Raw genomic sequence first — 72,089 nt, 5'->3', positions numbered from 1 at the left:
AGTAGCTCTATTTGAAGATGACATGATTTTATACACAGAAAACCCTAAGCAATCCTCAAGAAAACTACTGAAAATAATAGAAGAGTTCAGGAGAGTATCGGGATACAAGATAAACATACAAAAATTAGTTGGATTCCTCTACACCAACAAGAAGAACATCGAAGAGGAACTCGCCAAATCAATACTATTTACAGTAGCTCCCAAGAAGATAAAATACTTAGAGATAAATCTTACCAGAGAAGTAAAACTCTTATACGAAGAAAACTACAATATGCTTCTGCAAGAAACCAAAAAGACCTACATAAGTGGAAAAACATACCTTGCTCATGGATAGGAAGACAACGTTACAAAAATGTCTATTCTACCAAAAGCGATCTATACATTTAATCCAATTCCAATCCAGATTCCAAGAACATTCTTTAATGAGATGAAGAAACAAATCACCAACTTCATATGGAAGGGAAAGAGGCCCCAGATAAGTAATGCATTAATGAAGAAGAAGAACAAAGTGGGAGGCCTTACTCTACCTGATTTTAGAACCTATTATACCACCACAGTAGTCAAAACAACCTGGTACTGGTACAATAACAGATACATAGACCAATAGAACAGAATTGAGAATCCAGACATAAATCCATCCACATATGAGCAGTTGATATTTGACAAAGGCCCCAAAACAGTTAAATGGGGAAAAGACAGTCGTTTTAACAAATGGTGCTGGCATAACTGGATTTCCGTCTGCAAAAAAATGAAACAATACCAATACCTCATTCCAGGCACAAAAACAAGCTCAAAATGGATCAAAGACCTAAATATAAAATATAAAACGGTAAAGGTCCTGGAAGATAAAATAGGGACAACATTAGGAGCCCTAATACATGGCATAAGCAGTATACAAAACATTACTAACAATACAGAAGAAAAACTAGATAACTGGGAGCTCATAAAAATCAAACACTTATGCTCATCCAAAGACTTCATCAAAGGAGTAAAAAGATTGCCTACAGACTGGGAAAAGTTTTTAGCTATGACATTTCCGATCAGCACCTGATCTCTGAAATCTACATGATACTGCAAAAACTCAACTGCGAAAAGACAAATAACTCAAAAAATGGGCAAAAGATATGAACAGACACTTCACTAAAGAAGACATTCAGACAGCTAACAGATACTTGAGGAAATGCTCATGATCTTTAGCCATTAGAGAAATGAAATCAAAACTACAGTGAGATTCCATCTCACTCCAACAAGGTTGGCAATAATCCAAAAAATACAAAACAGTAAATGTTGGAGAGGCTGTGGAGAGATTGGAACACTTATACACTCCTGGTTTGAATGTAAAATGGTACAACCACTTTGGAAATCGATTTGGAGCTTCCTTAAAAAGCTAGAAATAGAATCACCATATGATACAGCAATACCACTCCTCGAAATATATCCTGGAGAAATAAGAGCCTTTACACGAACAGATATATGCTTACCCATGTTCACTGCAGCACTGTTTACGATAGCAAAAAGATGGAAGCAACCAAGGTGTCTATCAACGGATGAATGGATAAATAAATTATGGTATATTCACACAATGGTATACTGTGCATCGATAAAGAACAGTGATGAATCTGTGAAACATTTCATAACATGGAGGAATCTGGAAGGAATTATTCTGAGTGAAATTAGTCAGCTGAAAAAGGATAAATATTGTATAAGACCACTATTATAAGAACTCGAGAAATAGTTTAAACAGATTAGAAAATATTATTTGATGGTTATGAGAAGGGGAAGGGAGGGAGGGTGCGAGAGGGGTATTCACTAATTAGAGAGTGTATAAGAACTACTTTAGCTGACGAGGAAGACAACACACAATACAGTCGAGGTCAGCACAACTGGACTAATCGTAAAACAAAGAAGTGTCTGGAATAAATTGAACAACTTCGAAGGCCAGTGTGGCAGGGACAGGGTTTTGGGGACCATGGTTTCAGGTGACATCTAAGTCAACTGGCATAATAAAATCTATTAAGAAAACATTCAGCATCCCACCTTGGAGAGAGGCGTCTGGGGTCTAAAATGCTAGCAAGCGGCCATCTAAGATGCATCAATTGGTCTCAACTTACCTGGATTAAAGGAGAATGAAGAACACCAAAGACACGAGGTAATTATGAGCCCCAGAGACAGAATGGGCCACATTAACCACAGACTACATCAGCCTGGGACCGGAAGAGCTAGATGGTGCCTGGCTACAACTGATGACTGCCCTGTCAGGGAACAAAACAGAGAACCCCTGAGGGAGCAGGAGAGCAGTGGGATGCACACACCAAATTCTTGTAAAAAGCCCAGACTTAATGGTCTGACTAAGACTAGAAGTACCCTGGTGGTCATGGCCCCCAGATCTTCTGTTGGCCCAGGACAGGAACCATTCCCAAAGCCAACTCTTCAGACAGGGATTGGACTGGACAATGGGTTGGAGAGGGATGTTAGTGAGGAGTGAGCTTCCTGGATCAGGTGGACACTTGAGACTAGGTTGTCATCTCCTTCCTAGAAGGGTGATGAGAGGGTAGAGGAGGTTTGAAGCTGGCGAAATGGACAAAAAAGAGAGTGGAGGGAGGGAGCAGTTTGTCTCATTAGGGGGAGAGCAACTGGCAGTATGTAGCAAGGTGAATATAAGTTTTTGTGTGAGAGACCGACTTGATTTGTAAACTTTCACTTAAAGCACAATAAAAATTAAAAAAAAACTTTCTGAAAAAAAAAAGAAAAGAAGTTTATTTTCTCACAGTCGAGTAGGCTACAAGTCCAAATTCAGGGCATCAGCTCTAGGGGAAGGCACTCTTTCTCTGGTGGCTCTGGAGGAAGGCCATTGTAATGAATCAGTTTTCCCTTGGTCTGTGAGCATCTTGGCACAGGAATCTAAGGTCCAAATGTTGCGCTCTGCTCCTGGTGCTGCTGTCTTGGTGGTGTCAGGTTCCACCTCTCTGCTGGCTTCCCTTTCCTTTTATCTCTTGAGAGATCAAAGGTGGTACAGGACACAGCCAAGGGAAACTCCCTTTACATTGGATCAGGGATGTGACCTAGTAAGGGTGTTACAATCCCACCCTAATCCCCTTTAACATAAAGTTACAATCACAAAATGGAAGACAATTACAGAACACTGGGAATCATGGCCTAACCAAGTTGATACACACATTTTGGCGGGGGACATAATACAGTCCGTGACATCCACCTTTTATTATATTTTAGACACTGGCTCTTTTAGTCAGAAATAGGTTGAATAAAAGTGCTTGTTTACTAGTAGTTTACCAACAGTTTTGAGGATGGATCCCCAGTTGAATACACACAATCACACTGACTTCCTTTGCGGTGCCTCAATAAGTCCCCCTTGCCTTCATAGCACTGATCCCTAGAACAAAACACAGCTCTATAAGCAAGTCAATTAAAAATAAAGCATTGGACATTGAACATCACTATAGGCATAAGTGCATATTGGTTCTGTGCTGGTTACCAGAAACTAATTCTCATAATTAATTTATATTTTTGTAAGTCTTTTTCTTGCTCCATATACCCAGAGTTTTGTGTACATAAAATGAATATTCCACATGTAGTTTTCTCACAAATATTACCCAGCATCATTCATTTTTTTTTTTTTTTGGACCATTCACTCAACATTCAAGAATAAATTGAAGTAAAGGAAATATTCTTATGGTTATTTAACTCTAATGATGAAGAAGTTACATAGCGGGTCCTTGGTTCACTTTAGAAGTCTCTACCTGATGCAGTTCCACACAGCAACATGTACCTTCACCTCAGCACAGGAAGAAAGACAGCTTTGTCTCAATATTTGCAACTACTCCTCACCTTCTACTAAGGTAAAAATTCTTCAGCCTGCCAAGGACATTATTCAAGAATTGGCTCCAAATCTTTCCTTGAAAAGTACACTGAACTGAAAAATCTTATAAAAATGTTAAATTTTTATTATTAGGCAAACCCACTATTTACTCAAATTATTGTCTCTATATGAATTATATATATATATATTTATATACAAGAAGCTGGACTATATGAAGAACAGGCATCAGGATTGGAGGAAGACTCATTAACAACCTGCGTTATGCAGAAGACACAACCTTCCTTGCTTAAAGTGAAGAGGACTTGAAGCACTAATGAAAATCAAAGACCACAGCCTTCAGTGTGGACTGCACCTCAACATAAAGAAAACAAAAATCCTCACAACTGGAACAATGAGCAACATCATGATAAACGGAGAAAAGTTGAAGTTGTCAAGGATTTCATTTTACTTGGATCCACAATCAACAGCCACGGAAGCAGCAGTCAAGAAATCAAAAGATGCATTACACTGGGCAAATCTGCTGCAAAGGACCTCTTCAAAGTGTTGAAGAGCAGAGATGTCACCCCGAAGACTAAGGTGCGCCTGACCCAAGCCATGGTATTTTCAATCACATCATATGCATGTGAAAGCTGGACAATGAATAAGGAAGACTGAAGAAGAGTTGACGCCTTTGAATTGTGGTGTTGGCGAAGAATATTGAATATGCCATGGACTGCCAAAAGAACGAACAAATCTGTCTTGGCAGAAGTACAACCAGAATGCTCCTTAGAGGCAAGGATGGCGAGACTGCATCTTACATACTTTGGACATGTTGTCAAGAGGGATCAGTCCCTGGAGAAGGATATCTTGCTTGGCAGAGAACACGGTCAGCGGAAAAGAGGAAGACCCTCAAGGAGGTGGATTGACACAGTGGCTGCAACAATGAGCTCAAGCGTAACAATGATTGTAAGGATGGCTCAGGACAGGGCAGTGTTTCATTCTGTTGTGCACAGGGTCGCTATGAGTTGGAACCTACTCGATGGCACCTAAGAACAACGACAATGTAAATTTTTTACGACTCTGCTGCTTAAAGCAACAATCAGTTGTGTAATAATGTGTACATTATTACATTTCAAATTATAAAGTGATGTTCCAATGGTTTGAAGAGTTGGAGGGACTATTGTGGCTAGAGAATACTGAATCAAGAAATATTTTGAGATAAAAGTTTCAACAGCAAATGTGTTTTATAACTATAGGTGTACTTGTAGGTAAATGTTTAAGGTAATAATTTGGATGGCTAAAAAAGACAAAAACAAATAAAAACACATTAAACAGCAGAATAAGTCAATAGATATCTATTATCAGGACAGATACAAACAGAGAACAAAGAATGAAAAATAAGTGAAGCAGGGATTACCAGCATTATGCAAAAGAGCTGAGCATCTTGACACTGAAATAAAATAGCTAGATGCTTCAAAATGTGCATCCAACAGCTTTTCCCTTTAGCAGGTATTGCAATTTCTGATTTATTGAATTATACTAGTAGTCTATGTCAATCAAGTATAATTTTTACTTAATAAATCATTTACAAGTCTAATGCTATAGACAAAAGGCCTAAATCATTACATAAACATAGCTTTGCTGACAACTGTTCCCATTCTGAACCCATTAATTTTCCCTTTACCACTTCCTAGATAGCTTTGAAAATCTTCCCAAAGCTGTAAACTCAAGTTCTAGTCCCACCACCTTTTTATGCCACACTGATTACTCTGTGTCCTCGTGAAGTCATTTTTTTTTATGTCCTATAGCAATGTGGTCACTATCGTTGACCCTTAACATGTTTACTGACTTATTATGCCCTTTACCTGTTGTCGAAGCCTTGCTATTTGTTTTTAAATGCCTTTTTTATTTCTCTAGCTTAAGACTTAAAACAGTGTTCTGTTTGTCATTGTTGTTTTCTTTTATTATATTTCTTCTTGTTCACTCACAGATTTCAGATATCATTAAACATATCGATAATTACACTTTTGTGGAGACAGACTGGGATTTAGAATCAAGTTTCAGTTACCTGGGTTTTACTTTCTTCATTGACTAGCTGTAATACTTACCATAAAACTTAGTTGCACTATTTGTAAAACAGGTCACAATCTATTTTTTTTAGAAATATACTTTTTTAATTTCAAAATATAAACGATATTAACTTTAGATTTTTCTTAGAATAAAAAAATCAAACCAAACCTGTTTCATCGAGTTGATCCCAACTCATAGCGACCCTACAGGACAGAGTAGAGCAGCCCCATAGGGTTTTCAAGGAGCAGCTGGTGGATTTGAACTGCCGGCCTTTTGGTTAGCACCAAGCTGTAATCCACTATGCCACCAGGGGTCATTTCTTGTAATAAGTCAGATTAATTGATAAGGTTATATTCCATCTATGTATTTAGTACATGAAATATGTCAAAGAGCATTATCTAATGTTTAAAATTTTAGAATGTAAATTGATCAAAAATTAAAATAAATTCCAAATATTTCTTGTGATAAGTAAGATAAATGATTAGCTCAAGATCTAACAAGGGATTTAAAGGCCTTTGAGACCAGTCGGCGCTCCTGTTTTTACCCATTGTAAATGCCAGAAACTTAGCATCAGTCTCTGAATAGCCATTATGATGCTAACACAGTAGATGGTCAGGAGTGAACAGGCTACTATTTTCACATGTTTTGCTGGCTAATAGACATAAATTATCTTTACCGTCTTTTTTTTTATCTTTTACTTTTGAAGAATGAAGGCAATTATTCATGTCATATTACGCACAATAGAGCCCAGAGTGTTTGTAGTGTTCATTACTTAAAATTTCTCACCACTTTCATCATTATTTTTTGTATAGGAAACTCAGGAATCCAGGAGATATTATATAATGTCCAGAAATGCTTACATTGTACCAATAAAGTGGGAGCCATTATATCATTAAGGGAAATATCATCGACACAACGTTGGCTTTTTGATTAGACAGGCTTGTGTTTGTAAGTTCACCCTGCCTCTTTTGGCTGATGACTTTAGGTATGCTTCTTTACTTTCCTTAGTCTTGTTTGCTTTACTCAACCACAAAATGGGATGATGACCCTCATCTGGAAAGAATATATATATATATATATATGTGTGTGTGTGTATATATATATGTATGTATGTGTGTGTATGTGTGTACATACATATGAAACTTACTTATGACAATGGATGAAACAAAGTCAATGCTAACAAATATCGATATTTTGCCTACCTCCCTTCTTTAATCACGCCAAATGTCTAGACAGTTTGCTAAGTATTGTTTCCCTCCTTCCTTTCTTCTTTCCTCCTTTCCTTCTTTCTTTATATGCTATCTCCTTTTATTCCCAGGTCAATTTCATTGTGACTTCACAAATGCTAGGTTGAATTCCCATGTTTGTATGCTATTAGGGATATGCATCTAAGTATGCAAATTAACCTTTCTGAATTTGAAATATAGATAATTCCTGCCCTGCCTGCCTCATATGGCATGGGAAAGCTATTTGAAATAGTAAGAAAATATAAATGTGCTACTTATTCATTCATCTATTGAATCCATACATTAGGATAGATAATTTACCTGTCATGTTGAAGTGATAAATTTATAAATATAGATGTTAATATTTTGTTATTAATGTAAGAGTAAGTTAGGATTTCAAAAGGATTGCGTCTCTATATGTGGATGGATTTATGTCTGGAGTATCAAGTCTGTTCCTTTGGTCCACGTATCTGTTGTTGTACCAGTACCAGGCTGTTTTGACTACTGTGGAGGTATAATAGGTTCTAAAATCAGGTAGAGTGAGGCCTCCCACTTTCTTCTTCTTTTTCAGTAATACTTTACTTATCTGGGGCTTCTTTCCCTTCCATATGAAACTGGTGATTTGTTTCTCCACCTCATTAAAAAATGTCATTGGAATTTGGATTAAAATTGCATTAAATCTGTAAATAGCTTTTGGTAGAATAGACATTTTTACAATGTTGAGTCTTCCTATCCATAAGCAAGGTATGTTTTTCCACTTACGTAGGTCTCTTTTGGTTTCTTGCAGAAGTGGTTTGTATAGTTTTGTTTGTATAAGTCTTTTACTTCTCTGGTAAGATTTATTCCTAAGTATTTTATCTTCTTGGAGCCTACTGTAAATGGTATTGATTTGGTGATTTCCTCCTCTAGGTTTTTTTTTTGTTGTTGGTGTAGAGGAATCCAGCTGATTTTTGTATGTTTATCTTTTGTCCTGATACTCTGCTGAACTCTTCTATTAGTTACAGTAGTTTTCTTAAGGATTCCTTAGGGTTTTCTGTGTATAAGATCACATCACCTGCAAATACAGATACTTTTACGTTTTCCTTGCCAATCTGGATGCCCGTTATTTCTTTATCTAGACTAATTGCTCTGGCTAGGACTTCCAGCACAATGTTGAATAAGATTGGTGATAAAGGGCATCCTTGTCTGGTTTCCGATCTCAAGGGGAATGCTTTCAGGCTCTCTCCATTTAGGATGATGTTGGCTATTGGCTTTGTATAAATGCCCTTTATTATGTTGAGGAATTTTCCTTCTATTCCTATTTTGCTAAGAGTTTTTATCAGGAAGGAGTGTTGAACTTTGTCAAATACCTTTTCTGTATCAATTCATAAAATCATGTGTGTCTCATTTTTTGTTTTATTTATATGATGCATTACATTAATTGTTTTTCTAATATTGAACCATCCCTGCATACCTGGTATGAATCCCACTTGGTCATAGGATATTATTTTTTGATGTGTTTTTGAATTCTATTATCTAGAATTTTGTTGAGGATTTTTGCATCTAAGTTCATGAGGGATATAGGTCTTTAATTTTCTTTTTTTGTGGTGTCTTTAGCTGGTTTTGGTATCAGGGTTATGGTGGCTTCATAGAATGAGTTTGGTAGTATTCCATCTTTTTCTATCCTCTGAAATACCTTTAGTAGTAGCACTGTTAACTCTTCTCCGAGAGTTTCATAGAACACTGCAGAGAGGCTGCCCTGTCCGGGGCTTTTTTATGGTTGTGTTTTTTGATTACCTTTTCAATATCTTCTTTCAGTGTGGGTCTATTTAGTTGTTCTACCTCTGTTTGTGTTAGTTTAGGCAGATTTTGTGTTTCTAGGAATTCTTTCATTTCTTCTAGGCTTTCAATTTTCTTAGAGTACAATTTTTCACAGTAGGCTGATATGATTCTTTTAATTTCTTTTGGGTCTGTTGTAATATTGCCCATCTCATTTCTTCTTTGGGTGATTTGCTGCCTCTCCTGTTTTTCTTTTGTCAGTTTGACCAATGGTTTATCAATTTTGTTGATTTTTTCAAAGATCCAGCTTTTACTCTTGGTAATTCTTTCAATTGTTTTTCTTTTTTTCTATTTCATTTAGTTCTGCCGTAATTATTATTATTTCTTTTCTTCTGGTGCCTGAGGGTTTCTTTTATTGCTCTCTTTCTATTCAAGTTGTAGGGATAATTCTTTAATTTTGGCCCTTTCTTCTTTTTGTATATGTGCATTTATTGTGATATAAATGGACCTCTGAGCAGGCTTTCTCTGTGTCCCAAATGTTCTGATAGGAAGTGTTTTCATTCTCATTGGATTCTATGAATTTGTTTACTTCATCCTTAATGTATTCTATAGTCCAGTCTTTTTTTGAGCAGGTAATTTTTCAGTTTCCAAGTGTTTGATTCCTTTGCCCAGTTTTTTTGTTAATGATTTCTACTTTTATGGTCTTATTGGCAGAGAAGATGCTTTGTAATATTTCAATGTTTTGGATTCTGCTGAGGCTTGCTTTACGACCTAATATGTGGTCTATTCTAGAGAATGTTCCATGTGCACTAGAAAAAAAAAAAAAAAAAAACACTCACCTGCTGTTGGGAGGAGTGTTCTGTATATGTCTATGAGGTCAAGTTGGTTGATTGTAGCATTTAGATCTTCCGTGTCTTTACTGAGCTTCTTTCTGGATGTCCTGTCTGTCACTGAAAGTAGTGAGTGCATAGAAGTCTTCTACTATTATTGAGGAGCTGCCTATCTCACTTTTCAATGCTGACAGAGTTTGTTTTATGTATCTTGCAGCCCTGTCATTGGGTGCATAAATATTTATTATGGTTATATCCTCCCAGTGTATTGTCCCTTTAATCATTACATAGTGAAAGTGTCCTTCCTTATCTTTTGTGGTGGATTTAACTTTAAAGCCTATTTTGTCAGAAATTAATATTGGTACTCCTGCTCTTTTTTCATTGTTCTTTGCTTGATATATTTTTTCCATCCTTTGAGTTTTAGTTTGTTTGTGTCTCTAAGTCTAAGGTGTGTCTCTTGTAGGCAGCATATAGAGAGATCATGTTTTTTTAATCCATTCTGCCACTCTCTGTCTCTTTATTGGTGCATTCAGTCCATTTACATTCAGGGTAATTATGGATAGGTATCTTAGTGCTATTATTTTTATGTCTTTTTTTGTGTGTTGTTGACAGTTTCTTTTTCCCACTTAATTTTTTGTGCTGAGTAGACATATTGTCTTTTCCTCATATTCGTTGATGATTTTGTTTCTGCTGAGTACTTTTTTTTTTTATTTCGATGAGTGGGATAGTTTGTCTCCTTTGTGGTTACCTTATTATTTACCCCTATTTTCTAAATTTAAACCTAACTTTTCTTTGTATAGCCTTGTCCTCCTCTCCATATGAAAGATCTATGACTACATTTCTTGGTCCTTCTTTATTGTTTTAATGTTGTCTTCTTTTACATAATGACATTGCTGTTTTCCTATTTTGAGCATTTTTTTAAATAATTTTTATTGTGCTTTAAGTGAAAGTTTACAAATCAAGTCATTCTGTCACAGAAAAACCCATATACACCTTGCTACACACTCCCAATTACTCTCCCCCTAACGAGACAGCCCACTCTCTCCCTCCACTCTCTCTTTTTGTGTCCATTTAGCCAGCTTCTGACCCCCTCCACCTTCTCATCTCCTCTCCAGGCAGGAGATGCCAACATAGTCTCAAGTGTCCACCTGATCCAAGAAGCTCACTCCTCACCAGCATCCCTCTCCAACCCATTGTCCAGTCCAATCCCTGTCTGAAGAGTTGGCTTTGGGAATGGTTCCTCTCCTGGGCCAACAGAATGTCTGGGGACCACGATCACGGGGGTCCTTCCAGTCTCAGTCAGACCATTAAGTCTGGTTTTATGAGAATTTGGTGTCTGCATCCCACTGCTCTCCTGCTCCCTCAGGTGTTCTCTGTTGTGCTCCCTGTCAGGGCAGTCATCGGTTGTAGCCAGGCACTATCTAGTTCTTCTGGTCTCAGGATGATGTAGTATCTGGTTCATGTGGCCCTTTCTGTCTCTTGAGCTCGTAATTGCCTTGTGTCCTTAGTGTTCTTCATTCTCCTTTGATCCAGGTGGGTTGAGACCAATTGATGCATCTTAGATGGCTGCTTGCTAGCGTTTAAGACCCCAGATGCCACTCTTCAAAGTGGGAACCTGCACCACCTTTTTTCTCTCAAGAGATAAAAGGAAAGGGAAGCAAGCAGAGAGTTGGGGACTTCGTACCACCAAGAAAGCAGCACCAGGAGCAGAGTGTGTCCTTTGGATACTGGGTCCCTGTGCCTGAGAAGCTCTTTGACCAGGGGAGGATATGAGGACAAGGACCTTCCTCCAGAGCTGAGAGAGAGAAAGCCTTCCCCTTGACCCGATGCCCTGAACCTACTAGACTGCGAGAAAATAAATTTCTCTTTGTTAAAGCCATCCACTTGTGGTATTTCTGTTATGGCAGCACTAGATGACTAAGAATTGGCATGAAAAAATACTATTGTATTTGAGAGCCCTTTATATTATTACAAGAAATTTCACCATTACATTTTTGTCAATGAAAGAAAATGCACAACTGTTAGATTTAGAGAATAATTGCATTGTTAAAATAAGATTCCAAGGATCCTGATTTAATAAGGAAGAAAGGCTTTTCTGACAATAGGGTGGAAAACAGAAGGATATTGCTGCCTTTCACATCATCTACTGGTGCAAAATTTCTTGTTAGTGGTGATGATCATGAATTGAAAGAGAATATAATTAGAAAAACATTATCAGGAATTTTATGGTCATTTCAATTATAAAGTCTAATACAAAAAAAATTATGTTGTCATTGAATCACACATATAAACATTGTTAAATTGGCAAATGTTTCGTTATATATATATTTTTTATTAACTTTTATTGAGCTTCAAGTGAACGTTTACAAATCAAGTCAAACTGTCACATATAAGTTTATATACACCTTACTCCGTACTCCCACTTCCTCTCCCCCTAATGAGTCAGCCCTTCCAGTCTCTTCTTTCGTGACAATTTTGCCAGTTTCTGACCCTCTCTACCCTCCTATCTCCTCTCCAGACAGGAGATGCCAACACAGTCTCAAATGTCCACCTGGTACAAATAGCTCCCTCTTCATCAGCATCTCTCTCCTACCCACTGTCCAGTCCCTTTCATGTCTGATGAGTTGTCTTCGGGAATGGTTCCTGTCCTGGGCCAACAGAAGGTTTGGGGACCATGACTGCCGGGATTCCTCTAGTCTCAGTCAGACCATTGAGTATGGTCTTTTTGTGAGAATTTGGGGTCTCCATCCCACTGATCTCCTGCTCCCTCAGGGTTTTTCTGTTGTGCTCCCTGTCAGGGCAGTCATCGGTTGTGGCCGGGCACCAACTAGTTCTTCTGGTCTCAGGATAATGTAGGTCTCTGGTTCATGTGGCCCTTACTGTCTCTTGGGCTCTTAGTTGTCGTGTGACCTTGGTGTTCTTCATTCTCCTTTGATCCAGGTGGGTTGAGACCAATTGATGCATCTTAGATGGCCGCTTGTTAGCATTTAAGACCCCAGATGCCACATTTCAAAGTGGGATGCAGAATGTTTTCATAATAGAATTATTTTGCCAATTGACTTAGAAGTCCCCTTAAACCATGGTTCCCAAACCCCCGCGCTTGCTCCGCTGACCTTTGAAGCATTCAGTTTATCCAGGTAACTTCTTTGCTTTTCGTCCAGTCCAGTTGAGCTGACCTTCCATGTATTGAGTGTTGTCCTTCCCTTCACCTAAAGCAGTTCTTATCTACTAATTAATCAGTAAAAAACCCTCTCCCACCCTCCCTCTCTCCACCCCTCGTAATCACAAAAGTATGTGTTCTTCTCAGTTTATACTATTTCTCAAGATCTTATAATAGTGGTCTTATACAATATTTGTGCTTTTCCCTCTGTCTCATTGTAGTTTTGATTTGCATGTCTCTAATGGCTAAAGATCGTGAGCATTTTCTGTTTATCTGTTAGCCGTCTGAATGTCTTCTTTGGTGAAGTGCTTGTTCATATCCTTTGCCCATTTTTTAATTGGGTTATTTGTCTTTTAGTTGTTGAGGTTTTTCAATATCTTGTAGATTCTAGAGGTTAGACACTGATGGGATTTGTCATAGCCAAAACCTTTTTCACAGTCTCTAGGTTGTCTTTTTATTCTTTTGATGAAGACTTTTGATGAACATATATGTTTGATTTTTAGGAGCTCCAGTTATCTAGTTTCTCTTCTGGTTTTTATGCATTGTTAGTAAAGTTTTTTATTCAGTTTATGCCATATGTTAGTTCCTCTATAGTTGTTCCTACTTTTTCTTCCATGATCTTTATCATTTTAGATTTTATATTTAGGTCTCTGATCTATTTTGAGTTCATTTTTGTGCATAGCGCGAGTTATGGGCCTTGTTTCAATTTTTTTGCAAATGGATATCCAGTTAGCCAGCACAATTTGTTAAAGAGACTGTCTTTTCCCCAATTAATGGACTTTGGGCCTTTGTCAAATATCAGCTGCTCCTAGGTGGATGAATTTATGTCTGGATTCTCAATTCTGTTCCCTTGGTCATTGTATTTCTTGTTGTACCAGTATCAGGCTGTTTTGACCACTGTGGAAGTATCATAAGTTCTAAAATCAGGTGTTGGGAGGCCTCCCACTTTGTTCTTTCCTTCAGTAATGCTTTACTTATACAGTGTCTTTTCTCTTTCCATATGAAGTTGGTGATTTCCTTGTTCATATCATGAAAAAATGCCATTGGAATTTGGATCGAGGATGCATTGTACCTATAGATAGCTTTGGATAGAACTGACATTTTTACAAAGTTGAGTCTTCTTATCCATGAGAAAGGTATGTTTTTCTGCTTATGTATGTCTCTTTTGGTTTCTTACAGTAGTGTCTTGTAGATTTCTTTGTATAGGTCTTTTAAGTCTGCTTAGATTTATTGCTAAGTATTTTATCTTCTTGTGGGCTATCGTAAATGATATTGATTTGGTGACTTCATTTTGGAAGCTCTCTCTGTTGGCGTAGAGGAAGCCAACTAATTTTTGTATGTTTACCTTGTATTCTGATACTTTGCTGAAATGTTCTATCAGTTCCAGTAGTTTTCTTGTGGGTTCTTTGGGTTTTCCTGTGTATAAGTTCATATCATCTCTAATAGAGAGATTTTACTTCTTCCTTACCAGTTTTGACTCCCTTTATTTCTTTTTCTAGCCTAATGGCTCTGGCTAGGACCTTCAGCATGATGTTGAGTATGAGTGGTGATAAAGGGCATCCTTGTCTGGTTCCTGTTCTCAAGGGGAATGCTTCAGACTCTCTCCATTTAGGATGATGTTGGCTGTTGACTTTATATAAATGCCCTTTATTATGCTGAGGAATTTCCCTTCCATTGCTATTTTACTGAGAGTTTTTATCATGAATGCATGTCGAACTTTGTCAAATACCTTTTTGGCATCAATTAATAATATCGTGTGGTTCTTGTCTTTTGTTCTATTTATGTGATGGATTTCGTTGATTGTTTTTCTAATGTTAAACCATCCCTGCATACCTGATATGAATCCCATTTGGTCATGGTAATTTTTTTGATGTGTTTTTGAACTCCATTGGCCAGAATTTTCTTAAAGATTTTTGCATCTATGTTCATGAAGGATATTGACCTGTAATTTTCTTTTTGTGGTGTCTTTACTGGTTTTGGTACCAGGGTTTTGCTGGCTTCATAGAACGATTTTGGGAGTATCCCATTGTTTTAGGTTAAAGGCCACCAGCCTCACATTAATCCCCTTTAAAGCCAGGGCCAAGATGGCAGAGTAATCAAACACTTCCTGTGGTCCCTCCTAAAATAAAGAACCAAAAAAATAAGTTAATCAATTATATATGACAATCTAGGAGCTGCCAGACCTGACCTGGTGAGAACTGGCATCTGCAGGCTGGGTAGGCTGGTGTGCATCGTGAGGCAAGCAATGGTGCTCAGGACACCTTTTCCACACTTGGAGTGACCAAGTGACAGAGGGTCCACTCAACCCTCCAAAACCAGAGAGGAGAGGCACTCAATTGGCAAACCTGCCACACAGATTAAAAAAAAGAAAAAAAAAAACCTATGGGAAGAATGTACCTCCCATTTATTTTCCCCTTCTCGCTATACACCTGGTCCAGGCTGGCTTTCGCAATTGCCATGTCCCCTGGGCCAGAAGTAGAACCCATCATGTTCCCTGGGCCAGAAGTAGAATCCATCATGTGCCTTGAACCATTCTCCTAGCTTTGAAGAGGGAACAAATTAACAAAGAAGGAAAAATAATCTGCAAGCTCCCCTAAGCCAGGAACACAGGGCATTCACAGCTTCTTTGCCTAGGCACAGGCATAAGGGGTCTACAGGCTTTGAATACCTTTCACCCCTGAATAAACCTGTGTGGGCCCATTTCAGCAGTGTAAGCCCTCATTAACACAGAAAACGAAACCAAAACCAAACCCAGTGCTGTCGAGTCGATTCCAACTCATAGCAACCCTATAGGACAGAGTAGAACTGCCCCGTGGAGTTTCCAAGGAGCTCCTGGTGGATTTGAACTGCCGACCTCTTGGTTAGCAGCCATAGCACTTAACCACTATGCCACCAGTAGGGTATATACCTGAAGGCTAATTTCAACAGTACCAGCTATAAGGTGGAGTGGCGGGTTCATGACATTTGACACTGCTCTGTCCATTGAGCAGGGTCCTCACCTACCCACATCAGAGGCCTGAGGACTGGTTGCTGCACCCATTCCACTAAGCCACAAGCAATAGGGGCCCAAGAATAGGTGGTGCCTTCCAGTCCTTACAGCAAACAACATTTGGTGCCATAGTACAGCTGCAAAATCCACCCATCTATCCCTCTAGGGAACTTTCCTCTCAGATACTTAAGGGCAGCCATCAGCCCCCTACATTGCTCATCGCATGACCTTCTACTGCAGCCAGAGACCTGTGCCTACTCCAATCATCCTGCCTGTCTAGGGCTGTAGGTGAGAGCCTGCACTACACACTTGGTGATTAATTACCTGGACATCTGAGCTTCACCCATACAAGAAAAGTAAATGGACTCCTGGACTCACATACCCAGTAACAGCTCTAACTGCCTGGTGACAGGACATGAGAGCTTCAAAGGCACCAATAATCAAACCAGCAAACACAAGAATCCTATTTGTGCATATCAAAACAAAAAACAAAACAAGAAGCTGGAACACGGTAAGCAAACATAAATAAATATAATAACTTGATGGCTTGGAGACAACAGTCAATATCAAATCACATAAAGCAGCAGACGATGATGGCTTCAGCAAGTGCACAAAACAATCAAGAAATCTGGAGGAAGATGATTTCTTCAGACATAGAATTCAAAGGATTAATACACAGAGCTCTTCAACAGATCAGGGAGGAGATCAGGCAAAATGCAGAACAAGCCAAGGAACACACAGATAAATCAATAGAGGAACTTAAGGAGGTTATTCAACAGCATAATTACTAATTTAACAGGTTGCAAGAAGCCATAGAGAGACAGCAAACAGAAATTTAAAAGATTAACAATAAAATTTCAGAACTAGACAACTCAATAGAAAGTCATAGGAGTGGAACTGAGGAAACGGAAGTCAGATTAGTGAGATTAAAGATAAAGCACTTGATACCAACATACTTGAGGAAAAATCAGATAAAAGAATTACAAAAAATGAAGAAACCCTAAGAACTACATGGAACTCTATCAAGAGGAATAACCAACGACTAACTGCAGTACCAGAAGAAGGGTGGGAACAAAAAATACAGGGAGAATTGTCAAATATTTGTTGACTTAAAACTTCCTTGATATCGTGAAAGATGAGGAAATATTTATCCAAAGAGCTTATGTAACCCCACACAAGGTAGAGCCCAAAAGAAAGTCACCAAGACATATTATAATCAAACTTGCCCAAAACAAAGATAAACTGAGAATTTTAAGAGGGTCTAGGGATAAACAAAAAGTCACTTGCAAAGGAGAGTCAATAAGACTAAGCTCAGACTACTCAGCAGAAACCATGCAGACAAGAAAGCAATGGGATGACATATATAAAGCCTTGAAGGGAAAAAAAAAATCCAGCCAAGAATTGTATATCCAGAAAAACTGTTTCTCAGCTATGATGGTAAAATTAGGGCATTTGTAGATAAACAGAAGTTTAGGGAATTTGTAAAAATCAAACCAAAATTAAAAGAAATACAATGGGGAGTCCTCCTGTTAGAAAATCAATAATGTCAGATAACAACTGAAGACTAGAATATAGGAAAGAACAACCACATATCAACACATATAGGGAAATCACAAATAAATCAAAGCTGAATATAGGAAAACAGAGACATCATTAAGTAAAAGATGACAACATTAAAACAAAACGAGGAACTAAATAATGTAGTCATAGATCTTTTGTATGGAGAGGAAGTCAAGGCAATATAAAGAAATAAAAGATTGGTTTAAAATTAGAAAAATAGGAGTAAATATTAAGATAACCACAAAGGAATATAACAATCCTACATATCAAGATTAAAAAAAATCTTTTCAAAATAAAAAAAGGGCAGGACCAAGACAGCAGAATGGTTAGAGGCTTCCTGTGCTTCCTCTTACAACAAAGACCCAAAAAAACAAGTGACTCGATTATATACGACAATCTAGGAGCCATGAACATCAAATGCAAAGCTGAGAAATTGGACTAGGTGGCAGGGGGAAGGAGAGATGGTTAAAAAGCAGTGAGGAGTTGCCAGACATGAATTGGCAGGAACTGGCAGCCCACAGGTAGGATCCCCTGATGCCAGCTCAGTGAGGAAGGCAGTGGCATTTGGGACATGCTTTACTCATCAGACCAAGTGGTGGAGAGTTCACTCACACCTCCAGAATCAGTGAAAAGCGGTGCTCAATCAGCAAAAGATAAGTAGATGCGTCTAGCCTACTGTGCAGATAAAACAAACAAACAAAAAAATCCTTTGGGAAAAATTTTCTCCCACTTACCTGTCCCCTTCCCACTCTGCACTGGGTCCAAGCCAGCTTCAGAGATTGCCACATCCCCTGGGCTGGAAGTAGGACCTATCGTACACTCTGATCCATTTCCAGGCATTGGAGAGAAAACAATTTAACAAACAGGGAAAAAAATAATTTTCTGGCTCTCCTAACACAGGAAATCAGGGTAGAAACAGCTACTTTGCCTAGGCACAGGCATAAGGTTCCACAGACTTTGACTACCTTTCACCCCTCCATAGACCTGTGTGGGCCCATTTCAACAACATAGGCCCTCTTTAGCACGGTATAACAGGGTATATACCTGAAGTCTAACTTCAACTGTTTTAGCTATAGGGTGGAGAGGCAGGTTCATGACATTTGTCACGGCTCTTCCCATTAAGCTGGGTCCTCAACTACCAACTTCAAGGGCCTGGGGACTGGTTTCTCCACCCACTCCACCAAGCCACCCATGACAGGGATTCAAGAATAAGTGGTGACTCCCAGTCCTTACAGACAACAGCATTAGGTGCTGATAGTAAAGCTGCAAAACCCAACCACCTATGTGCTCTGCAGAACGGGAACAAGCTTTCATCACAAACACTCAGAGGCAGCTATGACCACCTGCCTTGCTCAGCGTGTGACCCCCTACTGCATCCAGATACCTGTGCCTACATGAATCACCCTTTCCCATCTAGTACTGCAGGTGAGAACCTGCACCAACACTTGGTGACTGACCACCTGAACACCTGACCTGTAACCATACAAGAAAAGTAAATGGATTCCTGGGCTCACATACTTTGTAAGAGCTCTAACCACCTGGTGACAGGATGTTAGAGCTTCAAAAGGACCAATAATCAAGCTACCTTACATGAGGAGCCTATCTGACCATAACAAAACAAAAAAGAATCTAGGACAAAATAAGCAAACATAAAATAAATACATACAATAAGTTATTGATGACTCAGAGACAACAGTCAATATCAAATCACATAAAGAGGCAGATCATGATGGCCTCAGCAAGCTCCCAAATCAAAGAATCAAGAAACCTTCCTGATCAAGATAACTCCTTGTAATTACCAGAGGTAGAATACAAAAGGTTAATATACAGAACTCTTCAAGATATCAGGGAGGAGATCAGGCAAAATGCAGAACAAGCCACGAAGCACAAGACAAACAATACAGTAACTTAAGAAAATTAGAGAAGAGCATAATGACAAATTTAATAGGCTGCAAGAATCCGTACAGAGAAAGCAAACAGAAATCCAGAAGATTGAAATTAAAATTTCAGAATTAGACAACTCATTAGAAAGTCATAGAAGCAGAACTGAGGCAATGGAAGTTAGAATTAGTGAGACTGAAGATAAAGCACTTGACACCAACTTACTTGAGAAAAATCAGACAAAAAAATAAAAAAAAGAAGAAACCCTAAGAATTGTGTGGGACTGTAACAAAAGGAATAACCTACCAATAACTGGTGTACCAGAATGGGGGGAGGGGTGGGGAGGGATAACAGGAAATACAGAGAGAATTGTTGAAGACTTGTTGCCAGAAAACTTCTCTGATATCATGAAAGATGAGAAGATATCTGTCCAAGATGCTCATCCAACCCCACACAAGGTAGATCCCAAAAGAAAGTCACCAAGAATATTATAATCAAACTTGCCAAAGCCAAAGATAAAGAGAGAATTTTAAGAGCAGCTAGGGATAAACAAAAAGTCACCTACAAAGGAGAGTCAATAAGACTCAGCTCGAACTACTCGGCAGAAACCATGCAGGCAAGAAGACAATGGGATGACATATACAGAGCCTTGAAGGAAAAAAAAATGCCATCCAAGAATTATATATACAGCAAAACTGTTTCTCATATATGCTGGTGAAATTAGGACATTTCCAAATAAACAAAAGTTTAGGGAATTTGTAAAAACTGAACCAAAATTACAAGGAATACTAAACGGAGTCCTGTGGTTAGAAAATCAGTAACATCAGACAACAACCCAAGACTAGAACACAGGACAGCAACCAGATATCAATGCAGATAAGGAAATCACAAAAATAAATCAAATCTAAAACACTCAAAATAGGGAAACAGGAACATCATTAGGTAAAAAGTAACATTAAAACCAAAAAAAAAGAAGAGAATAAAAATGTAGTCCTAGATCTTTATACGGAGAAGAATTCCAGGCAATATGAAGAAATACAAGGTTAAACTTAGAAAAATAGGGGTAAATATTAAGGTAACCACAAAGGAAACTAACAATCCTAAACATCAGAATAAAAAAAACAAGTAAAAGAGACTCAGCAAATACAAATCAACAAGAATGAAAAAGAGGAAAAGAAAATATATAAAGAAAAAGGACTCATCACCACAGAAAATTAAGTAGAAAAAAGAAACTGTCAACAACATGCACGCAAAAAAAGACACCAACATGACAGCACTAAACTCATACCTATCAATGATTATCCTTAATGTAAATGGACTAAATGCACCAATAAAGAGACAGAGAGTGGCAGAATGGATTTAAAAAAAACCCAAAATCCATCTATATGCTGTCTACAAGAGACACACCTTAGACTTAAAGAAACAAACAAGCTAAATATCAAAAGATGGAAAAAATATATATACCAAGGAAACAACAATCAAAAAAGAGCAGGAGCGACAATTTTTAATTTCTGACAAAATAGACTTTAAAGTAAAATCCACAACAAAGCTTACAGAAGGACTCTATATAATGATTAAAAGGTCAATACACCAGGAGGACATAACCATAATAAATATTTACACACCCAAGTACAGGGCTCCAAAATACATAAAACAACTACGGTCACATAACAATGTGTGTATAAGTTTCTGTATGAGAAACTGACTTGAACTGTAAGCTTTCACTTAAAGCACAATAAAAAAAACTCACACCTATCAAAAATTATGCTGAATATAAATGGACTAAATGCATCAATAAAGAGACAGAGAGTGGTAGAATGGATAAAAAAAAAAACACAATCCATCTATATGCTGCCTACAAGAGACACACCTTAGGCTTAAAGACACAAACTAAAACTCAAAGGAAGAAAAAAATACATACATATATGTATCAAGCAAACAACAATCAAAAAAGAGCAGGAATGGAGATATTAATCTCTGACAAAATAGACTTTAAAGTAAAATCACCACAAAGGATAAGAAAGGACACTATATAATGATTAAAGGCTCAATACACCAGGAGAACATAACCACAGTAAATATTTATGCACCCTATGATAGGGCTCCAAAATATATAAAGGAAACTCTAACACATTGAAAAGAGAAATAGAGAGCTCCACAGTAATAGTAGGAGACTTCAACACACCACTGTCGATGAAGGACGGAACATTCAGACAGAAGCTCAATAAAGACATGGAAGATTTAAATGCCACAATCAACCAACTTAATCTCATAGACATATACAGAACGCTCCACACAATAGCAGCCAAGCATACTTTCTTCTCCAATGCACATGGAACATTCTCCAGAATAGACCACATATTAGGTCATATAAGCTGTAACAGAATACAAAACATTAAAATATTACAAAGCAACTTTCTGACCATAAAGCCATAAAATTAGAAATCGATAACAGAAAAAGCAAGGAAAAAAAAAAAAATCAAACACATGGAAACTGAACAACACCTTGCTCAAAAATACCAGTTTATAGAAGAAATAGTGTGGAAAAAGAAATGCGCAGAATCCAATGAGAATGAAAACACATCTTACCAGAACAATTGGGACACAACAAAAACAGTGCCCCGATGTCCATTTATAGCAATAAATGCACACATCCAAAAAGAAAAGTCCAAAATCAAAGAATTAACTCAAGAACTCTAGCAAATAGAAAGAGAGCAGTAAAAGAAGCCCTCAGTCACAAGAAAGTAAATGATAAAAATTGGACCAGAATTAAATGAAATAGAGAATAGAAAAACAATAGAAAGAGTTAACAAAACTAAAAGCTGGTTCTTTGAAACGATCAACAAAATTGATAAACCAATGACCAAATTGACAAAAAAACTCACGAGGAACTGTATAACCAGTAAAAGAAATGAGATGGGCTATATCACAACAGACCCAACTGAAATTAAAAGAATCATAACAGAATACTATGAAAAATTGTACTTCAACAATTTTGAAAACCTAGAGGAAATGGACAAATTTCTAGAAACATACTACCTACTAAACTAACAGAAACAGAGGTAGAACAACTAAATAAACCTATAACAAAAGAAGAGGTTGAAAAGGTAATTAAAAACTCCCAAGAAAAAAAAAAAAAAAGCCCTCTCCCTGACAGTTTCACTAGAGAATTCTACCAAATTGTCTGAGAAGTAACACCACTACTACTAAAGATATTTCAGAGCATACAACAGAATGAAATACTCCAAAACTCACCCAGCATAACCCTGATAATGATACCAGGTAAAGACATCACAAAAAATTAAATTACAGACCAATATCTCTCATGAACTTAGACACAAAATCCTCTACAAAATTCTGGCCAATAGAGTTCAACAACATATCAAAAAAGAATAATTCATAATGACCAAGTGGGATTCATACCAGTTATGCAGGGATGGTTTAACATTAGAAAAACAATCAATGTAATCTATCACATAAATAAAACTAAAGACAAGAACAGTGTGACCTTTAGTAAGATGCAGAAAAGGCATTTGACAAAGTCTAACACCCATTCATGATAAGACCTCTCAGCAATATGGAAACAGAAGTGAAATTCTTCCCCATAATAAAGGGCATTTATATAAAGTCAACAGCCACCATCACCTTAAATGGAGAGAGCCTGAAAGCATTCCCCTTGAGAATGGGACCCAAACAGGATGCCCTTTATCACCACTCTTATTCAACATTGTGCTGGAGGCCCTAGCAATTAGGCTAGAAAAAGAAATAAAGGGCATCCACATTGGTAAGAAAGAGATAAAAGTGTCTGCATTTCAGATGATGTGCTCTTATACACAGAAAACCCCCAAAGAATCCACCAGAAAACTACTGGAACTAATAGAAGATTTCAGCAAAGTATCAATACAAGATAAACATACAAAAATCAGTTGGATTCCTAAACTCCAACAAAGAGAACTTCAAAGAGGAAATCACCAAATCAGTTGTCATTTACAATAGTCTCCGAGAAGATAAAATACTTAGGAATATATCTAACCACAGATGTAAAACACCTATACAAAGAAAACTACAAGACACTACTGCAAGATATCAAAAGAAGACATTCTGACAGCTAACAGATACATGAGGAAATGATCATGATCATTAGCTATTAGAGAAATGCAAATCAAAACTACAATGAGATACCATCTCACCACAACAAGGCTAGCATTAATCCAGAAAACACACACACAAAAAAACAAATGTTGGAGAGGTTTCTGAGAGACTGAGATACTTATACACCGCTGGTGGGAATGTAAAATTGTACAACTACTTTGGAAATCAATTGGGCACTTCCTTAAAAAGCTAGAAATTGAACTATCATATGATACAGCCATCCCACTCCTTGGAATATATCCTAGAGAAATAAGAGCTCTCACATGAATAGATATATGCACACCTATATGTACTGCGAAAACGCTGGTGCCATAGGAAACCCTGGTGGCATAGTGGCTAAGTGCTATGGCTCCTAACCAAAAGGTCGGCAGTTTGAACCCACCAGGTGCTCCTTGGAAACTCTACGGGGCAGTTCTACTCTGTGCTATAGGGTCGCTATGAGTCGGAATAGACTCGACGGCAGTGGTGGGTATATGCATTGCACGGCGAAAAGATTGAAGTTGTCAAGGGCTTCATTTTACTTGTATTCACAAGCAACACCCATGGAAGCAGCAGTCAAGAAATCAAAAGACACATTGCATTGGACAAATCTGCTGCAAAGAACCTCTTTAAAGTGTTGAAGAGCAAAGGTGTCACTTTGAAGACTAAAGGTGTGCCTGGCCCAAGCCATGATATTTTCAATGGCATCATATGCATGTGAAAGCTGGACAATGAATAAGGAAGACTGAATAAGAGTTGACGCCTTTGAATTGTGGTGTTGGTGAAGAATATTGAATATACCATGGACTGCCAGAAGAACTAACCAATCTGTCTTGAAAGAAGTACAAACAAAATGCTCCTTAGAAGTAAGGATGGCGAGACTCCGTCTTACACACTTTGGACATGTTGTCAGGGGGGATCAGTCTCTAGAGAAGGACATCATGCTTGGTAAAATACAGGGTCAGCAGAAAAGAAGAAGACCCTCAAAGAGATGGTTTGACACAGTGGCTGCAACAATGGGCTCAAGCGTGACAATGATTGTAAGGATGGCACAGGACCGGGCAGTGTTTTGTTCTGTTGTACGTAATAAGGATGCTATGAGTCGGAACCAACTCAAGTGCACCTAACAACAACAGCAACAACATGTTCATTGCAGCACTGTTCACAATAGCAAGAAGATGGAAACAACCTAGGTGCCCATCAACAGTCAAATGCATAAACAAATTATAGAATATAATACAATGTGTGTATAAATTTTTGTATGAGAAACTAACTTGAACTGTAACTTCCACTTAAAGCACACACACACACACACACACACACACACAAATGTCTAATTTACACTGCAAGTTCTGGCCTCATTACATCTACCCATTTCATACTACTCACCAATTTACTCCTTGAACTTTTGTGACTATGCTGGGTGTGTCCCCATCTCAGGGAATTCTCACTCATTCTTTGCTTTTCCAAGAACACTCATCCCCAGATATCTACTTGAATCTTTTCCTTGGATCCTTTTAGTTTTTGACAAATGTCTCATTCTTTGTTCTTCTTTCTCTGTTTTCCCTATTCCAGTTTTCCACTTAGTTTTTCTTCACAGCAATTAATACTTTTTGGTATACTGTCAAATTTACACAAAGAAATGTAAATTCATGACAGCAGAGATTTATGTCAGTTTTATCTTGTTTCATCCCATTTCACCAGTGCCTATGACAGTGTCACATACACAGTTAAAGCATTAAAGCCTTCGTTTAATGAATGAATAAATAAGTGGATGTATGCACTTTCCTCTACATTATAGTTTGTTTGTCACATATATTTTCCTGATACTATGTATTATATGGTAAATTATATTTCATATTCATTTTATTTCAGAATAAAGTGTTGAAAATATTTGTTATGACATAGGAGCATTGTGTTGACAGGGATTAATTCTATTGCTTTAGAAGACAAATAAAGCTGATAATTCCAAACATTCTCTAGCTTCACACTGCAAATACATCCAGTTCCAATAACCGTGCTTTAACTATTTCTCAAAAGAGGGGAAATCAAGACATTCTTCCATTTATTTATTTTGTAAACATTTATTGGAGCTTATACAGTAGGCTAGTCAAGGCTTGCTGTTGAGTCTCAAACTATAAAAGCTTCCTGAAGTCATATTTTCTATACAAATATCCATTATCCCAGCAGTCTTCTCATGGCCCTTATGACCGCCTTGTTCCTAAGATTGTAGATAAATGGGTTCAGAAGAGTTGTGATAATGCTGTAAAATATTGCCACCACCTTTTCCTCCTTAGGGTAATGCAAGGAGTGTGGTCTTGTATAGGTGGAGAGAGCAGTCCCATAGGAAGCCAAAAGGGCCAAAAATGATAGTATCAGAATGATAAGACTGCTAAATAGGACAGTATACTCATACTGGGAGATGTCCCGGTGCACCAAAGATATTAGAGATGGAACTTCACAGAAAAAGTGGTTAATGAGCCAAGATCTACATAACGGAAGTTGAAATACATGCAATGTATGTGTTTAAGAATTCCTAAAACTACTGGCCTATATACACATGACCATGAACAAACAGATCATCTTGCTCATAAGAACAGGATAATGTAGGGGATGACAGATGGCTATGTTTCGATCATAAGGCATAAAACCAAGAAGAGCTTCAGTTCCACTGAGAGTCAAAACTACAAAGGTTTGAATCTCACAACTTAAAAAAGTAATGGATTTACTATTTGACAGAAAATTTGCTGCCATCTTGGGTACCATGGTGGAGATGTACATCAAGCCAATGAAGGAGAGCTGGCTGAAGAGGAAGGACATGGGAGCGTGGAGTCAGGTGTCCAGTCGGATGAGGTGGATCAGTATGATGTTCCCCATCAAAGTCACTGAGAAGAGGCCTGCAATGGCAACAAAGAGGACAGTGTTCATTTGGCCATATGGGAAAATACCAAGAAGTATAAACTCTGCTCCTAAATTTTGATTTTCTGTCTTCATGCTTACATCAAAATAAAGCAGACAATATCTAAAAATTCCATGTAATAACAGTGACTATCCTTCCAGAGAAAATAAAATGATTACTAAATACGGTAGAATTTGCTTGTGTTACCTTAGGAGGCTATTTCTTTCCCTATTTTTATACACAGACTCTGTGTCTGTTGAGCAATGGCCATTTTGGAAATAAAAAAAAAAGGTTTATTTATTTCTTCATTTTTTACTGGTTACAGAATAAATTTTTTTTTTATGGGAATAAAACATTTAGATGATTTGTCAAAGTAAGCTATTTCTCCCCTTGTAAACATCTTCGAGATGATAGGCTGGAGATATGTTCATTGTTACAAAAAAAGAATCTTTCACTCAATTCATTCATATAAATAATTTAGCATGGCAGTGATGGCCAAATGTGGTATAATATTCTTACAATATTTTTCGGTTTTGAAATTATATTGGATATAAATTATGATAAAAGTTATATTAACATTTGTATGTCAGGAATATTATAGCTCTTAAAATGAATTGGTGGTTATTTTTATAATACCTGTAAGTGTAGATGGGAATACATAACCCAGGCAAAAACAAAAAATATGCCAGACCTTACGGAGAGCTGGAGAATGAATCATTAAAACGTATGTTAACAATTATTAATCTAAGTTTAACTTAAGGAGCAAGTCAAGAAGGGCATTTTGAATTTGATTTGGTCCTTTTATATTAATAGGGGAAATTTACATTTAAACTATACTTGGAAAAAAAGGCAGTTAGTAAAAGTTTATCACTTGCTCCTCAATCAAGATATGGAATCAAAAGACTACTGAACGCCTTGTTAAAATTTGAAAATTTTAGATAATTCTTAATACAAAAATATTGCAGAACAAATTTGAAGAATTGAAAATATTTTCAATAACAGGTAGCCAACTTTAATATAAAATCTGACAAATAAGAAAATTAACTGACAGTAACAACTGTTTATTATATGCATGCAAATACTAACACAATTCTGGAATATATGATCCAACGATCTATCATAAATTTACATTTATTGTTAACCTGAATATCCTCGGTGCAAGATGCAGTCACTGAAGCTAAGCCTCACATCAGCAAATCAAAACCTAACAAAGTGTACATTCTGTCAATGCCTGACCTTCCCAGAAGCCAAAATGTCATCTAACCAATTAGGACTTGCCTGTTGAGCTTAACCTGGTTCAAAATGTTCCATTAATCCCATCCCCATCACCAGAACTGTTAAAAAATAAAATTTCTACAAGATTAAATTTGTATATGAATTTTAAGCTGTATTTGCTCTTTATTAACTGGAAAGGTCTTGTCTGAAACTGCCTATTCAAGTGCTGCAAATAAGGTTTATGAGTTCATATGTGAGTTTAATCTAGGAAAAAAATTATTTTTTACACTATAGTCAGCCAAGTTGGTATAAACTAAGGCACATTTGACTGTATATAAGAAAGATAATATACACATTTTACATATTCCAAAAAGTATTTGATGCTATCGAACATGCATTCTTCCTTATAGGCCTCACTCAAAAAACAAAACAGCAAACACAATGATATAAAATAAAGATGGATGCTTGTTTAACTCAAAAAAAATTTATTCTAACATCATTATTATTTTGTTTACAACGTTCTCACCCATAAATAGGATAGAACAAATAAAATAACAATAACACAAAAAAGAAAAAGTAGTTTATCTATGGGAAAGCCTTATTGCTTTTGCAATTCTGATAAAAGAAAAATACTTAACTCACTAAATGTATTAAAAAAATTGATTCTATAAATTATAATTTACAAAATTAGTAACATTCCAATACATTAGGATAATATTTTAATATTCTTAATATTTTTCACTTTACTAATAATAATATTGTTGTTGTTAGGAGCCTTTGAGTCAATTTTGACTCATAACGACCCTATGTACAACAGAACAAAACACTGCTTGGTCCTGTGCCATCCTTACAACCATTGCTAAGTTTGAGCCCATTGTTAAAGCCAATGAGTCAGTCCATCTTGTTGAGGGTCATCCTCCTCTTTGCTGACCCTCTACTAATAACAGTATTCCATGATAATAAAATATTATTTAAATATGATTATACTAAAAACTGGCTTATGCTTTAAAAATATCAAATACAACCACCAAGAGAGCATGTAACTAAAAGGACAAAATAAATATCATTACAAACTCCTTCTTTGTAAAACAATTCAAGCAAACGCAATCTAAATTTCAAAGTTATATATTTCAGATCATGCTGCATTTTTTAAATAAAATCCTGAAAGAAAACGATCAAGTTAAAAATAAAAATAATAAAAATATGTTGATAAGAGAACAAAGAGGAGGAAATACAACATATAAGATTTTATAGACATAAAAGTAATAAAAGAGTGTGATAATTGGGCAACATAGAGAAATAAGACATTAAGAATATGATAGCTGTAGAAGTTATAAGGAACTTTGATGACAGCGTAGAGATTAAAGTGTTGGGCTGCTAACCAAAACGTCGGAGGTGGCTCGAACTCACCTACAGCTCTACAGGAGAAAGATGTAGCATTCTGCTCCTGTAAAGACTCACAACCTTGGAAATCCTATTGGGCAGTTCTACCCTGTCCTATAGGGTCACTGTCAGTTGTGATTGACTCCATGGCAGTGGGTTAATAGAAGTTACAAAATATAATAAATTATTATATGATGATACATCATCAATGAAGTATATACACTACCCATTGCTATCAAGTTAATTTCAATTCATACTGACCCCCTGAGGACTGAGTAGAACTGCCTCAGAGGCTTTCCAATGCTGTAATCTGTATGAAAGAGGCCCTGGTTTGCAGTCATTAAGCATTTTGGTGCTACCAGAAAGTTTGGTGGCTCAAACCTACAGAGCACTTCATAGGAGAATGTTGTGGCAGTTTGCTCCCTTAAAGATTTACAGGCTTAAAACCCTATGGGGCAGTTCTACTCTGTCCTACATTTACACTATGATTTGGAATCTACTCAATGGCAGTGGGTTAATCTTTATAGAAGCAGACTGCCACATCTTTCTCCCTGGAAGCACGTGATAGGTTCCAACTCCCCACCTTTGGGTTAGCAATCCGGCATTTAACCACTGTGCAATGAGGCCTTCTTCAATAAAATACACAGGGAAGTCTGGTCTTTTTTTGTGAATTTGATCATTAGTTCTACATTTTCTCCCACTCTATCACTACCCTCTGTTGCAATCCCAGTCAGAACAGAACTCTGCAGACTATGGCCCTGGACACACTTCTAACTAAGAAAAGAAGCCACTCCAGAAGTTTACCTTTTAGCCAAAGATTAGACAGGTCTATAAAACAAACAGTAACACATGTAAGGAATGCGCTTCTTCGTTCAATCAAGTAAATGACACCAAATGGGCTTCACCTGCCCCAAAACAAAGAGGAGAAGCCAGGGACAGACAGGAAAACTAGAAGAATGGAACCTGAGAAAGTGGGGTGAAAAGGGAAAGGTGGGAGTGCTGACACAATGCTGGATTGCAACCAATGCCACAAAACAATTTGTGTATACATTTTTGAATGAGAAACTACATATATATATATATATGAAAAATGTTTTTAAAAATGGGAACATTAGCAACAATTCTCAAACTATTGAAATACTCATTTCATCTTGTGTGGATCATTTACATTTTATAATTTTGATAACAAAAAATCTAATGCAACAAATTATAAATCTGAACAGGAACCTGAAGGAAATTCTTAGAGCAAGTTAAGAAAAAAATTTAATATCACAAATAAAAAATAATTTGCCAAACAGTAATAATAATGATAAAAAGAGTTTACTAAAAGGGAAAATGTACAAATAGATGATGCATCCAAAATGAAAGAGAAGAGAGGTGGGGCCAAGGTGGAATAGCCAGATGCTTCTGGAGATCCCTCTCAGAACAAAGACCCAAAAATCGAGTGAAATGATTACATTTATGACAAGCTAGGAGCACTGAACATCAAAGGTGAAGTTAGAAAATTGACTAAGTGGCAGGGGGAGAGTGAGACTTTCAGAAGTGGAGAGGAGTTGCCACTCCTGAATCACTGGGATCCCTTAGGCACCATTCCCAGAAGCGGATGTGATGGGCTGGTGGTAGCATTGAGCTGCAGTTTCCTCAGGAAGAAACAGTCAGCAGCACAGCCTACTCACAACCTCCGGAGCCAGAGAAGAACGGTGCTCAAGGCAAAAGCTAAGTAGTTGCCTATGTTTTACCTGGCCCCTGCCCCCAAGCTGGCTTCAGTAGCTGTAGATTTCTCTGGGCCTAAGATAGGCCCATTTGAGTGCCCTGAGCCATGCTCCTGGATTTGGAGAAGGAATAATTCACAACAGGGGGAAAAGATAATTTGCCAGCTCCACTAACACAGGGAGTTCAGAACAGAAGTGGCTCCTGTCCAGGCATAAAAGGTAAGCAGACATTTCACTTCTGCATGGACCCATGTGGGCCTGCTTCAGGAGAATAGGCCCTTGTTGACAGACTACAATTGTTTCTGCCGTGTGGCGGAGAAGTGGGTGTTTGATGTTTGACATAGCTCTGCCTATTAAACAGGATCCTTGCCTACTCATATCAGGGGCCTAAGGACTGGTGGCTCCTCCCAGGTCACCCAGCCACCCGTGACAGGGGTCCAAGGGCCTCCCAGTAATTACTAGCAAAACCATTGGGTGCTCATGGTCCGTCTGCAGAACCCACCCACCTGCATGCTCTAGGGAACAAGGGTGAGTTTTCCTCAGAGACACTCGGGGGATGTTTTTCAGCCCTCTGCTTATTCAGAGCATGGCCTCCTGCTGCAATCAGATACCAGTACCTGCACCAAACACCCCTGCCCCTCTAAGACTGTAGTGCAGAGCTTGTACCACACACTTGATGACCAGCTACCTGGACACCTGAGCTGAATCCACACAGGAAAAGTGAATGAACTCATGAGCTCATATACCTGATAACAGCTCTAGCCATCTGGTAACAGGACGTCAGAGCCCCAAAGGCAAAAATAGTCAACCTAGTTCACTCAAGCAACCCACATGGGCATATTAAAAAAAAGTGAGAAACTAGGATACAGTAAGAAAACATAAAATAAACTAATACAATAACTTATAGATGGCTCGGAGACAACAGTCAATATCAAACCACATAAAGAATCAGGCCATGATTGCTAGAACAAACTCTCAAAACAAAGAATCAAAGGATCTTCTGGATGAAGGTGCCTTCCTGGAATTACCAGATGCAGAATTAAAAAGATTAGTATACAGAACTCTTCAAGACATAAGGAAGGAGATCAGGCAATACGCAGAACAAGCCAAGAAGCACACACATAAAACAGTTGAAGAAATTAAAAAGGTTCTTCAAGAACATTATGAAAAATTTAATAAGCAGCAAGAATCCATAGAGAGACACCAATCAGAAACTCAGAAGATTAACAAAAAAATTACAGAATTAGACAACTCAATAGAAAGTCAGAGGAGCAGAATGGAGCAAGTGGAAGGCAGAATTGGGGACCTAGAAGGTAAAGCACTTGGCACCAATACATTTCAAGAAAAATAAGATAACAAATTTTTTTAAAAATGAATAAGCCTTAAGAATCATGTGTGATTCTATCAATAACCTGTGAGTAATCAGAGTACCAGAACAGAGAGGGAAAACTGAAAAAAGAGAGAGAACTGTTGAAGATTTGTAGGCAGAAAACTTCCCTGATATCATGAAAGATGAGAAGGTGTTAATCCAAGATACTCACAGAACTCCACGTAAAGTAGATTATAAAAGAAATTCACCAAAACATATTATAATCAAACTTGCCAAAACCAAAGATAAAGAGAGAATTATAAGAGCAGCTAGGGATAGATGAAAATCACCTACAAAGGAGATAAAGGAGAGTCAATAAGAATAAGCTCAGACAACTCGGCGGAAACCATGCAGGCAAGAAGGAAATGGGATGACTTATACATACAATTGAAGGAAAAAAACTGCCAGCCAAGAAACATATATCCATCAAAAGTGTCCCTCAAAAATGAAGGTGAAATTAGGACATTTCCAGATAAACAGAAGTTTAGGGATTTCATAAAAACCAAACTAAAACTACAAGAAATGCTAAAGGGGGTTCTTTGGTTAGAAAATCAATAGTATCAGGTATCAACCCAAGACTAGAACATGTTAACCTAGACAGGAAAATCACATGAATAAATCAAGATTTAAAAAAAGGCTCAAAACAGGGAAATAGTGATTTCATTATGGAAAAAAGACCACATTAAAATAATAAAGAGGGACTAAGAAATTTAATCATACATCTCTCATATGGAGAGGAAGGGAAGGCGATGTAAAGAAATAAAAGTTAGGTTTAAATTTAGAAAAATAGGGGTAAATATTAAGGTAACCACAAAGGAGACTAACCTACTTATCAAAGTAAAATACAAGAAAAAAAAATAGAGACTCAGGAGGAAAAAAAAAAATTCAATAACAACAAATAAGTGGAAAAGACAACATATAAACTACTCAGCACAAAAAATTAAGTGGGAAAAAGAAACCGTCAACAACACACAAAAGAAGACATCAAAATGATAGCACTATATTCATACCTATCCATAATTACGCTGAATGTTAATGGAATAAATGCACCAATAAAGAGACAGGGAGTGGCAGAATGGATTAAAAAAACACGATCCATCTATATGCTGCCTACAAGAGACACACTTTAGGCTTAGAGACACAAACCAACTAAGACTCAAAGGACGGAAAAAAATATATCAAGCAAATAATCAAAAAAGAGGAGTGGTGGCAATATTAATTGCAGACAAAATAAACTTTAAAGTTAAATCCACCATAAACAATAAGGTAGGACACTGTATATTGATTAAAGGGACAATATACCAAGAGGATATAACCATAGTAAATATTTATGCACCCAATTACAGGTCTGCAAGATACATGAAAAACTCTAACAGCGTTGAAAAGTTAGATAGACAGCTCCACAATTATAGTAGGAGAACTCAACACTCCACCTTCAGTGTAGGACAGGACATCTAGAAAGAAGCTCGATAAAGACATGGAAGATCTAAATGCCAAAATCAACCAACTCGACCTTATAGACATATACAGAACACTCCACTCAACAGCACCCAAGTATACCTTCTTTTCTAGCGCACATGGAACATTCTCTAGAATAGACCACATATTAGGTCATAAAGCAAGCCTTAGCAGAATGCAAAATAGCAAAACATTACAAAGCATCTTCTCTGACCATAAGGCCATAAAAGTAGAAACCAACAACAGAAAAAGCAGAGAAAATAAATCACACACCTGGAAACTGAACAATACACTGTTCAAAAAAGACTGGGTTCTAGAAGACATCAAGGATGGAAAAAAGAAATTCATAGAATCCAATGAGAATGAAAACACTTCCTATCAAAACCTTTGAGACACGGCGAAAGCAGTGGTCAGAAGTCAATTTATACCAATAAATGCACGCATACAAAAAGAAGAAAGGGTCAAAATCAAAGAATTACCACTACAACTTAAACAAATAGAGCAACAAAAGTAACGCTCAGGCACCAGAAGAAAGCAAATAATAAAAATTAGAGCAGAATTTAATGAAATAGAAAACAGAAAAACAATTCAAAGACTTAACAAGACCAAAAGTTGGTTCTTTGAAAAAATTAACAAAATTGATAAACCACTGGCCAAACTGCCAAAAGAAAAACAGGAGAGGAAGCAAATAACCAGAATAAGAAATGAGATGGGCAATATTAGGACAGATCCAACTGAAATTAAAAGAATCATATCAGATTACTATGAAAAATTGTACCCTAACAAATTTGAAAACCTAGAAGAAATGGGTGAATTCCTAGAAACACAATACCTACCTAAACTAACACGAACAGAGGTAGAACAACTAAATAAACCCGTAACAAAAGAAGAGATTGAAAAGGTAATGGAAAACTCCCAACAAAAATAAGCCCTGGCCCGGACGGCTTTACCTCAGAGTTCTGCCAAACTTTCAGAGAAGAATTAATACCACTACTACTAAAGATATTTCAGAGCACAGAAAAGGACAAAATACTCCCAAACTCATTTTATGAAGCCAGCATATGCCTGATACCAAAACTGGGTAAAGACTCTACAAAAAAGAAAATTACAGACCTATATCCCTTATGAGCTTACATGCAAAAATCCTCAACAAAATTCTAGCCAATAGAATTCAACAACATATCAAAAAAAAAAATTCAGGAGGCAGAGCCAAGATGGTGGAATAGACAGACGATTCTGGCGAGCCCTATTTACAACAAAGACCAAAAAACCAAGTAAAACGAGTATAATTATGACAAGGTAGGAGCCCTGATATCAAAGACAAGCTTATAAAATGACCTTGAGGGGCAGGGGGAGGAAGAGACGGTTCAGTAGCGTAGAGGAGTTACCAGACCTGAATTGCAGCCACACCTCAGGCACCGTTCCTGGGAGCAGCGGAGGCTGGATAGTACTAGTGTTTGGCTGCAGTTTCCTCAGGGAGAAGCAGCCAGCCACATAGCATACTCATACCTCTGGAATCAGAGAAGAATGGTGCTCTCAGCAAAAGCTAAGCCCTTGCGTTTATTTTACGGCGCCCCACTGCTCCCGAGTCGGCTTCAGTAGCTGATTTCCCTGGGCCTGAAATAGGCCCTTTTGTGTGCCTAGAGCCTTCCTCCCAGCCTTGAAGAAGGAATAGGTTTGCAATTGGGGGGAAGACAATTTGCCAGCTCCACTAACCAGGGGAGCTCAGGACAGAAGCAGCTCCTGTCCAGGCATTAACCGTCCAAGGACTTTGAGTACCATTCCCCTATGCATGAACCTGTGTGGGGCTAATTCAGGAGAATAAGCCCTTATTGGCAGACTCCAACCCCTTCAGCTGTGCTGTGGAGACATGGGTATTTGATGTTTGACATTGCTTTGCCTATTAAACAGGGTCGTTACCTACCCACATCAGGGGCCTAAGGCCTGGTAGCTCCACTCAGGTCACCCAGCCACCCACAACAGGGGTCCAAGGATAACTGGTACCTCCCAGTCCTTACAACCAAAAACTTTGGGTCTCCATGGTCCATCTGCAGAACCCACTCACATGTACACACTAGGGAACAGGAAACTGCTTTCCTCAGAGGCACGTGGGGGACAAGTCTCAGCCCTGGCCTTATTCAGAGTGGTACTCTCTGCTGCAACCAGATACCGGTACATACACCAATCACCCCTGCCCCTCTAAGACTGTACAATAGAGCCTGAACCACACAATTGATGATCAGCTACCTGGACATCTGAGCTGAATTCAAACTAGAAAACTGAATGGACTCCTAGACTGATATACCTAATAACAGCTCTAGCCATCTGGGGACAGGATGTCAGAGCTCCAAAGGTGAAAATAATCAAGCTTGCTCACTCAAACAACCTATTTGGGCATATCAAAACAAAACAAATCAAGAAGCTATGACAAAGTAAGTAAACATACAGTAAACTAATACAATAACTTATAGATGGCTCAGAGACAACAGTCAATATGAAGTAAAGAAACAGAGCATGATCGTCTCCACAAGTTCTCAAAACAAATATTCCAGGGATCTTCTAGATGAAAGTGCATTTGTGGAATTACCAGAGGCAGAGTACAAAAGATTAATATACAGAACCTTCAAGACATCAGGAAAGAAATGAGGCAATATAGAACAAGCCAAGGAACACACAGATAAAACAACAGAAGAAATAAAAAAGATTATTCAGGAACACAATGAAAAATTTAATAAGCTAGAAAAGTCCATAGATAGAGAGCAATCAGAAATTCAGAAGATTAACAATAAAATTACAGAAGTAGACAACGCAATAGAAAGTCAGAGGAGCAGAATTGAGCAAGTGGAAGCCAGAATTTCTGAACTTGAAGATAAAGCACTTGGCACTAATATATTTGAAGAAAAAACAGTTAAAAAAATTTTAAAACACAAAGACCTTAAGAATCACGTGGGACTCTACCAAAAGAAATAACATAAGAGTGATTGGAGTACCAGAATATGGAGGGATAAAAGAAAATACAGCCAGAATTGTTGAAGATGTGTTCGCAGAAAACTTCCCTGAAATTGTGAAAGATGAGAAGATATCTATCCAAGATATTCACAGAACTCCAAGTAAGGTAGATTTTAAAAGAAAGTCACCAAGAAATATTATATTCAAACTTGCCAAAACCAAAGATAAAGAATTTTAAGAGCAGCTAACAAAAAACAAAAAGTCACTTAAAAAGGAGAGCCAATAAGAATAAGCTCGGACTACTCAGCACAAAACCATGCAGGCAAGAAGGCAATGGGATGACTTATATAAAAAATTGAAGGAAAAAAATTGCCAACCAAGATCATGTATCTGGCAAAACTGTCTCTCAAATATGAAGGTGAAATTAGGACATTTCCAGATTAACAGAAATTTAGGGAATATGTAAAAAAACAAACTAAAACTACAAGAAATACTAAAGGTAGTTCTTTGGTTAGAAAATCAATAACATCAGATATCAACCCAAGACTAGAACACTGGGCAGAGCAATCAGAAGTCAACCCAGGCAGGGAAATCAAAAAAATAAATCAAGATTAAAAAAAAAATGCTCAGAACAGGGTAACAGCGATGTTAATATGTAAAAGAAGACAATATCAGAACAATAAAGCCAACCCAGTGCCCTCCAGTCGATTCGGACTCATAGCGACCCTATAGAACAGAGTAGAACTGCCCCATAGAGTTTCCAAGGAGAGGAACTAAGAAATGTAGTTATAGATCCTCCATATGTAGATGAAGACAAGGCGATACAAAGAAAAAAAAACCTTGGTTTAAATTTAGAAAAACAGGGGTAAATAATAAGGGAACCACAAAGGAGACAAACTTTCCTACATATCAAAGTAAAATACAGGGAAAAAATAGAGACTCAGTAGAAACAAAATCAATAACAACAAATATGAAGAAATGACAACGTATAAAGATAAGCTACTCAGCATGTAAAATTAAGTATGAAAAAGAAACTGTCAACAACACACAAAAAAAGACATCAAAATGATAGCACTAAATTCATACCTATCCATAATTCTCTGAATGTAAAAGGACTAAATGCACCAATAAAGAGACAGATAGTGGCAGAATGGATTAAAAAACATGATCCGTCTATACGCTGCCTACAAGAGACATACCTTAGACTTAGCGACATAAACAAACTAAACCTCAAAGGATAGAAAAAATATATCAAGCAAAAAACAATCAAAAAAGAGCAGAGGTAGCAATATTAATTTCTGTCAAAATAGATTTTAAAATTGAACCCGTCATACAGGATAAGGAGGGACACTATATAATAATTAAAGGGACAATACACCAAGAAGATATAACCATATTAAATATTTATGCACCCAATGACAGGGTTGCAAGATATTTATAACAAACTCTAACAGCATTGAAAAGTGAGATGGGCAGCTCCATAACAATAGTAGGAGACTTCAACACACACCTTTCAGTGAAGGACTGAATGTCAAGAAAGAAGCGCAATAAAGACATGGAAGATCTAAATGGCACGATCTGACCTCATAGACATATAAAGAGCACTCCATCAAACAGCAGCCAAGTATACTTTCTTTTCCAACACACATGGAACATTCTGTAGAATAGAAAGCAAGCCTCAGCAGAATCCAAAACAACGAAATATTACAAAGTATCTTCTCTGACCATAAGGCCATAAAAGTAAAAATCAATAACAGAAAAAGCAGGGAAAAGAAATCAAACACTCGAAAACTGAAAAATACCCTGCTCCAAAAGACTAGATTATAGAAGACATTAAGGATGGAATAAAGAAATTCATAGAATCCAATGAGAATAAAAACACTTCCTATCAGAACTTTTGGGGCACAAAGAATGTGGTGATCAGAGGTCAATTTATATCAATAAATGCACACATATGAAAAGAAGAAAGGGCCAAAATCAAAGAATTATCCCTACAACTTGAACAAATAGAAAGAGCAACAAAAGAAACCCTCAGGCACCAGAAGAAAACAAAAAATAAAAATTAGAGCAGAACTGAATGAAATTGAAAACAGAAAAAACTATTCAAAGAATTAACCAGACCAAAAGCTAGTTCTTTGAAAAAATCCACAAAATTGAAAAACCATTGGCCAAACTGAAAAAAAGAAAAACAGAAGAGGAAGGAAATAACACAAATATGAAATGACATGGGCAATATTACAACAGACCCAACTAAAATTAAAAGAATCATACCAGATTACTGTGAAAAATTGTACTCTAACAAATTTTAAAACCTAGAAGAAATGGATGAATTCCTAGAAACACACTACCTATCTAAACTAACAAAACAGAGGTAGAACAACTAAGTAGACCCATAAGAAGAGATTGAAAAGGTAATCAAAAAACTCCCAAGAAAAAAAAGCCCTAGCCCAATGGCTTCACTGAAGAGTTCTACTACACTTTCAGAGAAGAGTTAACACCACTACTACTAAACGTATTTCAGAGCATGGAAAAGGATAGAATATCCTGAAACTCATTCTATGAAGCCAGCATATCCTTGATGGCAAAACCATGTAAAGATCCCACAAAAAAAGAAAATTACAGGCCTATATCCCTCATGAACTTAGATGCAAAAATCCTCAACAAAATTCTAGACAATAGAATTCAACAACATATCAAAAAATTAATTCCCCATGACCAAGTGGTATTCATAGCAGGTATGCAGGGATGGTTCAACATTAGAAAAACAATTAACATAATCCATCATATGAATAAAACAAAAGACAAGAATCACATGATTTTATCAATTGATGCAGAAAAGGCATTTGACAAAATTCAACACCCATTCATGATAAAAACTCTCAGCAAAATAGGAATAGAAGGAAAATTCCTCAACATAATAAAGGATATTTACATAGAACATCATCCTAAATGGAGAGAGCCTGAGAGCATTCCCCTTGAGACTGGGAACCAGACAAGGATGCCCTTTATCACCACTCTTATTCAACAATGTGCTGGAGGTCCTAGCCAGAGCAATTAGGCTAAATAAAGAAATAAAGGGCATCATAAGGTTGACAAGGAAGAAGTAAAATTACCTCTATTTGCAGACATGATCTTATACACAGAAAACCCTACGGAATCCTTAAGAAAACTACTGAAACTAATAGAAGAGTTCAGCAGAGTATCAGGATACAAGATAAACATACAAAATCAATTAGAATCCTCTATACTAACAAAAAGAACATGGAAGGGGAAATCACCAAATCAATACCATTTACAGTAGCCCCCAAGAAGGTAAAATACTTAGGAATAAAAATTACCAAAGATGTAAAAAGACATACAAAGAAAACTACAAAACACTTCTGCAAGAAACCAAAAGAGACCTACATAAGTGGAAAAATGTATGTTGCTCTTGGATAGGAAGACTTCACATGATAAAAATATCTATTCTGCAAAAAGCGGTCTATAGATTTCATGCAATTCTGATCCAAATTCCAATGACATTCTTTAATGAGATGGAGAAACAAATCACCGACTTCATACGGAAGGGAAGAAGTCCCAGGATAAGTAAAGCATTACAGAAAAAGAAGAACAAAGTGGGAGGCCTCGCTCTATCTGATTTTAGAACCTATTATACTGCCACAATAGTCAAAACAGCCTGGTACTGGTACAACAACAGGTACAGAGACCAGTGGAACAGAATTGAGAATCCAGACATAAATCCATTCACATATGAGCAGCTGATATTTGACAAATGCCCAAAGTTGGTTAAATGGTGGAAAAGGCAGTCTCATTAACAAATGGTGCTGGCATAACTGGATATCCATCTTCAAAAAAATGAAACAAGACCCATACCACACACCATGCACAAAAACGATCTCAAAATCGATCAAAGACCTAAACATAAAATCTAAAATGATAAAGATCATGGAAGAAAAAATAGGGAGAATGCTAGGAGGCCTAATACATGGTATAAACTGTATACAAAGCATTACTAACAATGCAGAGGAAAAACTAGATAAATGGAAGCTCCTAAAAATCAAACACCTATGGTCATCCAAAGACTTTACCAAAAGAGTAGAAAGATTACCTGAAGACTGTGAAAAAGTTTTTAGCTATGACTTTTCCGATCAGCATCTGATCTCTAAAATCTACGTGATACTGCAAAAACTCAACTACAAGAAGAAAAATAACCCAATTAAAAGATGGGCAAAGGATATAAACACTTTACTAACAGATACATACTTACAGGTGGCTAACAGATACACAAGGAAATGCTCATGATCGTTAGCCATTAGAGAAATGCAAATTGTAATTACAGTGAGATTTCATCTCACTCCAACAAGGCTGGCATTAATCCAAAAAACACAAAATAATAAATGTTGGAAAGGTTGTGAAGAGACTGGAACATTATACACTGTTGGTGGGAATGTAAAATGGTACAACCACTTGGGAAATCGATTTGGCACTTCCTTAAAAAGCTGGAAATAGAACTGCCATAAAAAAAAAAAATCCGGCAATTCCACTCCTTGAAATATATTCTACAGATATGAGCTTTTACACTAACAGATATATGCATGCCTATGTTCATTGCATAGTATATTTTCTGACCATAAAGCCATAAAAGTAGAAATCGATAACTGAAAAAGCATGGGAAAAAATCAAACACATGGAAACAACAATACATTGCTCAAAAACTACTGGGTTATAAATGTAATTAAGAATGGAATAAAGAAATTCATAGAATGAAATGAGAATGAAAACACTTCCTATCAGAACTTTCGAGACACAGCAAAAGCAGTGCTCAGAGGCCAATTTATAGCAATAAATGCACACATCCAAAAAGAAGAAAGGGCCAAAATTAAAGAATTATCCCTACAATTCAAAGAAATAGAGAGCAGTAGAAGGAGCCCTCAGGCACCAGAAGACAATGAAAAAGCTTAATATCACCAGTCAGAACAAGGCCAAGGGCCAACCACAGAACAGATAATCAATTGCTCCTATGTAAGTTCAAGTTGAAATTGAAGAAAATTAGAATAAGTCCATGAGAGCCAAAGTAAGACCTTGAGTACATCCCACCTGAATTTAGAGACCTAAGATTTGATGCACTAAACACTAATGACCTAAGACCAGACGAGTTATGGAATGACATCAAGGACATTACACATGATGAAAGCAAGAGGTCATTAAAAAGAAAGAAAAGACCAAAATGGATGTCAGCAGAGCCTCTGAAAATTGCTTTTGAAAGTGGAATAGCTAAAGACAATAGAAGAAATGATGAAATAAAAGAGCTGAACAGAAGGTTTCAAAGGGCAGCTCAAGAAGACAAAGTATTAAAATGACATGTACAAAGATCTGGTGATAGAAACCAAAAGGGAGGAACACACTCAGCATGTCTCAAGCTGAAAGAACTGAAGAAAAAATTCAAGCCTCGAGTTGCAATATTGAAGGATTCTACAGGGAAAATATTAAACAATGCAGGAAGCATCAAAAGAAGATGGAAGGAATACAAAGTCACCATACCAGAAAGAATTAGTCCATGGTCAACCATTTCAGGAAGTAGCATATGGTCAGGAACCCATTGTGCAGAAGTAACATGGTCAAGCTGTACTGAAAAAAAAAAAAAGTACTGAAGGCATGGGCAAAAAACAAGACTTCAGGAATTGATAAAATACCGATTAAGATGTTTGGACAAATGGATGAAAAGCTGGAAGTGACCACTCTTCAATGCAAAGAAATATGGAAGACAGCTACCTGGTCAAATGACTGGAAGAGATCCATATTTATGCCTATTTGCTAGAAAGGTGATCCAGCAGGATGAGAAAATTATTGTGCAATTTCCTTATTATCTCATGGATGTAATATTTTGCGGAAGATAATTCAAAAGCAGCTGCAGCAGTATATTGACAGGGAACTGCCAGAAATTCAAGCCAGATTCAGAAGAGGGCTTTGAACCAGTGATATCATGGCTGGTGTCAGATGGATCCTGGCTGAAAGCAGAGAATATCATAAACGTGTGTACCTGTGCTTTATTGACTATGCAAAGGCATTTGACTGTGTGGATCATAACAAATTATGGATAACATTGCAAAGAATGTTCTGCATTCTGTTAAGGCTAGCTTTATGACCTAACATGTGGTCCACTCTGGAGAATGTTCCATGTGCATTGGAAAAGAAAGTATACTTGGCTGCTGTTGGGTGGAGTGTTCTGTATATGTCTGTGTGGTTGATTAATTGTGACATTTGGATCTTCTGTATCTTTATTCATCTTCTTTCTGGACTTTCTATCCTTCACCGAAAGTGGTGTGTTGAAGTCTCCTACCACTATGGTGGAGCTATTTCTCTTTTCGATGCCATTAGAGTTTGTTGCTTATTGGTCCAGTTGTGAGGATCTTTGTTTCCTTTATGGTGAGAAGTAGTCCATACTGAAGGCTGTGGTCTTTGATTTTCATCAGTAAGGTCTACAAGTCCTCTTCAAATTCAACAAACAAGGTTGTGTCATCTGCATGTCGCAGGTTGTTAATGAGTCTTCCCCCAATCCTGATGCTCCATTCTTCTTAATATCGTCCACCTTCTCAGGTAATTTGCTCAGCATAGAAATTGAATAAGTGTGGTGAAAGGATACAACCTTGATACACATCTTTCTTGATTTTAAAACACTCAGTATCCCTTTGTTCTGTTTGAATGACTGCCTCTTGATCTATGTACAAGTTCCTCATGAGCGCAATTAAGTATTCTATTATTGTGGAGCTGTCTCTTTGTTCAACGCTGTTAGAATTTGTTTTATGTATTTTGGAGCCCTGTTGTTGGGTGCATAAATATTTATTATGGTTACATCCTCCTGGTATATTGACCATTTAATCATTATATAGTGTCTTTCCTTGTCCTTTGTCATGAATTTTACTTCAAAGTCTATTTTTTAGAAATTAATATGGCCACATATGCTCTTTTTTGATTGTTGTTTGCTTGGTTTTCTTTCTTTTTTTGTCCATCCTTTGAGTTTTAGTTTGTGTCTTTCAGACTAAGGTGTGTCTCTTAAGGCAGAATATAGATTGATCATGTTTTTTTAATCCATTCTGCCACTGTCTCTTTTTTGGTGCCTTTAGTCCATCTACTTTCAGTGTAATTATTGACAGGTAATTTTTTTTTTAATGATAGTGCTGTCATTTTGATGCTTTTGTGTGTGTTTATGTATGTTGTTGATAGTTTCTTTTTTCCACATAATTTTCTGTGCTGAGTCGTTTTTCTTTATATATTGTCTTTTCCTCTTTTTCATTGTTGTTGCTATTGTATTTGCTGAGTCTTTATGCTTTTCTTGTTATTTATTTTGATGTGTGGGATTGCTAGTTTCCTTATGGTACCTTAATATTTACCCCTATTTTTCTAAGTGTAAACCAATCTTTTATTTCTTTGTATTGCCTTCACTTCTTCTCCATATTGAGAGATCTTTGAATACATTTTTTAGTCCCTATTTTTGTTTTAATGTTGTCATCTTTTACATTATGGTGTCTCTGTTTCTCTGTTTTGAGCGTTTTAACTTTGATTTATTTTTGAGATTTCCCTATCTGGGTTGATATCTGGTTGCCCTGTCCTGTGTTCTAGCCTTGGGATGTTATCTGATGTTATTGATTTTCTACCAGGAGGCCTCCCTTTGGTATTTCTTGTAATTTTGGTTTGGTTTCTGCAAATTCCCTAAAATTCTGTTTATCTGGAAATGTCCTAATTTCACCTTCATATTTGAGAGACACTATTGTTGGATATATAATTCTTGGCTGGCATTTTTTTTTCCTTTGAGGCTTTCAATATGTCATCCCATTGTCTTCTTGCCTGCATGGTTTCTGCAGAGTAGTTAGTCTTATTGACTCTCCTTTGTAGGTGACTTTTTATTTATCCATAGCTGTTCTTAAAATTCTCTTTTTATCTTTGGTTTTGGCAAGTTTGATTGTAATTTGCCTTGGTGATTTTCTTTTGGTATCTACCTTGTGTGAGGTTTGATGAACATCTTGGGTAGATATCTTCTCATCTTTCACAATATCAAGGAAGTTTTCTGCCAACAAATCTTCAACAATTCTCTCTGTTATTATCTTTTATCCCTTCCTGTTCTGGTACTCCAATCACTTGTAGGTTATTTCTCTTGATAGAGTCCCACATGATTCTTGGGGTTTCTTCATTTTTAAAAATTCTTTTATCTGATTTTTCTTCAAATATATTGGTGCCAAGTGCTTTATCTTCAGTTTCACCAGTTCTGCCTCCCACTGGCTCAATTTTGCTCCTCTGGCTTTCTATTGTCTACTTCTGTAATTTTATTGTTAACCTTCAGAATTTCTGATTGCTGTCTCCCTATGGAGTCCTGCAGCTTATTGAATTTTTCATTATGTTCTTGAATAACTTTTTTAATTTCTTCAACTGCTTTATCTGTGTGTTCCTTGGCTTGTTTTGTGTATTGCCTGATCTCCTTCCTAATCTTTTCCTGATGTCTTGAAGAGTTCTGTATATTAATATTTTGTATTCCACATCTGGCAATTCCAGGAAGCCACCTTCAACCAGAAGATCCCCTGATTCATTGTTTTGAGAGCTTGTTGAAGTGATCATGGTCTGCTTCTTTATGTGATTTGATATCGACTGTTGTCTCTGAGACATTTATGTTATTGCATTAGATTATTTTATGTTTGCTTACTGTATCTTAGCTTCTAGCTTTTTGTTTTGATATGCCCAGATAGATTGCTTGAGTAAGCTAGATGGATTATTTTTGCCTTTGAAGCTTTAACGTCCTGTCACCAGGTGGCTAGAGCTGTTATCAGGTATATCAGCCTAGGAGTCCATTCACTTTTCTTGTATGGATTCAGTTCAGGTGTCCAGGTAGTTGGTCATAAAATGTGTGGTATGGGCTCTGTCCTACAGTCTCAGGGGGCAGGGGCTACTGGTGTAGGTACCGGTACCTGGTTGCAGCAGGGGGTCACACTCTGAACAAGTCAGGGGGCTGACAACTGTCCCCGAGTGTCTATGAAGAAAGTGCATCTCTGCTCCCTAGAGTGTACAGGTGGGCAGGTTCTGCAGACAGACCATGAGCACCGAATGCTTTTGGTTGTAAAGGACTGGGAGGTACCAGTTATCCTTGGACCCCTGTCACCGGTGCCTGGGTGACCTGAGTGGAGCCATGAGTCCTTAGGCCCCTGATGTGGGTAGTTGAGGACCCTGTTTAATATGCAAAGCGGTGTCAAACATCAAACACCCATCTCTTTACCGCACAGCTGAAACAGTTGCAGTCTGCCAACAAGGGTCTGTTCTCCTGAAATAGACCCACACAGGTCCATGCATGGGGGAAAGGTATTCAAAGTACACAGACTATTTATATCTAGACAGGAGCCACTTCTGTCCTAAGCTTCCCAGGTTAGTGGAACTGGCAGATTATCTTTTCCCTCAGTTGTGAATTTATTCCTTCTCCAAGGCTGGGAGAATGGCTCATAACACTCAGCAGAGCCTATCTCAGGCCCAGGGATATCAGCAGCCACTGAAGCTGGCTTGGGGACTGCGAGCAGGATAAAATATTTGCAAATACATAGCTTTTGCTGAGAGCACTCACACCTCTGGTTCTGGAGGTGTGAGTAAACTGTGTAGCTGGCTGTTTCTCCCTGAGGAAACTGTGGCTGAAGGCTACCATCCAGCCAAACGCAGCCGCTCCCAGGAGTGGTGCCTGAGGGATCCTGGGGTTTCAGGTCCAGCAACTCCTCTCCACTTCTGAACTGTCGTCTGCCTGCCACTCAGTCTGTTTTCTAACTTTGCCTTTGATGTTCAGGGCTCTTAGCTTGTCATAAATATTATTGTTTCACTTGTTTTTTCAGGTCTTTGTTGTAAGAGGGATCACTGGAAGCATCTGACTACTCCGCCATCTTGGCCCTGCTCAGTTATTCCTCTTGATAGAGTCCCACATGATTTTTAGGGATTCATTTTTTTTTTAATTCTGTTATCTGATTTTTTCTCTAATATGTTGGTGTCAAGTGCTTTATATTCAGTCTCACTAATTCTGACTTTCATTGACTCAGTTCCTCTCCTCTGTCTATTGAGTCATCTAATTCTGAAATTTTATTTTTAATATACTGGATTTCTGTTTTCTGTCTCTGTATGGATTCTTGCAGCCTATTAAACTTGTCATTATGCTCTTGTCTAATCTTCTTAAGATCCTCTAATGCTTTGACTATGTGCTGCTTGACTTGTTCTGCATTATGCCTGATCTCCGTACTGGTCTGTTGAAGAGTTTTTGTATATTAACCTTATTTATTAATTTATATTTATTGTGCTTTATGTGAAAGTTTACAAATCAAGTCAGTCTCTCATACAAGAACTTACACGCACCTTGCTATGTAATCCTAGCAGCTCCCTCCTCCTAATGAGACAGCGTACACCTCCTCTCACCCTGTATTCCTCATGCCCATTCAACCAACTCCTGTCTCCTTCTGCCTTCTCATCTTGCCTCCATACAGCAGCTGCCCACGTAGTCTCGTGCGTCTACTTGAGCCAGGAAGCTCACTCCTAAATAGTATCATTTTGTGTCTTATACTCCTGCCCAATCCCTGCCTGAAAGGTTGCCTTCCAGAATGGTTCCAGTCTTGTGCTAACAGAGGGTCAGGGCCCATGACCTTTGGGGTCCCTCTAGTCTCATTCAGACAATTCTAAGCTTTTTTTTTTTTTTTACAAGAATTTGAGATCTGCATTCCACTGTACTCCTGCTCCCTCTGGAAGTCTCTGTTTTGTTCACTGTCAGGGTACTCGTTGGTGGTAGCCAGGCACCATCTAGTTCTTCTGGTCACAGGCTGTGATATAGTCTCTGGTTTAAGTGGCCCTTTCCATCTCTTGGTCTCGTATTTACCTAGTGTCTTTGGTGTTCTTCATTCTTCCTTGTTCCGGGTAGGTTGAGACCAATCGATGCATCTTAGATGGCCGCTTGCTAGGTTTAAGACCAGTCAACAAAGTGGGATGCAGAACGTCTTCTTAATACATTTTGTTATGCCATTTGACCTAGATGTTGCCTGAAACTATGGTTCCCAGACCCCTGTCCCTGCTACTCTGGCCTTTGAAGAGTTTGTTTGTATTCAGGAAACTTCTTTGCTTTGGTTTAGTCCAGTTGTGCTTACTTGCCCTGTATTGTGTGTTGTCTTTCACTTCACCTAAAATAGCTCTCATTTACTTATCTAATTAGTGAATACCCATCTCCATCCCTCCCCACCCTCTTTCGCATCAAAGAATATTTTCTTCTGTGTTTAAACTTTTTCTTGAGTTCTTATCCTAGTGGCCACATACAATATTTGTTGTTTTGTAACAGACTAATTTCACTCAGCATAATGCCTCCCGGATTCCTTCATGTTATGAGATGTTTCATGGATTCATCATTGTTCTTTATCCTTGTATATTATTCCATTATGTGAATATACCATAATTTATTTATCCATCCATCTGTTGATGGGTACCTTGGTTGCTTCCATCTCTTTGCTATTGTAAACAGAGCTGCAATAAACATGGGTGTGCATATATCTGTTCATGTGAAGGTTCTTATTCCTCTAGGATATATTCCAAGGAGTAGGATTGCTATGGTACCTCTATTTTTAGCTTTTTATGTAAGCACCAAATTGATTTCCAAAGTGATTATACCACTTTACATTCCGGCCAGCAGTACATAAGTGTTCTAGTCTCTCTACAACCACGCCAACATTTATTATTTTGTGTTTTTTGGATTAATGATGGCCTTATTGGGGTGAGGTGGTATCACACTGTAGTTTTGATTAGCTGTTTTTTTTTTTTTTAATGGCTCATGATCGTGAACATTTCCTCATGTATCTGTTAGCCACCCGAAAGTCTCCTTTGGTGAAGTGTCTGTTCATATCCTTTGCCCATCTTTTAATTGGGTTATTTGTCTTTGTGTTCCTGAGTTTTTACAGTATGATGTAGATTTTAGAGATCAGACACTGATCAGGTTTTTCATGGCCAAAATTTTTTCCCAGTCTATACATAATTTTTTTTACTCTTTTTGTGAAGTCTTTGGATGAGCAAAAGTGTTTGATTTTTAGGAGCTTCCAGCTATCTATTTTCTATTCTGGTGTCTTCATTGTTAGTAATCTTTTATATACTGTTTATGCCATTTATTAGGGCTCCTAGTTTTGCCACTAGTTTTTCTTCCATGATCTTTATCATTTTAGATTTTATATTTAGGTCTTTGATCCATTTTCAGTTAGTTTTGAGCATGGTATGAGGTATGGGTCTTGTTTCATTTTTGTTCAGATGGATAACCAGTTATGCCAGTATCATTTGTTAAAGAGACTGTCTTTTCCCCATTTAATGAACCGTGGGGCTTTGTCAAGTATTAGCTGCTCATATGTGGATGAATTTATATCAGAATTCTCAGTTCTGTTCCTTGGTCTATGTATCTGTTTTTGTACCAATACCAAGCTATTTTGATTACTGTGGCGGTATAATAGGTATAAAATCAGGTAGTGTGTGGCCTCCCACTTTGTTCTTCTTTTCCAGTAATGCTTTACTTATTTGGGGCCTCTTTCCCTTCCATATGAAGTTGGTGATTTGTTTCTCCAGCTCATTTAAAAATGTCATGGGGAGGGGAGGGGGCCAAGATGGTGGACTAGGTAGATGCTACCTCGGATCCCTCTTGCAACAAAGACTCGGAAAAACAAGTGACTCGATCACATACATAACAATCTATTAACCCTGAACAACAAACACAGATTTAGAGACAGAGAGTGAACAAATACGGGGAAGCAGTGACTGTTTTCGGAGCCTGGAGCCAGTGTCCCAGTCAGGTAACCTTGGCACCGGGCTTAGGTCTGGGCCCAGGGGAGCTGAACTCAAAAATCTTGGGACGGCACATACAAGGGGCGCAGCCCTACCCCCCTGAACTGACCCCGTGAGGGGGCCCAGCCGGTCTGCGGGAGTGGCGTGGCGACGCGGCCGGTGGAAGAAGTCCCTGGGAGGCAGTGACTGGTTTTGGAGCTGGGAGTGCAGTGTCCCAGCTGGGGAAACTTGGAGCCGGGCTTTTGAATGGGCTATCATGGCATAAGCACGGGGCCCAGCCCTACTCCCCTAAACTAACCCCGAGAGGGGGCCCAGCTGGTCCCTGGAGGCGGCGCGGCAACGCAGCTGGCGGGACGAGAAGTTCCTGGGAGGCAGCGATTGATTTTGGAGCTGGGAGTGCAGCGTCCCAGCAGGGGAACCTTGATGCTGGGCTTTGGACTGGCAGCAGAGGATCTGACTGGGGCTTCAGCGGGACAGACCCCCAGGGGCAATCTCCACACAACCAGCACACATAGGCGACACGCTCCTCAGGAATCTCAGATAAAATAGTCATTCCAAGCAAGACAAGCAACTTTGGCTACATTCCGAGGTGCTAATCTCCTATTTCTCTGAACCCTCCCCCTACCTTCCCAGGCAGCTTCATTAACATTGGAATTTCCTGAGCCAGAGGGAGAACGGCTCCAGCTCCGCGGTGGCTTTGCTTCCCTCCCCCCCTTTTTTTTTTGGTCTTTTGCTAACCCATTCTTCTGGCCTGAGAGAAGGAACCACAAAAAACCCAGGGACCAAAAATCCATCCCTAATTGGACTAAAATCACAGAATCAGCTACAGCCAAGCATATATGATCCAAATCTCGGACTTGCATCCTTACAGGGAACAAGGTGGCGGTTATAATCCAAAGGAACTTCTGATAGGGATCTGACTGCATTTTTTTTTTAGCAGATTTCGGGAAAAACAATTTTCCCAGATCTGATATCTCTGCTTACTCAAGAGAGCCCTAACTGACCCACAACAGGAAACTGAGGGTTGAAGCTCCCCCCAGACCACCTAACCTCTTGCCTTAGGGGTCTAAGGAGGGTGACACCTACCAATCAGTAGAGGTACTTGCATTGGGGGTCTAAGGTATAACTGCAGTGCTCTCCCACCAAGGTGCTATAGGAATAGAGACACACCTAACTCACTGACACATGGGGAAAGCCTGTCAGCATCCTGCCCCCCTTGGAGGGTGAACCCCAGCTGCTAATAGAATCTGGTGCACACAACTATCACCACTAATTCTCGAGGTGGATAGGCGTTAGAGTGCATCACACACTTGATGACCCAAAATCAGATTCTATGCAAGAATAGTGAATAGACTCAGGCATGTATACCTGGCAACAGCCCAAACCAACTGGTAATAGGTCATAAATAAGTCAAGGGCTACAACAAAAAAGACAGTACAATCCAGTAGCCCATCCACGTATATTGAAAGAAAACAAAACAAGATAACACTTAGTGAGCAATTATAGAATAAACCACTATATCTTAGTGATGGCTCGGAGACAGAAGTTGATATCAAACCACATAAAGAAGCAGATTCTACAACCCCCCAAACAAAAGAATCAAAATCTTTCCCAAATGAAGATAAAATCCTGGAATTATGAAATACAGAAGATAAAAAACTAATTTACAGAATGCTTCAAGACATCACAAATGAAATAAGACAAACTGCAGAAAAAGCCAAGGAACACACTGGTAAAACAGTTGAAGAACTCAAAAAGATTATTCAAGAACATAGTGGAAAAATTAGTAAGTTGCAAGAATCCATAGAGAGACAGCATGTAGAAATCCAAAAGATTAACAATAAAATAACAGAATTAGACAACACACTAGGAAGTCAGAGGAGCAGACTCGAGCAATTAGAATGCAGACTAGGAAATCTGGAGGACCAGGGAATTCACACCAACATAGCTGAAAAAAAATCAGATAAAAGAATTAAAAAAATGAAGAAACCCTAAGAATCATGTGGGACTCTATCAAGAAGGATAACTTGCATGTGACTGGAGTCCCAGAACAGGCAGGAAGGACAGAAAACACAGAGAAAATAGTTGAAGATCTGCTGACAGGAAACTTCCCTGACATCATGAAAGACGAAAGGATATCTATCCAAGATGCTCATCGAACCCCATTTAAGATTGATCCAAAAAGAAAAACACCAAGACAAATTATCATCAAACTTGCCAAAACCAAAGATAAAGAGAAAATTTTAAAAGCAGACAGGGAGAAAAGAAAGGTCTCCTTCAAGGGAGAATCAATAAGAATAAGTTCAGACTACTCAGAAGAAACCATGCAGGCAAGAAGGCAATGGGATGACATATATAGAGCACTGAAGGAGAAAAACTGCCAGCCAAGCATCATAAATACAGCAAAACTCTCTCTGAAATATGAAGGCAAATTTAAGATATTTACAGATAAACACAAGCTTAGAGATTTTGCAAAAACCAAACCAAAGCTACAAGAAATGCTAAAGGATATTGTTTGGTCAGAAAACCAATAATATCAGATACTGGCACAACACAACGTCACAAAACAGAACATCCTGATATCAACTCAAATAGGGAAATCACAAAAACAAATTAAGATTGATTTAAAAAAAATGCTTATAACAGGGAAGCATTGAAGTCAATATGTAAAAGATCACAATAATCAAAAAGAGGGACTAAATACAGGTGGCATAGAATTGCCATATGGAGAGTGACACAAGGTGATATAGAACAACACAAGTTAGGTTTTTACTTAGAAAAATAGGGGTAAATATTAAGGTAACCACAAAGAGGTATAACAACTCCATAACTCAAGATAAAAGCCAAGAAAAATGTAACGACTCAACAAACAAAGTCAAACACTACAAAAATGAGGATGTCACAATTTACTAAGAAAAACATCTCAGCACAAAAAAGCAAGTGGAAAAATGAAACTGTCAACAACACACATAAAAAGGCATCAAAATGACAACACTAAACACTTATTTATCTATACTTACGCTGAATGTAAATGGGCTAAATGCACCAATAAAGAGACAGAGAGTCTCGGACTGGATAAAGAAACACGATCCGTCTATAGGCTGCCTACAAGAGACACACCTTTAGACTTAGAGACACAATCAAACTAAAACTCAAAGGATGGAAAAAATATATATCAAGGAAACAATAAGCAAAAAAGAAGAAGAGTAGCAATATTAATTTCTGACAAAATAGACTTTAGACTTAAATCCACCACAAAGGATAAAGAAGGACACTACATAATGATAAAAGGGACAATTGATCAGGAAGATATAACCATATTAAATATTTATGCACCCAATGACAGGGCTGCAAGATACATGAATCAAATTTTAACAGAACTGAAAAGTGAGATAGATACCTCCACAATTATAGTAGAAGACTTCCACACACCACTTTTGGAGAAGGACAGGACATCCAGTAAGAAGCTCAATAGAGACACGGAAGACCTAATTACAAAAATTAACCAACTTGACCTCATTGACTTATACAGAACTCTCCACCCAACTGCTGCAAAGTATACTTTTTTTTCTAGCGCACATGCAACATTCTCTAGAATAGACCACATATTAGGTCATAAAACAAACCTTTGCAGAATCCAAAACATCGAAATATTACAAAGCATTTTCTCAGACCACAAGGCAATAAAACTAGAAATCAATAACAGAAAAACTAGGGAAAAGAAATCAAATACTTGGAAACTGAACAATACCCTCCTGAAAAAAGACTGGGTTATAGAAGACATTAAGGAGGGAATAAGGAAATTAATAGAATGCAATGAGAATGAGAATACTTCCTATGAAAACTTCCGGGACACAGCAAAAGCAGTGCTCAGAGGTCAATTTATATTGATAAATGCACACATACAAAAAGAAGAAAGAGCCAAAATCAGAGAACAGTCCCTACAACTTGAATAAATAGAAAGTGAGCAACAAAAGAATCCATCAGGCACCAGAAGAAAACAAATAATAAAAATTAGAGCTGAACTAAATGAATTAGAGAACAGAAAAACAATTGAAAGAATTAACAAAGCCAAAAGCTGGTTCTTTGAAAAAATTAACAAAATTGATAAACCATTGGCTAGACTGACTAAAGAAATACAGGAAAGGAAACAAATAACCCGAATAAGAAACGAGAAGGGCCACATCACAACAGACACAACTGAAATTAAAAGAATCATATCAGATTATTACGAAAAATTGTACTCTAACAAATTTGCAAACCTAGAAGAAATGGATGAATTCTTGGAAAAACACTACCTACCTAAACTAACACATTCAGAAGTAGAACAACTAAATAGACCCATAACAAAAAAAGAGATTGAAACGGTAATCAAAAAACTCCCAACAAAAAAAAGCCCTGGTCCGGACGGCTTCACTGCAGAGTTCTACCAAACCTTTCAGAGAAGACTTAACACCACTACTACTGAAGGTATTTCAAAGCATAGAAAATGACGGAATACTACCCCACTCATTCTATGAAGCCACCATCTCCCTGATACCCAAAGCAGGTAAAGACATTACAAAAAAAAGAAAATTACAGACCTATATCCCTCATGAACATAGATGCAAAAATCCTCAACAAAATTCTAGCCAATAGAATTCAACAACATATCAAAAAAAATAATTCACCACGATCAAGTGGGATTTATACCAGGTATTTTTTTTATGCAAGGCTGGTTTAATATCAGAAAAACCATTAATGTAATCCACCACATAAATAAAACAAAAGACAAAAACCACATGATCTTATCAATTGAGGCAGAAAAGGCATTTGACAAAGTCCAACACCCATTCATGATAAAAATTCTCACCAAAATAGGAATTGAAGGAAAATTCCTCAACATAACAAAGGGCATCTATGCAAAGCCAACAGCCAACATCATTCTAAATGGAGGGAGCCTGAAAGCATTTCCCTTGAGAACGGGAACCAGACAAGGATGCCCTTTATCACTGCTCTTATTCAACATTGTGCTAGAAGTCGTAGCCAGGGCAATTAGGCTAGACAAAGAAATAAAAGGCATCCGGATTGGCAAGGAGGAAGTAAAGTTATCACTATTTGCAGATGACATGATTATATACACAGAAAACCCTAAGGAATCCTCCAGAAAACTACTGAAACTAATAGAAGAGTTTGGCAGAGTCTCAGATTATAAGATAAATATCGAAAAATCACTTGGATTCCTCTACATCAACAAAAAGAACATCGAAGAGGAAATAACCAAATCAATACCATTCACAGTAGCCCCCAAGAAGAGAAAATACTTAGGAATAAATCTTACCAAGGATGTAAAAGACCTATACAAAGAAAACTACAAAGCTCTACTACAAGAAATTCAAAAGGACATACTTAAGTGGAAAAACATACCTTGCTCATGGATAGGAAGACTTAACATAGTAAAAAAGTCTATTCTACCAAAAGCCATCTATACATACAATGCACTTCCGATCCAAATTCCAATGTCATTTTTTAAGGTGATAGACAAACAAATCACCAACTTCATATGGAAGGGAAAGAAGCCTTGGATAAGCAAAGCATTACTGAAAAAGAAGAAAGTGGGAGGCCTCACTCTACCTGATTTCAGAACCTATTATACAGCCACAGTAGTCAAAACAGCCTGGTATCGGTACAACAACAGGCACATAGACCAGTGGAACAGAATTGAGAACCCAGATATAAATCCATCCACATATGAGCAGCTGATGTTTGACAAAGGCCCAGTGTCAGTTAATTGGGGAAAAGATAGTCTTTTTAACAAATGATGCTGGCATAACTGGATATCCATTTGCAAAAAAATGAAACAGGACCCATACCTCACACCATGCACAAAAACTAACTCCAAGTGGATCAAAGACTAAAATAATAAAGATCACGGAAGAAAAAATAGGGACAACATTAGGAGCCCTAATACAAGGCATAAACAGAATATAAAACATTACTAAAAATGACGAAGAGAAACCAGATAACTGGGAGCTCCTAAAAATCAAACACCTATGCTCATCTAAAGACTTCACCAAAAGAGTAAAAAGACCACCTACAGACTGGGAAAGAATTTTCAGCTATGACATCTCCAACCAGCGCCTGATCTCTAAAATCTATATGATTCTATCAAAACTCAACCACAAAAAGACAAACAACCCAATCAAGAAGTGGGCAAAGGATATGAACACACACTTCACTAAAGAAGATATTCAGGCAGCTAACAGATACATGAGAAAATGCTCTCGATCATTAGCCATTAGAGAAATGCAAATTAAAACTACGATGAGATTCCATCTCACTCCAACAAGGCTGGCATTAATCCAAAAAACACAAAATGATAAATGTTGGAGAGACTGCGGAGAGATTGGAACTCTTATACACTGCTGGTGGGAATGTAAAATGGTACAACCACTTTGGAAATCTATCTGGCGTTATCTTAAACAGTTAGAAATAGAACTACCATACAACCCAGAAATCCCACTCCTCGGAATATAGCCTAGAGAAATAAGAGCCTTCACACAAACAGATATATGCACACCCATGTTTATTGCAGCTCTGTTTACAAAAGCAAAAAGCTGGAAGCAACCAAGGTGTCCATCAACGGATGAATGGGTAAATAAATTGTGGTATATTCACACAATGGAATACTACGCATCGATAAAGAACAGAGAAGAATCTGTGAAACATTTCATAACACGGGGTAACCTGGAAGGCATTATGCTGAGCGAAATTAGTCAGAGGGAAAAGCACAAATATTGTATAAGACCACTATTATAAGATCTTGAGAAATAGTATAAACTGAGAAGAACACATACTTTTGTGATTACGAGGCGGGGAGGGAGGGAGGGAGGGAGAGGGTTTTTTACGGATTAATTCGTAGATAAGAAGTGCTTTAGGTGAAGGAAAGGACAACACTCAATACATGGAAGATCAGCTTATTTGGCCTGGACCAAAAGCAAAGAAGTTTCCGGGATAAACTGAATGCTTCAAAGGTCAGCGGAACAAGGGCGGGGGTTTGGGAACCATGGTTTAAGGGGACTTCTAAGTCAATTGGCAAAATAATTCTATTATGAAAACATTCTGCATCCCACTTTGAAGTGTGGCGACTGGGGTCTTAAATGCTAACAAGCGGCCATCTAAGATGCATCAATTGGTCTCAACCCACCTGGATCAAAGGAGAATGAAGAACACCAAGGCCACACGACAACTAAGAGCCCAAGAGACAGAAAGGGCCACATGAACCAGAGTCTTACATCATCCTGAGACCAGAAGAACTAGTTGGTGCCCGGCCACAATCGATGACTGCCCTCACAGGGAGCACAACAGAGAACCCCTGAGGGAGCAGGAGATCAGTGGGATGCAGACCCCAAATTCTCATAAAAAGACCATACTTAATGGTCTGACTGAGACTAGAGGAATCCCGGCGGTCATGGTCCCCAAACCTCCTGTTGGCACAGGACAGGAACCATCCCCGAAGACAACTCATCAGACATGAAAGGGACTGGTCAGTGGGGGGAGAGAGATGCTGATGAAGAGTGAGCTAATTAAATCAGGTGGACACTTGAGAGTGTGTTGGCAACTCTTGTCTGGAGGGGGGATGGGAGGATAGAGAGAGAGGGAAGCTGGCAAAATTGTCACGAAACGAGAGACTGAGAGGGCTGACTCAATAGGGGGAGACCAAGTGGGAGAAGGGAGTAAGATGTATGTAAACTTACATGTGACAGACTGATTGGATTTGTAAATGTTCACTTGAAGCTTAATAAAAGTTAAAAAAAATAATGTCCTTGGAATTTGGATCGGAATTGCATTGTATATATAGATGGGTTTTGGTAGAATAGACATTTTTACTATGTTAAGTCTTCCTATCCATGAGCAAGGTATGTTTTTGCACTTAAGTACGTCCCTTTTAGTTTCTTGCACTAGTACTTTGTATGTTTCTTTGTGTAGGTCTTTTACATCTTTGGTAAGATTTATTCCTAAGTATTTTATCTTTTGGGGGGCTACTGAGAATGATATTGATTTGGTGATTTCCTCTTTGATATTCCTTTTGTTGATGTAGAGGAATCCAAGTGATTTTTGTATGTTTATCTTGCAACCTAAGATTCTGCCAAACTCTTCTAGTGGTTTCAGTAGTTTTCTGGAGGATTCCTTAGGGTTTTCTGTGTATAAGATCATGTCATATGCAAATAGAGATAATTTTACTTCTTCCTTGCCAATCCGGATGCCCATTATTTCTTTGTCTAGCCTAATTGCTCTGGCTAGGACCTCTAGCACAATGTTGAAAAAGAGCAGTGATAAAGGGCATCCTTGTTTGGTTCCCGTTCTCAAGGGAAATGCTTTCAGGCTCTCTCCATTTAGAATGATGTTGGCTGTTGGCTTTGTATAGATGCCCTTTATTATGTTGAGGAATTTTCCTTCAATTCCTATTTTGCTGAGAGTTTTTGTCATGAATGGGTGTTGGACTTTGTCAAATGCCTTTTCTGCATCTATTGATAAGATCATGTGGTTTTTGTCTTTTGTTTTATTTATATGGTGGATTACATGAATGGTTTTTCTAATTTTGAACCAACCTTGCATACCCGGTATAAATCCCACTTGGTCGTGGTGGATTATTTTTTTGATATGTTGTTGAATTCTATTGGCTGGAATTTTTGTTGAGGTGTTTTGCATCTATGTTCATGAGGGATATAGGTCTGTAATTTTCTTTTTTTGTGGTGTCTAACCTGGTTTTGGTATCAGGGATATGCTGGCTTCATAGAATGAGTTAGGTAGTATTCCAAGATTTTCTATGCTTTGAAATACCTTTAGTAGTGGTGGTGTTAACTCTTCTCTGAAAGTTTGGTAGAACTCTGCAGTGAAGCCGTCCGGGCCAGGGCTTTTTTTTTTCTTTGGGAGTTTTTTGATTACCTTTTCAATCTCTTTTTTGTTATGGGTCTATTTAATTGTTCTACTTCTGATTTTGTGTTAGTTTAGGTAGGTAGTGTTTTTCTAGGAATTCATCCATTTCTTCTAGGTTTTCAAATTTGTTAGAGTACAATTTTTTGTAATACTCTGATACGATTCTTTTAATTTCAGTTGGGTCTGTTGTGATATGGCCTATCTCATTTCTTCTGGTTATTTGTTTCCTTTCCTGTATTTCTTTAGTCAGTCTGGCCAATGGTTTATCAATTTTGTTAATTTTTTCAAAGAACCAGCTTTTGGCTTTGTTAATTCTTTCAATTGTTTTTCTGTTCTCTAATTCATTTAGTTCAGCTCTAATTTTTATTATTTGTTTTCTTCTGGTGCCTGATGGGTTCTTTTGTTGCTCACTTTCTATTTGTTCAAGTTGTAGGGACAGTTCTCTGATTTTGGCTCTTTCTTCTTTTTGTATGTGTGCATTTATCGATATAAATTGACCTCTGAGCACTGCTTTTGCTGTGTCCCAGAGGTTTTGATAGGAAGTATTTTCATTCTCGTTGCATTCTATGAATTTCTTTTTTCCCTCCTTAATGTCTTCTATAACCCAGTGTTTTTTGAGCAGGGTATTGTTCAGTTTCCAAATATTTGATTTCTTTTCCCTGATTTTTCTGTTATAGATTTCCACTTTTATGGCCTTCTGGTCTGAGAAGATGCTCTGTAATATTTCGATGTTTTGGATTCTGCAAAGGTTTGTTTTATGACCTAATATGTGATCTATTCTACAGAATGTTCCATGTGCACTAGAAAAAAAAGTGTACTTTGAAGCTGTTGGGTGGAGTGTTCCGTATAAGTCTATGAGGTCATCTTCATTGATTGTAGCAATTAGGTCTTCCGTGTCTCTATTAAGCATCTCACTGGAAGTCCTATCCTTCTCCGAAAGAGGTGCGTTGAAGTCTCCTACTATAATTGTGGAGATGTCTATCTCACTTTTCAGTTCTGTTAAAGTTTGTTTTATGTATCTTGCAGCCCTGTCATTGGGTGCATAAATATTTAATATGGTTATATCTTCCTGGTCAATTGTCCCTTTAATCATTATGTAGTGTCCTTCTTTATCCTTTTTGGTGCATTTAACTTTAGAGTGTATTTTGTCAGAAATTAACATTGCCACTTCTGCTCTTTTTTGATTGTTGTTTGATATATTTTTTTCCATCCTGTGAGTTTTAGTTTGTGTCTCTAAGTCTAAGGTGTGTCTCTTAGGCAGCATATAGATGGATCGTGTTTCTTTATCCAGTCTGAGACTCTCTGTCTCTTTATGGGTGCATTTAGTCCATTTACATTCAGAGTAATTATAGATAAGTATGAGTTTAGTGTTGTCGTTTTGATGCCTTTTTGTGTGTGTTGTTGACAATTTCATTTTTCCACTTACTTTTTTGTGCTGAAACATTTTTCTTTGTAAATTGTGTGTTCCTCATTTTCATAGTAGTTGACTTTATGTTTGCTGAGTCTTTATGTTTTTCTTGGTTTTTATTTTGAATTATGGAATTGTTAGTACTCTTTGTTGGTATCTGATATTATTGATTTTCTGACCAAACAATTTCCTTTAGTAATTCTTGCAGCTTCGGTTTGGTTTTTGCAAATTCTCTATGCTTGTATTTATCTGTAAATGTCTTAATTTTGCCTTCATATTTCAGAGAGAGTTTTGCTGGATATATGATCCTTGGCTGGCAGTTTTTCTCCTTCAGTGCTCTCTATATGTCATCCCATTGCTTTCTTGCCTGCATGGTTTCTGCTGAGTAGTCTGAACTTATTCTTATTGATTCTGCTTTGTAGGAGACTTTTCTTTTATATCTGGCTGCTTTTAAAATTTTCTCTTTATCTTTAGTTTTGGCAAGTTTGATGATAATATGCCTTGGTGATTTTCTTTTTGGATCAATGTTATATGGGATTCGATGAGCATCTGGATAGATATACTTTCGTCTTTCATGATGCCAGGGAAGTTTTCTGCCAACAGATCTTTAACTATTCTCTCTGTATTTTCTGTTATCCCTCCCTGTTCTGGAACTCCCATCATAGACAAGTTTTTCTTCTTTATAGAGTCCTACATGATTCTTACGTTTTCTTCATTTTTTAAATTCCCTTATCTGATTTTTCTTCAACTATATTGGTGTCAATTCCCTTATTGTCAAGGTCCCCCACTCTGTATTCCAATTGCTCGATTCTGCTCTGCTGACTTCCTATCGAGTTGTCTAATTCTGTAATTTTACGGTTAATCTTTTGGATTTCTGAATGCTGTCTCTCTATGGACTCTTGCAGCTTATTAATTTTTCCACTATGTTCTTGAATAATCTTTTTGAGTTCTTCAACTGCTTTATCAGTGTGTTCCTTGGCTTTTTCTGTAGATTGCCTTATTTCATTTTTGATGTCATCCCTGATGTCTTGAAGCATTCTGTAAATTAGTTTTTTATATTCTGCATCTGGCAATTCCAGGATTGTATCTTCATTTGGGAAAGATTTTGATTCTTTAGTTTGGGGAGTTGTAGAAGCAATCGTGGTCTGCTTCTTTATGTGGTTTGATATTGACTGCTGTCTCCAAGCCATCTATAAGATATTGTAATGATTTATTTAATATTTACTCACTGAGTCTTATCTTGTTGTGTTTTCTTTCAATATATGTAGATGGGCTACTAGATTGTGCTGTCTTGATTATTGTAGCCTTTAAATCTCTTATGTCCTATTACCAGGTGGTTTGGGCTGTTACCAGATATATAAGCATAAGAGTCCATTCACTCTTCTTGAGTAGAATCTGATTTTCGGTCACCAAGTGTGTGGTGTAGACTGTCACCTATTCACTTAGAGGAGTAGTGGTGATAGTTGTGTGCACCAGATTCTAGTAGCAGCAGGGGTTCACACTCCAGGCGGGGCAGGATGCTGACAGGCTTCCCCCAAGTGCCAGTGAGGTAAGTGTGTCTCTATTCCTAAGCACTTTGGTGGGTGGGCTCTGCAGCTGTACCTTAGGCACTCAATGCATGTACCTCTACAGATTGGCCAGTTTCGGTATCCTCAGACCCCTTTGGCAGGTGTTTAGGTGGTTTGGGTGGAGCTTCAGCCCTCAGTTACCCTTTGTTGGTCAGTGAGGGCTCTTTTTAATAGGTAGAGATATCAGACTTGGGAAACTTGTCTTTCCAGTAATCTGCTAAAACAATTACAGTCAGATCCCTATCAGAATTGCCTTTGCATTATAATAGCTACTTTGTTCCCGGTAGGGATGAAAGCCCAAGACTGTGGATCTCATATGCTTGGCTGGAGCTGGTTCTGTATTTTTAGTCCAATTTGGGGAAGTCATGGAAGGATTTTTGTTCCCTTGGTTTTTATTAGCTGCTTCTCTCAGGCCAGGAAAATGGGTTAGGAAAAAAAAAACCCACAGAGCACTTCACTCCCTGGCCCAGGAAATTCCAATGTTAATGAAGCCACGTGGGGCAGGGAGGGGAGGGATCAGATAGATAGGAGAGAGTAACACCCAGCAATATAGACAAAGTTATTTATCTTGCTTGGTGATGACTGTTTTATCTGAGATTCCCAACGGGCGTGTAGACTGTGTGTGCTGGCTACTTTAAGGAATGTATAGAACATCAAATGAAATAAAATGATTTAAAAGACATATATTTTCCACATTGATTACTTCCAAATTTATACCTGTAACCAAATAACTTCCAGAAATAGATGACTTTATGTCCAATTTCTATCTTCAACTTTCAGGTAATTTTGGTTCTTTTTCTTTTTTTAACATTTTGCCCTGTGTTTCATACATTAATGATGTTGTATTGTCATTAAAAAATTTTTCAGCACTTGATGTTATCTATAAGTTTCAAAAGAATTTCTAATCTGCTTTCATTTAACTGGCATCTACATCTACACAGTTAACAATTTTTTAAAATAAATATTTACTTGAAAGATGAATTATATAAAGTTCAAAAAAAGATTTATAAGGGGCGGGGCCAAGATTGCAGGGTAGTCAGAGGCTTACTGTGGTCCCTCTTACAACAAAGACCAAAAAAAACAAGTGAATTGATTATATATGACAATTCAGGAGCCCTGAACATTAAAGGCAAAGTTGAGGAATCAGACTGAGCAGCAAGGGGAGGGAGAGATGGTTTAGAAGCAGTGAGGAGTTGCCAGAACTGACCCAGCAGGAACTGGCACCCTGCAGGCCAGATCCCCTGTCATGAGAGAAGTGAGACAAGCAGTGGCATTTCGGGCATGTTTTCCACATTGGAAGAGGCAGAGAAGTGGAAAGTCCACTCACACTTCCAGAATCAGTGAAAAGCTGTGCTCTTGGCAAAAGATAAGTACATTCCTCCAATCTGCCCCATGGACAAAAACACAGCTTGGGGGGGGGGAAGCTCTATCTTTCCATGCTGCCTTCCCACTCTGCACCAGGTCCGAAGCCAGCTTCAGTGATAGCCACTTTCCCTGGGGTGGAAGTAGGACCTGTAGTGTGTTCTGAGCCACTCTCCCAGCCTTGGAGAAGGAATAAATTAACAAACAAGGAAAAGATCATCTGCCACCTCCACTAAGCTGGGAACTCAGGGCAGGCACAGCTCCTTTGCCTAAGCACAGGAATAAGGGGTCCACAGATATTTTAATGCCTTTCACCCCCACGTAGACCTGTGTGGACTCTTTTCAACAGTGTACACCCTCATTTGCACAGTACAACAGGGTGTGTACCTAAAATCTAACTTCATCTGTTTGAGCTATATGGTGGAGAGGCAGGTTTGTGATGTTTGACACCACTGTACGTGTTAAGCAGGGTCCCCACCTACCCACATCAGGGGCCTGGGGAATGGTGGCTCCACCCATGCCACCTAGCCACCCAAGACAAGGGTCCAAGGGTAAGTGGCGTCTCCCAGTCCTTACAGCCAACAGCATTGAATGTCCATAGTCTAGTTGCAAAACCCACCCACCTACATGCTATAGGGAACAGGAACATGATTTTCTCACAGACACTCAGGGACACTTGTCAGCCCCCTGCCTTGCTCAGCATGTAACCCTTACTGCAACAAGATACCTGTGCCTACACCAATCTCCTCTGCTTGTCTAAGACTGTAGGTAAGAGCCTGCACCACATACTTGGTGACTGACTATCTGGACACATGAGCTGAATCCATACAGGAAAAGTAAAGCGACTCCTGGCCTCATATACCTAATAACAGCTCCAACCACCTGATAACAGAACATTAGAGCTTCACAAGCACTGATAATCAAATTAGATCACTCAGACAGCCTATTTGGGCATATCAGAACAAAACAAGAAGCTAGGACACAGTAAGCAAACATAAAATAAATACAATAACTTATTGCTGGCTCAGCAACAAGTCATATCAAATCACATAAAGACAAACAAATGATGGCTTCAACAAGCTCCCAAAACAAAGATCAAGAAATCTTCCAGATGAAGATAATTTCCCGGAATTACCGAGGTAGGACACAAAAAATTAATATACTGGAGGTGGGACCAAGATGGCAGAGTAGTGAGATGTTTCTGGTGTTCTCTTTTACAACAAAGACCTGAAAAAACAAGTGAATCAATTACATATATGACAAGCTAGGAGCTCTGAACATAAAAGGCAAAGTTAAGAAATCAGACTGAGCTACAGACAAGGAAGTCATGGTTCAGAAGCAGTGAGGAGTTGCTGGACCTGACTCGACAGGCACTGGTGCCCCTCAGGCCTAATCCCCTTGCATGACCATGGCAGGGCTGGTGGTAGCATTTGGGACACGTTTTTCACAGGGAGAGAGAGCAAGTGGCACAGAGTCTACTCATGCCTCCAGAATCAGCAAAGAACAGAGCTCTTGCCAAGAGATAAGTACTTGCAAATAATTTACCATGTGGACCAAAAAGTACCTTTTTGAAAGAACTATCTCCCATATATCTGATCTCTTCTCCCTCTTCCCCATCCCCTGAGCTGGCTTCAGTGGCAGTCGATTTTCCTGGGCCTGAGATGTGTCCTCCGGTATGCCTTGAGCCATTCTCCTGGCCTCGGAGAAGGAAGAAACTAAGAAATGGGAAAAAAATAACCTGCTAACTCCTCTAAGCTGGGAACTCAGGACAGAAGCAGCTCTTGTTCAGGCACAAGTGGCCCATAGATTTTGAATGCCTTTCACCCCTGCATGGACCTATGTGGGCCCATTTCAGCACCTTAGGCCCTTGTTGGGACAATGCAACGGTGTATGTGCCTGATGTCTGACTTCAAGTTTTAGCTCTGTGGAGGAGAGTTAGGTTTTTTATACTGGACACAGCTGTGCCTATTAAGCAGGGTCCTAACCTACCCAAACCAGGGGCCTGAGGATTGGTGTCTCCACCAATGCAACACAACCGTCCAGGACAAGGGTTCCATGGTAAGTGGTACCTCCCAGTCTTTACAACCAAAAACACTGGGTGTCTATCATCTGGCTGCAGAGCCCACCCACTTGTGCACTCTAGGGAACAGGGATGCACTTTCCTTAAGACACACGGGGGACGGTTGTCAGCTCCCTGCCTTCCTCAAAGTGTGAACCCCTACTGCAACCAGATACCTATGCCTACACCAATCACCCCTGCTCCTTTAAGACTGTAGGTGAGAGCCTACACCACACACTTGGTGACCGACTACATGAGCTGAATCCATACAAGAAAAGGGAATGGAATCTTAGGCTCATGTACCTGGTAACAGCTCTAGCCATCTGGTGACAGGACACTAGAGCTTCAAGGGTGCCAATAATCAAGCTAGTTTACTCGAGCAGCCTATTTAGGTGTATCAAAACAAAACAAAGCAAGAAACGAGGACACGGTAAGAAAACATAAAATAATACAATAACATAGATGGCTCGGAGATGAGTCAATAAAATAAAGAAGCAGGCCATGATCACATCAAAAGTTCCCAAAACAAAGATTTAAGGAATCTTCCAGATGAAGATGTATTCCTGGAATTATCTGAGGTAGAACACAAAAGATTAATATACAGAACACTTAAAGAAATCAGGAAGGAAATCAGGTAAAATGCAAAACAAGCCAAGGAACACACAGATAAAGCAGTCTAGGAAATTAAGGAAGTTATTCAAGAGGATAATGAAAAATTTAATAGGCTAGAAGAATTCATAGAGAGAAAACGATCAGAAAATCCTAAGATTAAAAATAAAATTTTAGAATTAGACAACTCAATAGAAAGTCAGAGGAGATGAACTGAGGAACTGGAAGTAAAAATTAGTGAGATTGAAGTTAAAACACTTGGCACCAACATATTCAAAGAAAAATCAGATAAAAGCATTAAAAAAAATGAAGAAACCCTAAGAATCATTTTGGATCCTATCAAGAGAAATAACCTACAAAAGATTGGCATACTGGAACATGGAGGATGAACAGAAAATACAGAGAGAATAGTTGAAGATTTGCTGACAGAAAACTTCCCTGATATCATGAAAGATGAGAAGATATCTATCCAAGATGCTCATCAACCCTAATAGGAGGAGACTTCAACACACCACTTTTGGTGAAGGGCAGATCATCCAGAAAGAAGATCAATAAAGATATGGAGGATCAAAATGCCACAATCAACCAACTTGACCTCATAGACATATACAGGACACTCCACCCAACAGCAACCAAGTATAATTTCTTTTCCAATGCACTTGAAACATTCTCCAGAATAGACCACATATTATGTCATAAAACAATCCTTAACAGAATCTGAGACATCAAAATTTTACAAGGCATCTTCTCTGACTATAAAGGAATAAATGTAGAAATTCATAACTGAAAAAACAGGGAAAAGAAATAAAGCACATGGAAACTGAACAACACCTTGCTCAAATACTACTGGGCTATAGAAGAAATTAAGGATGGAATACAGAGCTTGATAGAATCCAAAGAGAATGAAAACACTTCTTACCAGAACCTTTGGGATACAGCTAAAGCAGTGCTCAGAGGTCAATTTATAGCAATAAATGCACTTATCCAAACAGGAAAAAGGACCAAAATCAAAGAATTACCCCTACAACTTGAACAAATAGAAAGAGAGGAAAAAAGAAACCCTCCGACACCAGCAAATTACAAAGAAAGCAAATAATAAAAAATTAGAAGAGAATTAAATTAAATTGAGAACAAAAAAGCAACTGAAAAAGTTAATAATACCAAAAGCTGGTTCTTTGAAAAACATAACAAAATCGATAAACCATTGGCCAAACTGACAAAACAGAAGAGTGAGCAAATAACTTGAATAAGAAATGAGATGGGTGATATCACAACATATCCAACTGAAATTAAAAGAATCATATTAAGTTACTATGAAAAACTGTACTCTAACAAACTTGAAAACCTGGAAGAAATGGACAAATTTCTAGGAATACACTACCTACCTAAACTAACACAAGCAGAGGTAGAACCACTAAATAAACCCATAACAAAAGAAGAGATTGAAAAGGTAATTAAAAGTCTCCCAACAAAAAAGGCCCTGGCCTGACGGCTACACTGAAAAATTTTACCAAACTTTCAGAGAAACATTAACACTACTATTACTGAAGGTATTTCAGAGCATAGAAAAGGATGGAATAGTTCCAAACTCATTCTATGAAGCCAGTATATCCCTGATACAAAAATGAGGTAAAGACACCACAAAAAAAGAAAATTACAGATCAATATCCCTTATGAACTTAGATGCAAACACCCTCCATAAAATTCTAGCCAGTAGATGTCAACAACATATTAAAAAATTAATTCACCATGACCAAGAGAGATTTATACCTTCAAGGGAGAATCAATAAGAATAAGTTCAGACTACTCAGCAGAAACCATGCAGGCAAGAAGGGAATGGGACGACATATACAGAGCACTGAAGGAGAAGAACTACCAGCCAAGGATCATATATACAGCAAAACTCTCTCTGAAATATGAAGGTGAAATTAAGATATTTACAGATAAACACAAGTTTAGAGAATTTGCAAAAACCAAACCAAAGCTACAAGAAATGCTAAAGGAGATTGTTTGGTCAGAAAACCAATAATATCAGGTACCAGCACAATACAAGGTGACAAAACAGAACGTCCTGATATCAACTCAAATAGGGAAATCACAAAAAAAAAAAAAAAATTAAGGTTAATTAAAAAAAAAATGAATAAATAAAATAGTACACATAACACGGAATCATGGAAGTCAATAGGTAAAAGATCACAATATTCAAAAAGAGGGACTAAATACAGGAGGCATTGAACTGCCAGATGGAAAGTGATACAAGATGATATAGAATGATACAAGTTAGATTTTTACTTAGAATAATAGGGGTAAATAATAAGGTAACCACAAAAAAGAATATCAACTCCATAACTCAAGATGAAAGCCAAGAAAAACGTAACGACTCAACTAACATAAAGTCAAGCACTATGAAAATGAGGATCTCACAATTTACTGAGAAAAACATCTCAGCACAAAAAAGTATGTGGAAAAATGAAATGGCCAACAACACACATGAAAAGGTATCAAAATGACAGCACTAAAAACTTATTTATCTATAATTATGCTGAATGTAAATGAACTAAATGCACCAATAAGGAGACAGAGAGTCACGAACTGGATAAAGAAACACGATCCATCTATATGCTGCCTACAAGAGACACACCTTAGACTTAGAGACACAAACAAACTAAAACTCAAAGGATGGAAAAAAGTATATCAAGCAAACAATAAGCAAAAAAGAAGAGGAGTAGCAATATTAATTTCTGACAAAATAGACTTTAGACTTAAATCCACCACAAAGGATAAAGAAGGACACTATATAATGATAAAAGGGACAATTGATCAGGAAGACATAATCATATTAAATACTTACGCACCCAATGACAGGGCTGCAAGATACATAAATCAAATTTTAACAGAATTGAAAAGCGAGATAGATACCTCCACAATTATAGTAGGAGACTTCAACACACCACTTTCAGAGAAGGACAGGACATCCAGTAAGAAGCTCAACAGAGACACGGAAGATCTAATTACAACAATCAACCAACTTGACCTCATTGACTTATACAGAACTCTCCACCCAACTGCTGCAAAGTATACTTTTTTTTCTAGCGCACATGCAACATTCTCTAGAATAGACCACATATTAGGTCATAAAACAAACCTTTGCAGAATCCAAAACATCGAAATATTACAAAGCATCTTCTGAGACCACAAGGCAATAAAACTAGAAATCAATAACAGAAAAACGAGGGAAAAGAAATCAAATACTTGGAAAATGAACAATACCCTCCTGAAAAAAGACTGGGTTATAGAAGACATCAAGGAGGGAATAAGGAAATTCATAGAAAGCAACGAGAATGAAAATACTTCCTATCAAAACCTCTGGGACACAGCAAAAGCAGTGCTCCGAGGCCAATTTATATCGATAAATACACACATACAAAAAGAAGAAAGAGCCAAAATCAGAGAACTGTCCCTACAACTTGAACAAACAGAAAGTGAGCAACAAAAGAATCCATCAGGCACCAGAAGAAAACAAATAATAAAAATTAGAGCTGAACTAAATGAATTAGAGAACAGAAAAACAATCGAAAGAATTAACAAAGCCAAAAGCTGGTTCTTTGAAAAAAATAACAAAATTGATAAACCATTGGCCAGACTGACTAAAGAAATACAGGAAAGGAAACAAATAACCCGAATAAGAAATGAGAAGGACCACATCACAACAGAACCAAATGAAATTAAAAGAATCATTTCAGATTATTATGAAAAATTGTACTCTAACAAATTTGAAAACCTAGAAGAAATGGATGAATTCCTGGAAAAACACTACCTACCTAAACTAACACATTCAGAAGTAGAACAACTAAATAGACCCATAACAAAAAAAGAAATTGAAACGGTAATCAAAAAACTCCCAACAAAAAAAAGCCCTGGTCCGGACGGCTTCACTGCAGAGTTCTACCAAACTTTCAGAGAAGAGTTAACACCACTACTACTAAAGGTATTTCAAGGCATAGAAAATGACGGAATACTACCCCACTCATTCTATGAAGCCACCATCTCCCTGATACCAAAACCACGTAAAGACATTACAAAAAAAGAAAATTATAGACCTATATCCCTCATGAACATTGATGCAAAAATCCTCAACAAAATTCTAGCCAATGGAATCCAACAACACATCAAAAAAATAATTCACCCTGATCAAGTGGGATTTATACCAGGTATGCAAGGCTGGTTTAATATCAGAAAAACCATTAATGTAATCCATCACATAAATAAAACAAAAGACAAAAACCACATGATCTTATCAATTGATGCAGAAAAGGCATTTGACAAAGTCCAACACCCATTCATGATAAAAACTCTTACCAAAATAGGAATTGAAGGAAAATTCCTCAACATAATAAAGGGCATCTATGCAAAGCCAACAGCCAATATCACTCTAAATGGAGAGAACCTGAAAGCATTTCCCTTGAGAACGGGAACCAGACAAGGATGCCCTTTATCACCGCTCTTATTCAACACCGTGTTGGAAGTCTTAGCCAGGGCAATTAGGCTAGACAAAGAAATAAAAAGTATCCGGATTGGCAAGAAAGAAGTAAAGTTATCACTATTTGCAGATGACATGATTATATACACAGAAAACCCTAAGGAATCCTCCAGAAAACTACTGAAACTAATAGAAGAGTTTGGCAGAGTCTCAGGTTATAAAATAAACATACAAAAATCACTTGGATTCCTCTACATCAACAAAAAGAACACCGAAGAGGAAATCACCAAATCAATACCATTCACAGCAGCCCCCAAGAAGATAAGATACTTAGGAATAAATCTTACCAAGGATTTAAAAGACCTATACAAAGAAAACTACAAAGCTCTACTACAAGAAATTCAAAAGGACATACTTAAGTGGAAAAACATACCTTGCTCATGGATAGGAAGACTTAACATAGTAAAAATGTCTATTCTACCAAAAGCCATCTATACATACAATGCACTTCTGATCCAAATTCCAATGTCATTTTTTAAGGAGATAGAGAAACAAATCACCAATTTCATATGGAAGGGAAAGAAGCCCCGGATAAGCAAAGCACTACTGAAAAAGAAGAAGAAAGTGGGAGGCCTCACCTTACCTTACTTCAGAACCTATTATACAGCCACAGTAGTCAAAACAGCCTGGTATTGGTACAACAACAGACACATAGACCAATGGAACAGAATTGAGAACCCAGACATAGATCCATCCACGTATGAGCAGCTGATATTTGACAAAGGACCAGTGTCAATTAACGGGGGAAAAGATAGCCTTTTTAACAAATGGTGCTGGCATAACTGGATATCCATTTGCAAAAAAATGAAACAGGACCCATACCTCACACCATGCACAAAAACTAACTCCAAGTGGATCAAAGACCTAAACATAAAGACTAAAACGATAAAGATCATGGAAGAAAAAATTGGGACAACCCTAGGAGCCCTAATACAAGGTATAAACAGAATACAAAACATTACCAAAAATGACGAAGAGAAACCAGATAACTGGGAGCTCCTAAAAATCAAACACCTATGCTCATCTAAAGACTTCACCAAAAGAGTAAAAAGACCACCTACAGATTGGGAAAGAATTTTCAGCTATGACATCTCCGACCAGCGCCTGATCTCTAAAATCTACATGATTCTATAAAAATTCAACCACAAAAAGACAAACAACCCAATCAAGAAGTGGGCAAAGGATATGAACACACATTTCTCTAAAGAAGATATTCAGGCAGCCAACAGATACATGAGAAAATGCTCTCGATCATTAGCCATTAGAGAAATGCAAATTAAAACTACGATGTGATTCCATCTCACACCAGCAAGGCTGGCATTAATCCAAAAGACACAAAATAATAAATGTTGGAGAGGCTGCGGAGAGATTGGAACTCTCATACACTGCTGGTGGGAATGTAAAATGGTACAACCACTTTGGAAATCTATCTGGCCTTATCTTAAACAGTTAGAAATAGAACTACCATACAACCCAGAAATCCCACTCCTAGGAATATACCCTAGAGATACAAGAGCCTTGATACAAACAGATATATGCACACCCATGTTTATTGCAGCTCTGTTTACAATAGCAAAAAGTTGGAAGCAACCAAGGTGTCCATCAACGGATGAATGGGTAAATAAATTGTGGTATATTCACACAATGGAATACTACACATCGATAAAGAACAGTGACGAATCTGTGAAACATTTCATAACATGGAGGAACCTGGAAGGCATTATGCTGAGCGAAATTAGTCAGAGGCAAAAGGACAAATATTGTATAAGACCACTATTATAAGATCTTGAGAAATAGTAAACCTGAGAAGAACACATACTTTTGTGTTTACGAGGCGGGGAGGGAGGGAGGGTGGGAGAGGGTTTTTTATTGATTAATCAGTAGATAAGAACTGCTTTAGGTGAAGGGAAAGACAACACTCAATACATGGAAGGTCAGCTCAATTGGACTGGACCAAAAGCAAAGAAGTTTCCGGGATAAAATGAATGCTTCAAAGCTCAGCGGAGCAAGCGCGGGGGTCTGGGGAACATGGTTTGCGGGGACTTCTAAGTCAATTGGCAAAATAATTCTATTATGAAATCATTCTGCACCCCACTTTGAAATGTGGCGTCTGGGGTCTTAAATGCTAACAAGCGGCCATCTAAGATGCAGCAATTGGTCTCAACCCACCTGGAGCAAAGGAAAATGAAGAACACCAAGGCCACACGACAACTAAGAGCCCAAGAGACAGAAAGGGCCACATGAACCAGAGACCTACATCATCCTGAGACCAGAAGAACTAGTTGGTGCCCGGCCACAATAGATGACTGCCCTGACAGGGAGCACAGCAGAGGACCCCTGAGGGAGCAGGAGATCAGTGGGATACAGACCCCAAATTCTCATAAAAAGACCAAACTTAATG

The 72,089-nt window shown here is 37.9% G+C and overlaps 1 pseudogene; it reads right to left on the bottom strand.

The window, feature by feature from the left end:
- Positions 1–24,777: 24,777 nt before the first annotated feature.
- On the bottom strand, positions 24,778–26,541 carry LOC135229529 (olfactory receptor 2AK2-like; annotated as a pseudogene).
- Positions 26,542–72,089: the final 45,548 nt, after the last annotated feature.

Source organism: Loxodonta africana, unplaced genomic scaffold, assembly GCF_030014295.1.
Source record: "Loxodonta africana isolate mLoxAfr1 unplaced genomic scaffold, mLoxAfr1.hap2 scaffold_34, whole genome shotgun sequence".
NCBI lineage: Eukaryota > Metazoa > Chordata > Mammalia > Proboscidea > Elephantidae > Loxodonta > Loxodonta africana.
This window is presented reverse-complemented; position numbering and strand designations above follow the sequence as displayed.